This window comes from Pseudochaenichthys georgianus, chromosome 19 (assembly GCF_902827115.2).
Source record: "Pseudochaenichthys georgianus chromosome 19, fPseGeo1.2, whole genome shotgun sequence".
Lineage (NCBI taxonomy): Eukaryota > Metazoa > Chordata > Actinopteri > Perciformes > Channichthyidae > Pseudochaenichthys > Pseudochaenichthys georgianus.
The window spans coordinates 14,510,589-14,582,677 of record NC_047521.1 but is presented as its reverse complement, the minus strand read 5'-3'; the positions used below and the strand labels follow the sequence as shown (position 1 = coordinate 14,582,677).

The following is a 72,089-nucleotide window of genomic DNA, read 5'->3' as shown; positions in this document are numbered from 1 at the left end:
CAATAAATGAGTGCTAATCCCAGTGTGCTCAGTGTACAACATCACATGTCATTTCACCTTCGATTTACGGTTTGAAAACGTAGAATTTCGCCACATGCTAATGCTAACCGGAAGTGAAGAATTTTCAGAATAAAAGTTTTAAGTTAATAGTGTGAACTTTCGGTTTTTTCAGAATAAAAGTGATTTAAATTAGTGTTTTTAATTCAAAATTACGCCATATCAACATTGATTTTAATTTCTAACAGTATGTATTGTAGAGTTGTAGAAAATACATGGTGCACAGACAGTACAGTACACTGACTGTACAGTCACTAGAGTGTAGCCTATAATGTATATTAGGTGTGTAACAGTGTGATGCGTATAGTCTACTCTACACTCTACCTTTCAGCAACGTTTTAGGGATTTAGGCTCAGTCAGCTCAGGGACTGTTTGGTTACTTTAGTTTGGTAAATGAAATAAATGTTTGAACTTTGTAGTAGTTCACTGTAGTTGCTGTCATAAGTCATTTGTAGACTAAGTGGCACATTTGTACTTTGTAGAGAAATGTAGACACAAGTTGGAAGGGAGCACAATAAACCTGACGAGTTTGAATTTGAGTTGATTATGAGTTAATTTTCAATTGATAATTAGCTCACAATAAGTTCACTTTAGTTACTCACACAACTTGACACAAGCCATGGGTTCAGGTCCGGACTTATAAGTCCGGACCTGAACCTGAACCTCTGGACTTGAGTCCGGACCTGAACCTGAATGTGAGTCCAGGTACACAGCACTACTGAGATGTATCACTTGTTGTGCTACTTTATGGCAGGAAAACTTACACAAGGCTGATATTCTAAAATGTTTACCTTTTTGCCACTGACTTGTATTGTTACACAATAGCCATTAACCTTGAACAATTACATTCAATGATTCTCTCTTCTAAACCATCAACGTGTATGTTAGACCCAATTCCAACTAAGCTGTTGAAGGAAGTTTTTCCATTAATTAGCACTTCTTTATTAAATATTATGAATATGTCTTTATTATCAGGCTATGTTCCACAATCATTCAAAGTAGCAGTGATAAAACCGCTTCTTAAAAAGCACAACCTCGATCCAGAGGTTTTAGCCAACTATAGACCTATTTCTAATCTTCCGTTCCTCTCAAAAATTCTTGAGAAAGCGGTCGCAAAACAGTTGTGTGATTACTTAAAAAACAATGATTTATTTGAAGATTTTCAGTCTGGCTTTAGAACACATCATAGCACAGAGACAGCTCTGGTTAAAGTCACAAATGATATTCGAATAGCCTCAGACAAGGGACTTGTCTCTATTCTTGTTTTGCTCGATCTTAGTGCTGCATTTGATACTATCGACCATGATATCCTATTGCAAAGACTAGAGCACTTAGTTGGCATACAGGGAACTGCTTTAGGCTGGTTTAGGTCCTATCTATCTGAACGCTCTCAGTTTGTACGTGTTAACGATGAATCTTCCACGCAAACCAAAGTTAGCCATGGAGTGCCACAGGGCTCAGTGCTCGGACCTATTTTGTTCACATTATATATGCTTCCGTTAGGCAATATTATAAGGAATCATTCTGTAAACTTTCATTGTTATGCGGATGATACTCAACTATATTTATCAATCAAGCCTGATGAAATTAATCATCTAAATAAAATTCAAGACTGCCTTAAGGACTTAAAAACGTGGATGACCTTAAACTTTTTGATGTTAAACACGACCAAAACTGAAGTTATTGTACTTGGCCCGAAGAATCTACGAAACAAATTATCTAAAGACATACTAACTATGGATGGCATTAATTTGGCCTCCAGTGAGACTGTAAGGAATCTTGGTGTTATATTTGATCAGGATTTATCCTTTAACGCCCACATAAAATCAATTTCAAGGACCGCCTACTTCCATCTACGTAACATTGCAAAAATCAGGCATATCTTGCCTCAAAACGATGCAGAGAAACTAGTCCATGCATTTGTTACTTCTAGGCTGGATTATTGTAACTCTTTATTATCAGGGAGTACCAAGAAGTCAATCAAGTCGCTTCAGCTGATTCAAAATGCTGCGGCTCGTGTACTAACCAGAGTTAGGAAAAGGGACCACATTACTCCTGTTCTGGCTGCCTTACACTGGCTCCCTATAGAACACAGGATAGAATTTAAAATTCTTCTTCTCGCCTACAAAGCCCTTAATGGGCAGGCGCCATCTTACCTTAAAGAACTCATTATACCCTACTGTCCTACTAGGGCATTGCGTTCCAAGAATGCAGGGTTGTTGGTTGTTCCTAGAATCTTTAAAAGTACAATGGGAGCCAGAGCCTTTTCTTATCAAGCTCCACATTTGTGGAATCAGCTTCCAGTTTGTGTTCGGGCGGCAGACACCCTATCCGTTTTTAAGAGTGCGCTTAAGACCTTCCTTTTTGATAAAGCTTATAGTTAGGGCTGATTAGATTCAGCCCCTAGTTTTGCTGATATAGGCTTAGTTTGTCGGGGGACATCTTACTTCTTCCTTCTCTCTGTCTATACCCGTGTACACTCATGTTCCGATTAACCCAGCTTCCCCAAATGTCTTTCTTTTTGGTGTCTATATACGCTGGGATCCGGAGTCATGGATGATCCTGCGGTCCTGTGTCCTGGATCGCGAGCGCTGGATCTTGAGTCGTGGCTGTGGTCCTGGATCATAGGTCCTGGATGGATATCCTCGTGGATTCATCTTCCTATTATACACACATGCATTTCCAAACATTTGGACTACCTATGTTGCAAATGTATTATCTTTTCAATTTACACACGGCATCTATTGCACGTCTGTCCGTCCTGGGAGAGGGATCCCTCCTCTGTTGCTCTCCCTGAGGTTTCTCCCATTTTTCCCTTTAAACTGGGTTTTCTTTGGAAGTTTTTCCTTGTACGATGTGAGGGTCTAAGGACAGAGGGTGTCGTATTGTCATACTGATATTCTGTACACACTGTGAAGACCACTGAGACAAATGTAACATTTGTGATATTGGGCTATATAAATAAACATTGATTGATTGACAATGTCCTTCATTTTTTACAGAATGTAGCCAAATAATATACTTGGGTCTTTCTCGCTGCAGGGTGCCTTTTGGTGTCCTGTACATCGTCAAGTTGCTCAAAAATGAAATATAAAAGTTGTTTTTCATATTAGTCTTACATTTCTATACTAAAATGCCTTACTAGGCTCTTTAGACACATTTTCTAGATTTTTTTCATGTTTGTATCATTTGTATGCTATTTTGCTATGTCCCAAGCACCACCCATTAAATCAGTAAAATTATTCAAATCTTTAAGAAAAAGAATGTCTTCATATTACTCAACTTGAGTGCATTGATCATTTGGTGATAACAATCATATTTTGTTTATCAAAAGTTTCTTCTCTCTTCATTAGTAGGAAACTCAAAGTCTAAAGTAAGTGAGTACCGGATTTTCTTTGGATAAATTAGATAACATGCTTTTCCTAAGCTGAAGATGTCCACCCTGTCGGCATAGAATATGCTGTAAGACATGTAAATGTAACACTAAATTGTCTATAAAAACCAGAGTCAGCTAGTCACAATTTGTTGGAACCAACATGCTAACTGAAGGTCAAAATGTCCACCCTGTCGTTGTACCAAAATGTCCAACCTTTCAACTCTGAGTGGTCAACAGGTTTCATGGTCTGTTTGAAAGGATGTCCAAGAGTTCTTACAGTAATGTTCAGAATTTAAGCTAGCCCCCCAAATGAAAACCATTATGTTTCTTAAATCAACCTGTCGTGAAAATGTCCAGCCCGTCGTTGTGTTTTTCAAGTTTTATGAAAATAAATAATCTATTTTCACAAGTTATAAAAAAAAGTTTTTGTTGGATTTCTATATAAATAAATGAGGACTTTATAGTATTGTCGACATTTTGACCAGATTGCTGGATTTTATTTAGAAAAGTTAAACTTTTGCATATTTTAAAGGAAAGGAAATGTTTTGCACTAAATTCATTATTACCAAAACACTTTTCCTATTATTTAACATCAATTGTTAAGAAAGGGATAACATATCTTTCTGAAAATGTCTCACTGTTTAATGAAAATGTATAATCTGTCCATGACAGGTTGGACATATTTTGGAAGTGCTCCTATATTGTCTGCTTACAGTTCATTAATGAAAAGCGCAGGAGCTTGGGAAACATGCATTTCTAACAGCCTGATATCTACATAATACAATGATTATGAAGTTAAAGGGAACATCTTCACAAATAATGAAGTCTCAAAGGCACCATACAGCGACAATGACCAACTGAGGTTTCATAATTTTGTTTAAATATTTTTTAAATTTGTATACTTCTGAAAACTTAAACTCCACCATGCATGTTACAGGTATGAATATTCAAATGTCTTTCTACTGCTCAAATTTTATATGACAGATAACGATTTTAATTACAAAATATTATGCATTTTAGAGAAAAATGTATTGCACAACATCTGTAAAATTGTACATGTTATGTTACCCTATGTCTCTATTTATTCTATCTGCTTTTACATATATATATATATATATATATACTCAAGTGTCTAGTGGAACTTTAACAACGTTTTCACTGTAGTTCCACCAAAAAAACATTTCCCCAGAAAACTTCTCAGACATTTTTATTTAAGTAATTGCTTTTGGTTTTGATACTCTAATTGCATTTGGCTTATAACACTTGTGTAGGATTTTAATGCAAAATATTAACTTTTTTTGCAAAGGTTTATTGGTACTTTTACCAACTCTAATTAAAGGATTGTTGTGTCACAGAATTTATCACAGTCGAGACATGGAGCTACGAGTAGCACTTGAATACGGCGTACCGTGACGTCACGCATCATCATCTCGGCGATACCACGCACGAGCCAGCAGAGGGCGCAGCTGGACAGGCCTGATGTGCAGGTAGGATGTTCAATCCAAGTCTTTGTAGGATGTCCCCAACAAAAACGGTTTTATTAAGTGAGCACAAAGAAATATATGTTATATTTCATTTTATTATAAGATTATTATTTACTTATTGTTATTTTACTTATTACTAGTTGTAATAAAATACCCATTTTACTAATAATGACTATTATTTCTAATATTAACATTACTATTACTACTATAACATTACACTCCTAATACTTTATCTTACCTCATAATATCATGTACAATGTTAATATGCTATGCGATCTTGCCACATCATTTTATTATATTTCTATGTTATATTTCTACTTTGCTTAAACAGACAGCCCCTAACATTGTTATTTAATCCTATTATTTTATCTTATCTTTTCTAACACAGACATATGCAAGTACAGTATACGTTTTAAAGAAACAAATGTTTTACTCCTGCATTAAGGTTTCTTTTAATCGCGACATTTACTGTGAGTGAGCAGGAAGATGTTCTGTTCTGTGATTGGTGTGTGAGTGAAACATCTGAGGGCAGTCCATGTGTTATGTGTTTGTGCCCTGATCAGGCGCTCCTAGTGTGATGTGTCATGTCTAGCTGTAGTTTCCTGTTATGGTTTTGTAGTCCTTATCGTTTCTCCTCCAGGTGTACCCATTTGTAATTAACCCAGGTGTGTCTTGTCTCGTCATTACCTCATGTATAAGGATTCTGCTTTCCCCTTTGTCTGTGGCTGATCCTGTCTGTGCAGTACGTGTTCTTGTCTGTCATTACTTTATATTTCCTTTGTCCAACCATGGTGGTAATTATTAATTAAATTCTTCTTTTGACTACTTCGGCTACCGTCTCCTTTATTATGTTGCCTTGACTCGACATTGAGCCTGCTAACAGTCAATGGTTACGTAATATGGGGGCTCGTGCCAAACTGATTTGAGCAGGAATTTGGTGGTGGCCGCTGAGCTTAGTCCACACTTTGAATTATGGTTGACAGTGTCGTGTGTGTGGCCCATGTTTTATACCCTCTTGGTAAATAATTCTCCAATAAGGAGCGTTTTCATCCAGCTAGGGCAGCTGGACCATTTTCTATGGTTCCTTCCTTCGCCTGGAAGACATACCGTCTATGCTGGTCGGGGTAGTAGGAAGACCCTGTCAGGCTCCTCCTAGGCCGGCGTATGTCAGCTAGTTAGTTATATAGGGGGTCTGATAGTGAGGGATGGAAACGTTTAAGGGATGGGCCTTAGTTTTTTTTTCCTGTTTTGAACACACGACAGTTGTTAATCTCTTGCGAATAATTTTGAGTGTGGATGCTTCAGAAGGTCATACCGGTGCTCTTCTCTATTTAGTGGATAGCGGTAGGGGAGCGGTGGCCAGAGTTATTAAGAACAGACTGTACAGACGTGTAGGGTGAAGCCGGTTTTGTTTGTTTTTTGTGTATATGTTAATTGGTTGGTCGTATATGCTGGTGGAAGCGGGATTGGTTCTTTAGTTTCTTCCTCCCCCGGTGTGACGGTACTAGGGCAGGTATGCCTGTGAAGGTATGTGATTTTGTGGCTAGGCCAACGGTCAACATGTTGAGCTTGTGCACTAAGGAGGAATTATCGGGGATAGCAGAGCATTACGGTGTCAGGCTTGCCCCGAGCATGAAAAAGCAGCAGCAGCGGTTAGCGCTGGTGGAGGCTTTGACCGCCATGGAGGTTATGGAATCTGTGGGCAAACCTGAGGAGCAGGAGGTAGTCACATGTGACCCGGTTTCGGAGAACCAGGTTTTGCTGAGGAAGATGGAACTAGAGTTTAAATTCGAGCAGCTGAGACATGCAGAGCGGTTATGCGCTCGGGAAGCGGAGGAGGCAGAACGTGGGCGTGTGCAAGGCTTGGGGTAGAGGCGCGGGCAGTGCATCATGAAACTGGGTTCGATGCTACTAGGCACCTACGTCTGGTCCCGCAATTTTCCGAGAAGGATGTTGACAAATATTTTTCTATGTTCGAAAATATAGCCACAACTCTGAAATGGCCTAATGACCAGTGGACATTACTTCTCCAGAGCGCACTCACCGGGAAAGCACAACACGTTTACGCGTCACTTTGCCCAAACACCCAGGATTACGCCGTGGTGAAGGCTGCTATCCTTAGGGCTTACGAGCTTGTGCCGGAGGCGTATAGGCAGAGGTTTCGCGCTCTTAGAAAGAACAATGTGCAAACCTACGTGGAGTTTGCTTACGAGAAGGAGCTGTTGTTTGATCGTTGGTGCGCGTCGGAGAAGGTGGACACTTTGGTTAAGATGCGGGAACTCGTGCTTCTTGAGGAGTTTAAGTCATATTGTTTGCCCGATAATGTGGCGATGTACATTAATGAACATAAGGTGACTGAGTGCTCGGTGGCTGCGAGCCTGGCGGATGAGTTCGTGTTGACGCACAAAGTGCTCTTTGACAGACCTAATTATCCCGTGCGCAGGGTGGAGAGTAGACCGAGGTGGGACTTGGGTGACAGGCCTGTGGCCTCTGGCGGTGGCAGTGTGGGCCAGGTTGCTGAGCGGGGAATGAGGGGAGAAATGCGTGAGTGTTACCACTGTGGTAAAAAAGGCCACATAAAGGAGAACTGTTTTGCCCTTACCCGTCCCAGTAAACAAATATCGTTGATAATGACACCCACACCCACACACACATCTCTGAGTAGGGATGCCCAAAGGGGTGAGGATATGAAAGCGTACTTACCGTTCATCAGTGAGGGGTTTGTATCCTTGTCCGGCGAAGGGGTGAAGGTTCCTGTGACCATATTAAGGGATACGGCTGCGTCCCAGTCATTTATTCGGAGAGATGTGCTGCCTTTTGACAGTGGTTCAGAGGTGGATGCTGGGATGACTGTCAGGTCTTTTGGGATGCATGTCATGGAAGTTCCGCTTCACACTATCCATCTTACATCTGAGTTGGTGTCGGGGCCAGTGGTAATTGGGGTGGAAAATTGTTTTCCTGTCGAGGGCGTATCATTAATTCTCGGGAATGATCTGGCAGGGGGTAGGGTCCTCGTGAAGGCAGATGTGACTTGTGTGCCAGCAGAGTCTGGGGCGGTGGACGTCCTGGCGGATGCGTATCCGAGAGTGTTCTCCTCATGTGCAGTCACGCGGGCCATGGGTATTAAGGCTCTGGCCGAGGAAAAGGACGACGTGGACTTGTTTGATACCATCATAGCGACTGTTAACGGGGTGCCTGAGTGTCGTGACCCACTTATGGATAATCCCCAGGGTGCAGTACCACGGGGGCCTGAGGTGGAGGGGGCGCTCCCGGGGCAACCCGACTTGTGGTCATCATCTCAGTTTGTTCCTGAAATTGCCCCTCTTGAAGGTGATGCTGTTCTTCCATCTATTCCAGCCGGTCTCAGCCCTTTACTGCCCTCTACTTCCTCGTGTGAGTCTGCCAGTAGCGCGGCTGGGTTTTCGTTTGCTCGTGAGGAGCTTATCGCGGAACAGGGTAGAGATCCAAGCCTGTCAGGCCTTTTTGCGAACACAGCAGGAGTGGGAGAGAGTGAGATTTCTAAAAGTTGCTATATCCTGAGGGATGGGGTATTGCTGCGTAAATGGTCTCCTAGCCTCGACGCGTCAGCGGAGAATGATTGGAATGTGGTGACGCAGGTTGTGGTTCCGTTTAAATACCGTCACGATATTCTGTGTTTGGCTCACGATCACAGGCTCGCAGGACATCTGGGGGTCAATAAGACGTATTATAGAGTGCTGCGTCAATTTTTTTGGCCAGGGTTGAAACGGGATGTGGTGCAGCACTGCAGGGGGTGTTCAACGTGTCAGGTGGTGGGTAAACCTAACGGGGTCATTCCACCGGCGCCACTCTACCCTATCCCGGCAGTGGGGGAACCTTTTGAGAGGGTTATCATTGATTGTGTAGGTCCACTCCCTAGAACCAAGGCAGGTAATAGCTTTCTTTTGACCATTATGTGTGCCAACACACGGTTTCCGGAAGCAATTCCGCTGAAACGGATAACGGCCAAAACAGTGTCACAGGCCTTGGTGAGGTTTTTCTCCGTTTTTGGTTTGCCTCGCGTGGTACAGTCCGACCAAGGTACGAATTTTTTATCCCGCATCTTCTCGCAGGTTTTAAAGCAGCTGGATATATCGCATAGTTTCTCTAGCCCATATCACCCACAATCCCAGGGGGCTTTGGAAAGGTTCCACTCCACGCTAAAAACAATGCTTCGGGCGTTCTGTCGTGACACGAAGGACGACTGGGATGAAGGGGTTCATTTAATGTTGTTTGCCGCAAGGGAGGTGGTGCAGGAATCTTTGGGATTCAGTCCTGCAGAGCTGGTATTTGCGCATTCGGTTAGGGGGCCGCTTAAGCTGCTGAGGGAGAAGTGGTTGGGGGAGAGCGAGCCGAAGAACCTGTTAGACTATGTCTGTGGCTTTAGGGAGAAGCTGAAGAGGGCATGTGAACTAGCGAGGACACATCTGAGTGACACACAGGGGAGGATGAAGGGCTGGTATGACAGGAAGGCTCGGGATAGAACGTTTGTGCCAGGGGAGAGGGTTTTAGTGTTGTTGCCTGTCCCAGGCTCCAGCTTACAAGCACGGTTTAGTGGGCCGTACCTGGTTAGAGAGAAAGTAGGGGATTTGGACTACCTGATCGAGACACCGGATCGTGGGCGGAAGACTCGCTTGTGTCATGTTAATATGATTAAGCCATATTATGTGAGGGAGCCTCTGGTGAATCCTATTGACAATATTGTTGTGCCCTCTGCGAGTGTGTCCACTGTGCCGGTGTCAGTTTGTATGTTGGCGCCATCTAGCGTTGATGAGAGTAATGACAGTCTTTGTTTTTCAGAGGGGGTTGGAGAACTGGAAGATGACGTCATTATTCCGTCCAAGGCGGTCGTGGAGGGACGGTTGACAAACACTGAGTCATTGATCACTCTTGACTGTCATCTTGGCCATTTATCAACAACGCAGCGAGATGATATCAGGGGTTTGGTTGGGTCTCATTGTGAGCTGTTCTCCGATATTCCTTCGCGCACTAACGTATTACAACATGATATCGATGTGGCGGAGGCATTACCCATTAAACAGCACGCGTATCGCGTGAATCCATATAAGCGGGCACGGTTACAGAAAGAGGTGGAATACATGCTCACTAACAATATCGCTGAGCCCAGTTTCAGCCCATGGAGCTCGCCATGCTTGTTGGTTGATAAGTCAGACAAGACAGATAGGTTTTGTACGGATTTTCGCCGAGTAAATGACGTGACTAGGCCTGATAGTTTTCCATTGCCCAGAATGGAGGACTGTGTCGACAGGGTGGGGAGTGCGTCTTATGTAACCAAGCTGGATTTGCTGAAAGGATACTGGCAGGTGCCACTTACGGATCGCGCTAAACTAATTTCTGCGTTTGTGACACCTGACAGTTTCCTGCAATATACGGTAATGCCGTTTGGTATGCGCAACGCGCCTGCGACTTTCCAGAGGCTGGTGAATCGTGTTCTGTCAGGCGTAGCTAATTGTGAGGCCTATCTCGATGACCTCGTCATCTATTCTGACGATTGGGAGGGGCACATGGTTAGTTTGCGGGAAGTTTTTGACCGGCTTGGTCAGGCAAACTTGACCCTGAACCTGGCCAAGTGCGAGTTTGGCAGGGCGACCGTCACCTATCTTGGCAAGGTAGTGGGGCGGGGGGAGGTCCGCCCTGTCCACTCCAAGGTGGAGGCGATACTTGGCTTTCCAGAGCCTGCTACACGTCGGGACCTCCGGTGTTTTCTGGGGATGACGGGGTATTATAGGGGTTTTTGCAGGAACTTCTCAGCGGTAGCTTCTCCCCTCACAGATCTCTTGAGCCCGAAGATCCCATTTCAGTGGACGCCTAGGTGCACTTTTGCGTTTCAGCAATTAAAGTCCATCCTGGTCAGTGCTCCTGTCCTCGCAGCGCCTGTGTTCACAAAGCCTTTCAAGTTGGCTGTGGATGCTAGTGAGCTGGTCGCAGGCGCGGTACTTCTGCAGGACGATGACGGGGGTATAGAACATCCGGTGTCGTATTTTTCTAAAAAGTTTAATATACACCAGCGGCGCTATTCCACAATTGAAAAGGAGGCTTTGGCCTTGATTTTGGCTCTCTCCCATTTCGAGGTGTATGTCGGTTCATCCCAGGTACCGATTAAAATATACACCGACCACAACCCGTTGGTCTTTATAGGCAGGATGCGGAATTCGAACCAGCGGCTAATGCGCTGGAGCCTTTTCCTGCAGGCCTTTGATGTTGACGTGGTTCACGTCAAGGGCAAGGACAATGTGTTGGCTGACGCGCTATCACGGCTGTAGACAGGGTGAGGGGGTGCTATTTATCCTTGAGGTGGTGTGGGGGTTATGGCCGCTGTTTATGTTCATTCCCCCATTTCGCCTTGGGGTTATGGACATAAAGTTGGGTGTGGGGGTGTTATGTGTTTGTGCCCTGATCAGGCGCTCCTAGTGTGATGTGTCATGTCTAGCTGTAGTTTCCTGTTATGGTTTTGTAGTCCTTATCGTTTCTCCTCCAGGTGTACCCATTTGTAATTAACCCAGGTGTGTCTTGTCTCGTCATTACCTCATGTATAAGGATTCTGCTTTCCCCTTTGTCTGTGGCTGATCCTGTCTGTGCAGTATGTGTTCTTGTCTGTCATTACTTTATATTTCCTTTGTCCAACCATGGTGGTAATTATTAATTAAATTCTTCTTTTGACTACTTCGGCTACCGTCTCCTTTATTATGTTGCCTTGACTCGACATTGAGCCTGCTAACAGTCAATGGTTACGTAATAGAGTGACAGTTGCCATGGCAGCTCATTAATCACTCAATGTGACCAATCAACTGAAGCAACAAGACAACATTAGGGTGATTAGTGGCATGGATGTGATGTTTATGTTTGCAAGAACCATGTGATACTGAACTTAAACCATGACCTTACTCTAAGTCTAAATACAGAATATAGTTTTTATAATAACAATAGCAAAAAAAGATAATCATTTGTAATGCATGCTTCAAGCATCATAATATTAAGCACTTCGCATGAGGGGAAATTGACCATAATTGTTATTTAAAGGTCCCATGAGATGGCCATCTCTACTGGTAATAATTCCATTGTTGGGGTATACTAGAATAGATTTACATTGTTCAATGTTCCAAAATCACATTGGTTTCTCATACAGCATGTATTCACTCTCTGTACACGCCTTGTTGGAGCTCCTTTCTGCAGTTTGGTGCTGAGCAGGTAGTATAAAGAAAATGTTTACAGCTCTTTATATAAACACAGTAGCCTGCTATAGCCAAAGAATGACACTATGAGACTGGTGATGGCCTAACCACTAAACAATTAGCTAAAACTCACAATAGAGCTCTGTTAAAACAGACGGGAGCTTCAGATATTTCTCTGTAGGATCATACTATGAGTCACTGTTATAAAGTGTTCTTACTTTGTCATTTGATGTGTTGTTATTATAAAAATATAAATTAAAGCTGCTTTAAGTTCATGGTAATTTAACAAGACCCAATCTGATAAGTCCTTGGGGATATTATGGAAGTACAGAGTAATACAAGGCATGACGTTATTTAATAATATAAAATATACATATATTCTTTTATTCTACCTTACCACCTGCTTGCACCTGATAGGCAAACAAAAGTGGGTGTCATATTTAAGCTCGTTTTTTTCATCCTCACCAAAATGTCATCTGTAAAGCAACACTCTTTCCATCAACAATGGGCCAAATGACTTTGTGTAATGGCAAAGAAGTTCCTTTTAGTGACGAACCCAGATCATTTTCACTGAAAGCTCTATGAAGTGTTTTCAGCAGCTTTCCGCTCATACTTCAGGTTTTTTTATTGCTCACAACAACTTAAATGTTTTGCCTAACCGTGTGTGTGTGTGTGTGTGGCTCTATTGGCTGTCTGGACATGGCACACACTCTCCATGCATGTGGGTGAATTCCACCCCCTTTGTCGTCTGTTTCGTTTAGAAAACACCTCTTCTTTCCACACACGCACGCACGCACGCACGCGCTCTCTCTCTCTCTCTCTTCTCTCTCTCTCTCCTCTCTCTCTCTCTCTCTATCTCTCTCTCTCTCTCTCTCTCTCTCTCTCTCTCTCTCTCTCTCTCTCTCTCTCTCTCTCTCTCTCTCTTCTTTTCCTCTTATCCGGCGCAAGAGCTCGGCAGCGGGGGTGACGCGTTTTGCGCATTTCCTGCAGCTCGCGCTCACTCACGGATTCATGAGAGAGAGGCGACGGGAAACAGGGGGCGCGCGCAGGCACTGAAGAGAGGAAAAAACGAACGCGAGCAGAGCACCGTGATGTATTTGGGGTGCTCGTGAGCCCGACAAATACTGCATTGAGGGGGCAATAAGGCATTGTTTTCCGAGAGTACGCGCAAATATCGCGGTACCGTCAGGTCGAAGCAAGGAGATTATCCCAGAGAAGAGCGAGCGAGGGGCTGGAGGACGGAGCACCAATCCCGGATGGCTAGGCGCGGCTGCTCGCGCTCTCTCCCACCCTGACCCGGGAGAGACACACGGACCGTGGGCACGCTCGGGGGCTTCACGTGAACCCAACCGGAGCTCGTTAACCCGCTTTCGCCCTTTCTGTCGTTTTATATCTCGGCCTGTTTCCGCTGTGAATCTTGTGTGGCGCACGGGACCGACCATAAACAGACAAGGCAGCTGCTCGGGTGGGAGAGTGTTCAGCAAGCGACCTCTGAAGGGTGTGTGTCTGCGTTGTTACTGCGTTATTCAGCCCATTAGAGATCAGCTGGACTGTAAGTGTTTGTGTGTGGATAAAACAGGTCTGGGATGTGGCTGTACTAGAGTGAGAGTCCAAGGAACCAGCGGCATTATGGGATGTAGCAGGACTGTGCAGTGACCCCGCTTATTGGAAGGAAACACTACAGGAACACACACACACGCATCCTCTTATATATACACTACGCACACACACACACATCCCAGCAGCCATGCCTGTCTTCAGTGGCCTGTTGAAGGTGCGAGTGTGTGAGGCAGTGGATCTGAAGCCCACACCTTGGGCCCTGCGTCACGCTGTGGGTAAGAGCGGCTCCTTCCTGCTGGATCCTTACCTGGCCCTGAATCTGGACCATACCCGGCTGGGCCAGACCGCCACTAGGACCAAGACCAACAGCCCCGCCTGGCACCAGGAGTTCTGCACTGAGGTCCGTGAGGGAAGGAGTCTGGAGCTGTCTGTCTTCCATGATGCACCCATTGGATATGATGACTTTGTGGCCAATTGCACCATCCAGTTGGAAGACCTGCTGCAGAACGGGACTAGGCACTACGAGGACTGGGTATGTGTTAGATGTTTGACTCAGTTACCCACAGAGCATTGCTGAAGTAGTCTTCAGGGTCCCGAAAGCCACAGGTTTGCATGTTGGTAAATGTGTGCTTGTTTAGGTGAAACCAAATTTGATAACTGTCGGTCTGCCTACTTTACATCCCCTATCAGTCATTTTTCATGCTGAATTATTTATTTCAAAACACTTATTAGCACATCTCTGGTGAACACAATAATTAACATGTTGCTTTGGTATGTTCATTTGTGGTGAACCTCAAGTATACTCATCTGACGTTTGAATATACAATTTAATTTGGCTACATAATCATATGAGTAGAAGTCGATCGGAATTTCTTTAGGCAAGGACAACCCTAACAGACCCCAGACCCTCAACCTACAGGAGCCGCAGTTTAAAAAACCTTCATATTCTCTGAAACATGAATTATTTTGTTTGCATTGCACATGTGATGTGGTGCTTGTGGTTACTTGAAGGCATCGGGCAGAAAATGCAAACTGTAGGCAACAGTTTTCCGTGTGGCCCTTTCGCCACAGGATTCACACGTTTTCATCAGCCAAGTTCTATAACCTATTCATCCAGTAAATTGTCTACTTTGTTCATTTGCTGCTTCACAAAACACATTCATCTACACACACCCCTTCACCAGAGCCTCCTAGAATAACTACTCCAGTGAGCACCTTTGGGGGGCTGCTGCTGCACTGATGCACTGATCTAACTTTTGTCTTTTCCCGGTAAATATACTGATCCTTCATCTCAGGTCTACAGATTACTGATCAAAGATACCATTACTGTCTTTTCCCCAAATGTAGCAGCTACTCCACTGCATGGAACTAATAATAATACTAATAAACAAATCATCTGTTGATTATTTGAAAGATTCATCGATTATTTATCTGGTGTATCAAATGTCAACAGAATAGTGAACATTCTGGTTTCTCAGAAGGTGATATCTTCAATTGACATGTTTTGAAAGTAACAAACCTCCAAATAATATTTTAACATATTACATACATAAAAGCATTATTGCATGACAATTACCTTTTTGGATTAAACAATAATAAAAAGAGTTGTCAACACTGATCGTTTGGTTGACTTATCGTTGCCGCTCTTCAGGTCAGGCCATCAAGTCATAGAAACGGCTCACATTACCTTTAATCAAAGATGTTCTCCTCTAACTCTCTTAAATCTTTGTCGGATTTCTCTTGGCACTTTCTTTGGCAGCAGCAGCAGTGTGTTCTTAGACAAAGTCATAGTCCAATTTTTCCTCTGCGGAGCTATGGCAGAGTTAGTTTGGGTTTACATTACTTATAATTTGCAGCTCACTCTCTAGAGGGTGAAATTATTTTTGAATCATTACGGTTTCTTGTCAGTTATCTCGTTTGCATCGGGGACTGTGATGTTGAACTGCCACATGTAGATCTGTATGTAAGGGAGATAAAGAGCTGTTTGTTTGGGGTCTGCCACATTTGTTTCCAGTTAAACATGTGATCTTGTTCCACTTCTACACTTTGTTTTTATCTCGTCTCGCTTTAGGTTAGATGAAAGGCTGATGAAGGAAAAGCATTCTGGGAGCTGAGTTCACGCAATTTAAACAACTGAATGTGTTGTTTTGCTTTTAGCTCAATACCTACAAAATACATACACAACTATTTTCACCAAAGTTAGTTGTTCCTTTTTTCAGGCAGCCAATTTGTTGTATATATATAATAGTGTTTGATTAGCTGTACTTATTACAGATCTGCATTATTGCTATTTTATTTTTGTCAAAATTGAATGTTTTCAGCACATTTTTGGTTGAGAAGTCTTAGTTTTGCTTTCTCAGCTAGATAACCATGACGTAATTTGAATCATCAATTTCACATTTGATTCCTTGGGTAGCATATTTACATTCTGCAATACTGTGTAAAGTTAATACACTATTATAATGAATAAGTATAGACAATATGGATCATTAGGAGGGGTTACATTGATTTCAAGTTATGTAATGCTTCACTCTATTGGTATACATTGGCATATAAATTGACGCACACATACACGCACTCTCTCTCTCCGCCATCAGAGTAAGGTCAGAGCATATGGATCACTCTGGTGATTGACCACATCCCATTGATCAGCTGCCGGCTCGCCAATACATCTGCCTCACAGCGACACAGCCCCTCCTCCCACATCCCCTGTGTCCTCCCTTCATTACTCCATTACTTCTGTTCCTCATCCTCCCCTCTCAAACAGAGATTCCCCTCTCATCGTCCTTTCACCCCCCTCGTCCCGTTTCATCGGCTCCCTCCTGATGATCCTAATGCCATTCACTCTTCGGTACTCTCCGGGGACAGATGTTAAGTTAAGACTCAACTGAAAAACGGTGACAAAAGGTATTCGGTTGTCTGAGTCGTATAGTTTTTCTCCTAATTATTTTAAATATTTGTGTCAAAATAAGATTTGAAAATAAAAAGAGACTATTGCTGGCATCGAAAAATGTTAAGGTTTTACCACCCAGTCTCACGGGACTTTAGGGCTATGTACACCAACATACATAAGTTGCATGTATATGAAATGTATGAATCGATCAGTAAGAGTCTTACTAGTTATTAGGGTCATTTTCAAAATGAAAGACCTGTTGTATAAATAATCCAGGTAATGTGTATAGTCATGAATAGACGCATACCAGCCCTATTAATTGAATGTGAGCTAACAAATGTACAAAATAAATACAACGAATAGTATACAAATATTATTATACATTGTAATACTAAAATACAATTATATAAATATGTATGAAATGTATACAAAAAATATATACACACAAACACACACTAGAACTAAGAAAGGAATGTGGTCCGTATTGCACCAAATGTACTATTAGAATGATTTTTGAAAAATAGAATACAATTCCCCAGTATGATGCCATAACCTCATATTAGATAACACACTTCCTGCCTTTTAAGATGAACACCGTAGCTTGTGTGCCTCAGCTCCATCTTTCTCACTTCCTCTGCCCTTCTGCTGCTTCACTCATCTGAGCCTGCTCTCTTTTGTCTTCCACCACATCTCCATGATACATCTCCTGTGGACCCGAGCGCTGTGTGCCCAACCCAGTCTCATAAAAAAACGTGTAATAACTACGTTGGTCCACAGCGTAGGACGTAGTATTTCTACAAAAACGCCTCTGAAATTGTAAGATCCCTACGTTTTTGTTCACCATTCATTCCAATGGCTGGCGTCTTTGTCACGTGATCTTCACATTTCTCCCTGCAGAAAAAAAAAACATGGCCGACATTCGTTTTATTCTCGGTGGAAAATGCCTATTTTAAGGTTAGTTTGGCGATTAAAATGCCTTTTGATGTCATTTGATGCGAGAAATATGAGTTGTTATTTCAGATTATGTGTGCAGTGGATGTACATGATCTTTAGTTTGCTAGTTATTACGAAGATTACTTCAAGAAATTGTGTCTATACAACGTTTTCATTGTTACCAAGGTGGTTGCTAGGGATGCTGCTATCAATATTATTTATGTTATGTTGTGTAACTGTTTAATGGCGTTATCTTTATTGCTACCCCCTTCCCCGTCAATGTATAGTGTTGGTCCACAGCGCAAACGTATTAGTTTAACAAAATCCGCATCTAAAATTGTGGCATAGTGTGGTGCCGAGAGATGGGAGTCGGAGGCGGGGTATCAAAAGTACAAGCTAGACTTTTATTTAGCATCTCAAAACACATGTAAACAGCTTCATGCCCGGGAAGCAAAGACCGGCGGAGACAGGAAGTCCGGCTCACTAAAATGTCCGTGCAGAACAATACCCTAACCCATAGATCCGTGGGTGAATAATGTCAATCACCACAATAGATACGTTATTTTCCCCTGTGCAATTCTCAATTTACTCAACAATAACACATAATTATCCTTGTGTTTATTTATTTGTTTGATTAATAAACACAAGTTGGAGTTTGTCAGGACCGAGGGTCGGAGCAGCTCATTTGCTTTACAGAATATTACACCCGGAAGTAAGTATTCTCTCCGCTTCGCTTGACAAACCCCGTGATAGTCCTCAAGCTCTGTGATTGGAGAGTGTGCAGAGCGTCGAACAGCACTTGAAATGGGATGGAACCACGGCAGACTGTCCCAAACTGGATTTGAACGGGTCCATCGCATCAAATGACATCAAAACGAATTTTAATGGCCAAAGTAACTTTAAATAGGCATTTTACACCGAGGATAAAACGAAGTTCGGCCATGTTTTTTTTTTTCTGCAGGGAGAAATATGAAGATCGCGTGACATAGACGCCAGCCATTGGAATGAATGGTGAAAAAAAACGTAGGGATCTTACAATTTCAGAGGCGTTTTTGTAGAAATACTACGTCCTACGTTGTGGACCAACGTAGTTATTACACGTTTTTTTGTGAGACTGGGTTGGTGGGCCAGGCTGCCGCCCTGTGCCGCCGGTGAAATATTAACCAGGCTTTGATGCTTATTAATTGTCCCATTCAGTAATTGAGATGCTCTGTGGAGCCCATCCCCATGGCGACAATGACAGCCCGTCCCCTTGGTGACAGCCTCTCACCCACAGAAACACTAGCGAAAGCGAGATGGGTAGGTGAGAGTTGGGGGAGATGGGGGAGTTGGGCAGGGGTAAGAAAAGGGAAAATGGAGTAGAAAAGTGCTTTGTTTTTTGAGAAAGCAGACTTTTAAAAAACAAATCATGGCATTTAAAGTTGGATTCTTTGTGCTGCATGTAGTGCTGGGCTTTATGGCCTAAACGTAATATCTAGATATTTTAAGGCCATATTGCAATACACAATATTTTTCGTGATATTTTGAAATCCCTTTCCATACCTTTCACACCGGTATATGGACTTTTTTTTAATAACTCTAGAGCTTGTGATGATGCCCAGGTCTAACCCCAGCACTAATGTGTGTCTATATTAAATATAGGGATTATAGAATAGTTACCATTATACTGGAATTATTTACCTCTTACAATATCAAAACTTTACTTGCACATCTTTTCATTATCCAAACGTTTCCATGACTTTCAAAGTGGCATTTTCAAATACCATTTCATTCAAATCTAGCTACAACTAAATGAAAAATAACTACATTGTATGTCACTCAATACACATTATTCTGCACCATTGTGGCCAAAATTATCATTATTAGTATTTTGATCATGATTATTACAATTATTTATTAATGTAAGTGACAGAACAATTGTATTGCTCTTTCACATTGAAATGAACAGAGCACTGCTTTCACTTCCATGTGGGGCTACAACCCTATAGCCCTCACACAGCACACCTTCTATGTAAGTTATGACTTTAATCCACACACTAGCTGTAATATGTACTCCACCTTTTGTAAAAAGCACATTGACTTCACTTGTAGTGAAATGTTTTATATAAATAATATTGCCTTTCATCAGCTAGGCTAGAGGTGAGCCGCATACCGCTGTAAACAAAACCCAGCGTGTGCATTCCTGAGGTAACTATGGTATGGCTGTGGCAGAGAGATGCAAAGGATGATTACACTATTGTTGATTTTACTTTTCTAAACAAGCTGTTTAGATAAAAAGGTTATATATGGCCGCTGTCACACACAAGCTTACGTTCACAATGCAGCCAATTACTTAAATGTGGTATTATGACCAAATGGGATGTGAACTATTGTGTGTTAAATAAATATATATATATATATATATAGCATGAAAAATCCACAATTAAGTTATCTTAGTTTTTCATAGGATATGATCTTAAAAATGAGGGGAAGTTAAATTATATTTTATATTAAATTACAGCATGACATCTTTGGGACATAACTGTTATTAGGTTTGTTGCTCCTACTCTTAAAACGTTTACATTATTGTTGTTTTAATTTTCTGTTAGCAACTGAATCATCTCCACAATGTGGACCAAATTCTATTTTCGAAAAATCTTCACAACCATACACCATGATACAAGAGTAAGTATCCCTCTTCCCATATCATCTGCTGTTTATTCTAATATGTGCATCTGAGTAATACAAATATAATGCTGGTATGTCTTATATACAACACATACTTGTTGCTATCTACTATCAAGATTTCCCAGAGATACATTTGAATGTGTTAAATAGCAGGATAAAAACATTTTGAAAGCTTGTTAGCTATTTATTATCTAGTCATTCACTTTTATTGTCGTGATAACACAAATGACTTTTCACCAACCTGATCTCACCAGAATGCGTGACTCCACCACGACTCCTTAACACCACAATGCGTGGTGGAGTCACGAACTTTGTTACATTTACGTGTCGGCACCACGCAAACAACCCCAATGTAAAGTGAATGAGGCTCCTTTGTCGTGGTGCACACACGCATTTCTACAACGTCCCGCAGTGAACTTTTATTCTATAAAACGTTTTTTTAAATCTACTTTATAGCTTGTAGTAACTCACGGGAGGCTTCTTTTATTTTATTTGTATTCATAATAATTTTTATTTTTCGTCAGAATGTAAAAATCCTTTTTGACGCTCTGTGTAAACTTCGCACACTGCCACTCCAACATCCAATCACAGAGGTTGAGGACTGATCACGGGGTTTGTCAAGCTAAGCACATGGTGTAGTCCCGATAGCTGAGGATTCTGGGTAGTGTAGTGTCTTCTGCCATCCAAAAACTCCGAAAAAATCTTTGTTTCTCCGAATCGAAGGGGGAAAATACAAAAGCATTGCACACAATTCAAACCAATCAATGTTGTGTAATTAAAAAGGATAATCTGGTGTTTTTTAGTCGATGAGTAGTGCAGATATCACTGTAAAATCAATCGACAGTAAGGAGAATACTTACTTCCGGGTGTACAATTCTCCGTTATCCAATGGGAATGGACGCTCGTAATACAATACAGGGGACATGATCATTATCTTTTAAATAACGTTAACTAAAGGGAACAATCTATTTGACACAGCTGAAGCTCTGGCCTTCCTTAAAAACTAACTAATTTAATAAAAATCACAGTTGTATTACACACAATGCACTGTTTTTTGAGAACACAAATTCGTAACTAATGTAATTTTTACATTCTGACGAAAAATAAAAATTATTATGAATACAAATAAAATAAAAGAAGCCTCCCGTGAGTTACTACAAGCTATAAAGTAGATTTAAAAAAACGTTTTATAGAATAAAAGTTCACTGCGGGACGTTGTAGAAATGCGTGTGTGCACCACGACAAAAGAGCCTCATTCACTTTACATTGGGGTTGTTTGCGTGGTGCCGACACGTAAATGTAACAAAGTTCGTGACTCCACCACGCATTGTGGTGTTAAGGAGTCGTGGTGGAGTCACGCATTCTGGTGAGATCAGGTTGCTTTTCACAGATTACATTTCTCCAGCATTGTAGTTGGACTGTTATCACACAACTGCAAAGTGTATGCTGAATGCTACCTCAAAACAGGATTAGTGTTATAATATACTAAACATTTTGGTTCAATTAATACATTATTATTAGCTGATAATATTTAAAACGGGCTGTTTTCTTCTCTATTTCTGGTTTAAAAACCATTAAAACTATTCCAGGTAGCTTTATAAAAGTGTAAAAGTCTTCAACCAAGTAAAATACAGAGATATAATAGCAGGAAAATGGTGATGAAGGAGAGAAAGTAGAAGAGGAGGTGAGGAAATAGGCGGTGTGTACATGTACATATATCAAGCTGGAGGCTGCCAGGAGCTTCTAAGACAAGATGACCTCACAGTGTAACGTTTCCTCACCGGGACACGGACCACGTCAGATGTCAGCCAGCCTGTTTGAATCTTGGCATCAACACACTCTCACATGCTCATACTTACAGCCGCCAGGATTAATAAATGAAGGACTACACGAAGAGACCAGTCACCATTCCTATTTTAAAACGGTTCACACTGTTCAATGTTTTAATGTAATTGTCTGAGCCTACAGTGAAAGTCTTCCAGTTGTCATTGCAGATCTGAGGCCTATATTTTTATTTCAATCTTTGAGATGTGTTAATAAGTGACAGTATCAAAAAGTTGAACGCCCCTTAACGAAAATAGCGAAATCTATGTCTGTGTTAATCGCTTTGCAGCACTTCTCCCAATATTTCTTGACACCTACGTCGTTTTTCTTTGCATTACATATTGTAGCTATCAAAAATCCTGACTCTGAATATATCCAGGAAGTTGACATGATTTGTTCCCCCATTGGCTGCAATATGACAGTATGATATGACGTTAATTTCAGGGGTGTGGAGTAAAAATGTACAAACTTTTTGCATCAAGTTAATCTTTGGAAGAAAGTAGCATATCTTATAGCTTTGTGATCGAGCCTGTCAGAGTATAAACTGCTACACAATAGAGTTTTGCTCTGCAGGCAGTAATGAGACGGTAGACAATGGTATGACTGTTTCTTTCTATATACTGAGCTCATTGTCCAGTTACGTCTGTCAATAATGAACTCAAAGGGGTTTTTATAACTCTTCAAATGATTTGAACTAGTACTAGTAAGTACCGAGAAAATATTGTGACTGACTAGCTAAATACCGGATTGCTAGTGTGTTAGCTGTTGTTAGCCCACCAGCTAAAGTCTCAAAGCTTTTTGCCAATATGGGTGGATGAACTTAACTACTTTCTCATTTCACAGAGACTTTACCTTATTTTTGGTATTCAGTTAATAATGTCATCCATTACGGCATTTTACCATTGTACCTTTGTATGAGTGGTGGCAGTGAGTTGCAATCCTCTCCCAAGACATGTCCCTGCTCATTGAGGTCACAGCCATATTGTCATCAGCCCTCTCTCTTTTTCCCTTAGCATGGCAGGTTGCATGACATCACAGGCTCCACCCCTCACTGACCTGCTGGTTAAGTAGGACACACTGGATTTAAGATGCACTGTTGCCACTGTGACAATACACACACACACACACACACACACACACACCCCCCCCCCCCCCATAGGTTGACCTGGTTTGGCATCAGTGGGCAGAAGTGTGTGTGTTTGTGGATGTTTAATGCATGTGGAAGGGTAGAAATTGGAGGATATTTGAGAGTTTTGTGACAGCAGGTCCTACTGTGACCCCATGAGTGTGTCTATTTTTAAATGTCCAGAAAGATACATTTATGAATAAGATGAGATGTTATCCATGGAGTTGTCGCTAACGAAAGATACATGATCGTTGCTTGAGTCTTGAGGAGTTGTAGCAATTATCCCCCAACAAAGAAACTATACACACACCTCACTGAAACACACAGCTCCAGTATAATGTTACTGCTACTCACTGTCACACACACCCTCGGTCTCTCTCTCTGGATTGACCGCACTCTCGTCACATGAAACCACTCGCACCGCTTGTTAACACCGCTAGTACTGTTTGAATTTTTAGCAAGAGGTGCGCCTGGACAAAAAACATGTGCCATGGGATTCTTCTAAATAAAAGCATATCTGATGATGGAATGTTATCACTTTTCATCGAGATAATGATTGTTGATCATTAAATATATGCTTTGATTCAGGTTGTTCGATCATCACACCCCAGCCCTAGAGATTAATTTATTATAAAAAGTTTTGCAATTGGTTCACTGTATGCTTAGAAACAGGGATTTCTCCTGCGACTTGAGTCTTCAGGAGGAATATTTTCATTTAGACGATTCAAAAAACGTTGACTGTCTGATCCACAGAGGCTACTCAACAAGCCGTCTGCCAGTCCATCTGGATATCACACACTCGTGTTGGATGTGTGTGAGCTCTAAGACGTCTGAGCACAGACAGCGTGATTTCATCGGGAAAGTCCATTCTCCTAAATCAAATTATCCTTCTGTCCAGCTACTGGACTGTTGGACCAGTCACTCACAGAAGGAGGGAGGCCTTTGTGGAATCTCCCCCATTTTCCCCCCTTTACTCCCACCTCCCAGCTCAGCTCCTCTTACATTATTAGCTGTCTGTGATGTTACATTAAAGATGCATGACTCTCATGCTGTCTCACTCAGCATGGGCCGCCTGTGTGTGTGTGTGTGTGTGTGTGTGTGTGTGTGTGTGTGCGCCGACACGCTTGCGCACTGCTGAGTTATCGAAAGAAGGGCAAACACAGACACACAGTTTTTTTGTGTGAATTTGGTCGAGCTCTCTCAAAGCCGAAATGTGTTATTTGACAGATGGATGTGGGAGGCTGTCACTGAGACTAAAAGCTCCTGAGAGAGAGACAGAGAGAGCTGTCTGCTTGGACAGAGATAGCGAGCTGGCTGGATGGAAAGTGGGAGGGGGTTAGCTCCACAGTATTGATATAATGAAAGCTTTGAGTGCCCTGTCTGCTTGGTTGAGTGCTTCTCTGTGCTGCTGCATATGGTGTGTGTGTGTGTGTGTGTGTGTGTGTGTGTGTGTGTGTGTGTGTGTGTGTGTGTGTGTGTGTGTGTGTGTGTGTGTGTGTGTGTGTGTGTGTGTGTGTGTGTGTGTGTGTGTGTGGTGTGTGTGTGTGTGTGTGGTGTGTGTGTGTGTGTGTGTGTGTGTGTGTGTGTGTGTGTGTGTGTGTGTGTGTGTGTGAACGTGTGACGATGGGACCAACACAAGACGGTTAAGCCTGTATGTGTGTTTAATGCTAACCTCCCTTCAAAGTCCATTTTAAAATCCTCAGGCTCACTCAGCTTCCAGTATGTGTGTGTGAGAGATTGTTTGTGAAGTGATCAGTCTCTCTGGCTGTTACAGTGTCCTAATTGGACTAACTGGATTAATGAGGTGAACTAGATGCTGCAGCTTTCTCTCCTCCCATCTTTTTGTTGTCTGGGTGGGGAAAGTGCATGTGTGTGTCTGTACAGCAGGTTGGTTAAATCCAAGTCACGTTATGGTTCATTTAAGGGTGCTGATTTGGATAGAATCTTCTATCGTTGTCATTCTGTTATTGCTGGGTTTGCTATCCTGGCTCCAAAATGGTGGAATGAGCTCCCCCTTGACATCAGGACAGCAGATAGCCTACACATCTTCCGGCGCAGACTGAAAACTCATCTCTTTCGACTCCACTTCGAGCAATACAATTACTATCAAAGCACTTGTATACTAATAAAGGACTGGCTTATCTAAAGCCAGTTGAGTAGCACTTGAAATGTTTTAGCTCTATGAAACCTGATGTACTTATATGATTCTGTTTTCTTCAAGTTTGTATCTTCTTGGTCGAATGCACTTATTGTAAGTCGCTTTGGTTAAAAGCGTCAGCTTAATGTAATGTCTAATACTATAAGACATTTAATCCATTATTCTGTGATAGAACATACAGTATATCCATAATATTAAGGATTAGATATTGTTTTTTAGCCACTTATCAAACAAAATGGTCTAGCTTCTCAGTTTTATGTCATTTTAAATTAGATCGATTTTGGTCTCTGGGAAATTGTGTCTCATTGTAAAACAGTTTATTATATATATATTATAACTTACCAAGTCAGTGGTGGGTTTTCTGTGGAATTATAAACCTTACAAATCAAGGTTTTCCTCACATCAATAGTATTTTAATCCAATATTATCACCAATGTTGTCCAAAGTTGCCAGCCAACTGTAAGCCAACAGTTGACTTTCATTTACTTATACAGAAACATTATCAATTGATGAATAGAAGTCAAATATTCACTTTTCTTTTAGATCTGTTTTTGGTCTCCACCAACTTATGAAGAAATATCTGGCTCTTTAGCTGCTACAGTAAATGCAGCGTTAAGCCAACCAGTTGTATCTGTCTGGTTCAGGGCAGGCAGGGTACAATGGGTTTTAGTGCTTTTTCATAAAAAAACATACAATAGCAGAAACGGGGGAAAAACAAAACATGAGTTAAAAGGTGCTAAAACGCTGGGCATAGCTGAGGGGAACTGAAGAGTCTTCTGGTTCATCACAAAAAGCTTCCTTTTGCATATCAATTATAACAGTCATTTGATTTATTATTAATAAATAGTCAAGTGCAGCAATACGGAATAGCAATGTAATGTCACATTGCTCAACTTTTAAAATCGTATTATCTCATCCTATAATTAAACTAATTGATGCCCCAGTACAACCCATTGTTGACTTTATTACATTAAAATGCCTGAGGGAGGTTCATTCAAAATACTACATGTGTATTAGTGTTTGCTTTATCCTGAATTACCGGCTGAAGGGTTGGGTTTATGTAGTTAAATGGTTTGTGAATGATCAAACAGAGACAGATGAGCTTACAATCTCAGAAATCTGAGACCGTAGAGCTTTCTCACGGCAGACATGGTGACTTGTCAGAGCAGGAACAGCACAGGTGTGACTTATAACGTTAACGATGCTGCCATTGAGCCAGAACGTACTATGCTGGAACCAGAACAACTAAAACAGGTTTCAATTGAGGTGGCCAGTAAAATAACAGTTTGTATTGAATTTTTGCTCACTGGTTCGGCTTTTCAAGACACAAACATGGAAAGAAACCATCATTAGTGTAACTAGCACTCTCTGTGCTTCTTCTTCTATACGTTTCAGTTCTTATGGTATAAACCACCATGTTGAGATGCTAATGAGAAGCCACCCTGTCTCTATAGTTGTAATTTATGTTAGTAAGTGTTAACCTTCTTTAAAGTTTGACAGCAGCACTCTTCTAGTTTTTTACCACAACATACTTAAATTTTCTCCTGTAGATTCAGCCAGTTCCTCTTACAATTAAATATTAAATAATACAAATAAATAGGTACCAGCCATTTCTAAGTCATCGAACACTCCCTTGTACGCTTGTACTTTACTTTTGAGCAGTTCTGTTATGAGCTACAGTATTTTACTAGCTCCCACCAAAACAAGGCAGCAGTGCAACCGTAGGACTGTCTGTTGCTAGGATACATACACTGAACAAAAATATAAACGCAAAACTTTTGTTTTTGCTCCCATCTTTCATGAGATGAACTCAAAGATCTAAAACATTTTCTATATACACAAAATAACCATTTCTCTCAAATATTGTTCACAAATCTGAAAATATCTGTGATAGTGAGCACTTCTCCTTTGCCGAGATAATCCATCCCACCTCACAGGTGTGGCATATCACGATGCTGATTAGACAGCATGATTATTGCACAGGTGTGCCTTAGGCTGGCCACAATAAAAGGCCACTCTGAAACGTGCATTTTTGCTTTATTGGGGGGGTCCGAAAACCAGTCAGTATCTGGTGTGAGGGGTAGAGTTAGGGTTAGGGTAATGTTGTGAATCGAATGGCCCATGGTGGTGGGGTTATGGTATGGGCAGGCGTATGTTATGGACGACGAACACAGGCCACTCGATTCACAACATTACCCTAACCCTAACCCTACCCCTTACACCAGATACTGACTGGTTTTCGGACCCCTCCAGACCCCCCCAATAAAGCAAAAATGAACGTTTCAGAGTGGCCTTTTATTGTGGCCAGCCTAAGGCACACCTGTGCAATAATCATCTAATCAGCATCTTGATATGCCACACCTGTGAGGTGGGATGGATTATCTCAGCAAAGGAGAAGTGCTCACTATCACAGATTTGTTCAGATTTGTGAACAATATTTGAGAGAAATTGTTATTTTGTGTATACAGAAAATGTTTTAGATCTTTGAGTTCATCTCATGAAAAATGGGAGCAAAAACAAAAGTGTTGCGTTTATATTTTTGTTCAGTGTAGTTATACTGTAGTAGAACGGTTTCCATAGAAATATCTGCATAGCTAAAATCAGTGTCAGATATTTGTCACATAGATTTATTTCACATTACATTTTTGAAATCACTTACACTTCAACAGCCTGTAAATGCAGTAGAAAATATCCCATTCTGCCAAAAATTAAAATGTAACTCTGGCAAGGCCTAATACAACTTCTAATACACATATCTGTGGAGTAGTAGTAGTTATTGATTTGGATAGAAAATACAAGCTTGAAGGCCCCACACCGGCCTGTTGCCCAGACACGAGTGATGTGAGAACAGTTCAGTTATTGGCTGGCATGCCACCGCGGTATCCCGAGCTCTAAATCAATGATGGTGTTGTCCATTTGCTCCACTCTGTTCCAAATCACTCTGAGTCTATCTTTCAGCTGAAATCCCCGCTGAGATGCACTGTTATGCAAGAGGTTACATTTGGGGATTAGCATATCATTTTCAAGGGTAGACATCAAGAATGCAACAGCATTTATAGGTCACAAATCCCATGCTGTTGTCATGTTTTATACATGCAACAAAAGGTTGATACAGCGCTTATGCTCATATGTGCTATATACTCTTTCTTCGACTTTATTTAACTATATCAAGCTCAAAGTGATGATTTCAAATACAAATATATTGTACTTTGTGTAGCACACCACAGTCATGTTGAATCCCCTGTTGCTGTGCTGCATTTCAATCAGTCCTTGATATTTTTCAGGGACCCACAAGTATTCAATCAAAAGATTACTGTAATTTCTAAACACATTCACAGCATAGTTTTTCTCAACCTGCAGATAGTCAGTGTTTTAGAGATAACTGCTGAAATGCAATATGATCTACCAGATGATTCCCGAGTTGTGCTGATCTGAATTCCTCTCCTATGAGTTTGTGTCTTTGCTGCTGTTTCTACATGAGCTGTATGCAGTGTGCGTGATATAACATGGCCACAGCCGTCATCTAAATCACCACTTTCAGCTTCTGCCTCAGGGCTAAGGTACAGAATCGCCCGTGTGATGGAAAAACATCCATTGCAAAAATGGCAATTGCCTCCAAATATCTCGATCAGTAAGAACTGCCAGTTAAAACATTTAAAGCTGGCTTGATACAACACTTTAAATATATTTATTACACCTTGATCTCACCATATAGTAAATGTGACTTATGTTGTGTATGGCTTTCATATGTAATTGATTTGATATGATGTGTTTCAGTAGCTTTTTTTTGCATACAGATTTACTGTGTAGAGTAGACGATAAGTATTTATATTCTATTGTTATAGTTCCTATGCGGTGTTTGTGTCTCATACTCAGCAATGCATGGACATGTATGTGTGTGTGCTGCTTCCTGTGTGTGTCCGTTGCATAAGAGGATCTGCTGCTGTCCCAGAGCTTAACGAAGGATTTAAACCTCTCTTTCTCACTCTCTCTTGCACTCTCTCCTCCCGTGTCGTATGTCTCTCCAGCGCTCTCTGTTGCACTCTATCTAATCTCTGTACTTGTGTATTGAAGGGAGGGTGATGTCATTGTTTGTTGAATAAGTCTTGTGCGTACTGTATACAGATTGAATGTTTGCTTATCTCGAAATGTCTGAGCAGGAAAATGTATTTATTTTCGATGGCACCTGCTCAAACACACAGAACTCATTCCGACGGGTAATTTATTATGTTTGGTAATGAATATCTTCAAACTTTAATGATTGACACACATAAATATGGTGACTTCATTTGCTTTCATTAATTGGTAATTAATGCCATGTTTAATGAGGAATATTTGATTATAACGCAGGTATTCCCTCCTTAGTCATCCTCCAACAACTAGTCTTTGTTGTTGTTGGCTACTCTGAACACCCCCATGAGTATAACACAAAAAATCAAATCTTACTATTTCACAGTCGGCTGACAGAGAGGACTGGGCTCGCTGGTGATCTAAAAAAAAAGCAGCAAATGTGTTGGCTGCAAACTCATCTCAGCACAACGACATTTTGTCTAAAATGCTGCTTTGACTGTTGGGAATATGATATTTTTAAATGTATTTACTATTTTTCATTGTATTTTACAACCCTTAACTTGTTTTATTGCTGCTGTTTAATATGTTCACCATATCCACAATGATAACAGCAGAAGGTTAATGTTACACTTCTGTAATCTGTAAGAAAATGACTGCAACATACACTAAATCAGCTGTGGCCTTATCAGTTTAATTGACATACTCATATTCCACTTTCTAAAAATAAGACCTCATACTTTAAATAATATGTATTGAATTCTAAATTATTTGTTTTTTTGTCTCTGCTTTCAATATTTAAAAGGTGGGTTTGAACAAAGGGCCAATGTTAGCTCTGTATTCTTTCAACTATCAGACCCGGCCTCTATCCTACTGTAGGTCCCTCACTATAGATGAGCAAACCAGCCCTTGCATACAGGGTACAGTGATGGGTTAATGCTTTAAGATTTGTGACAAACTGTAAAGCATTAACCCATCACTGTACCCTGTATGCAAGGGCTGGTTTGCTTTCGCTAACTGTACGGAGGCTCAGTCACTGGTACATTTTTATATACAAAGCCATGTTAGGGAAACTTCCATCTTATATCTGCTCCCTGATCTCTCGGAGAATTGTAAGTGGCTACTGCCTGAGATCGAATGCTGTGGTTTTATTGAATGTGCCAACTGCTAGGACTGTCTTAGGGAAGACAGCTTTTAGATGCGCAGCTCCTCTGTCTTGGAATAGTCTGCAAATTAAATGGAAACTGAACAATCTGGTGCCACTAAATGTTTTTAAAGCTCGGTTGCATGCTACTCAATCGGAAGCTATTGGTACCTGCTTATGTGGATAATTATGTAAATGATGCTGTATGATGTCCTTTTGTTGTTCTGTTTATGTTTTTATGTTTCATGTGGAACTACTTGAGCAGGTCTCCCTCGAAAAAGAGATCAATGATCTCAATGGGATTTATCTGTATAAATAAAGGTTTGAAATGAATGAAATGAAATGAGTGTCTGTGGCTTCAATCAAAAATATGATTGAATTAAACAGACAGCATTCTTATTAAAACACACACCAAGCATGTTACACTAGAGATTCACCATTTATTTTTGAATTTTCTTGGCGGTTCTGATTCAGAAAAGGTCAATTCAATTGTATGCTTCTAAAGCATTGACTATTAAATAACTTACATTTTCTCTCTACATGTATATCAAAAACACAATTGCTCCAGGTAAATCACATCAAGAGTAAAATGGTTCATTAAATCTATATAACAACACACTTTGTGTCTATTCCTCCACCGCTTATTTTGGACTTGCAGGGGGTAAAAATGGACATGTGTGTCAATTTGACCGGAAAGACATCTGATACATGTTGTTTCGCTTGCCATCCATCATTAGTGCCCCTTAAGCCTCCTAACATTGCCTCTTTCTGCTTCCTGACTAACCCTTCATCAGCAAAATAAAACCAGTTGAACCGCTTCAGCAGCAAGTCATATTTGTTGTTAAGTCTGCCAGCTCCACCTACCTAACGTTTCACATCGAGATCAGATCAAAAGGGGAGATTCCAGTCAAGAATGCTTGAAAACACCAGGTGCAAAGCCCTGTTATAAGAAGTCATTTATCTAAAAATATCAGTTACAAATATCAGATACATTTAATGGGCTTTACAGTGATGATGTTAAGGTTAGAAATGAAAATAGTAATGAAGATTCTGACAGTGAGTGGTGGGGATGAGTGTAATGGTATTGAAGATAATGACCTCTTGTGTTTGTTTGTGCTGGAGGAAAGCCCCCTGCTGCACTCTCTGTTCAGCTGGGTTACTTCTCACTGATTTACATTGTGTTTCTCTCTGTCTGTTGCAGATTGACTTGGAGCCGGAGGGGAAGGTGTACGTGGTCATTGATCTGTCCGGATCCTCCACTGAAGGTAAAACCACCACAAGACCTTTTTTTCTTCTACTAAAACTGAGGGAATCTCACTTTCAAACACATGCAGACACGGTGGTATGTGATAGTTCAGTTTTAAGCAAACTAGATATGGAAAACGTCTGCCTCAATCTGCTGCAGAAAGCTGCTGAAAACACTTCATAGAGCTTTCAGTGAAAATGATCTGGGTTCGTCACTAAAAGGAACTTCTTTGCCATTACACAAAGTCATTTGGCCCATTGTTGATGGAAAGAGTGTTGCTTTACAGATGACATTTTGGTGAGGATTAAAAAAACGAGCTTAAATATGACACCCACTTTTGTTTGCCTATCAGGTGCAAGCAGGTGGTAAGGTAGAATAAAAGAATATATGTATATTTCATATTATTAAATAACGTCATGCCTTGTATTACTCTGTATTTCCATAATATCCCCAAGGACTTATCAGATTGGGTCTTTTAACATGAACTTAAAGCAGCTTTAATTTATATTTTTATAATAATAACAACACATCAAATGACAAAGTAAGAACACTTTATAACAGTGACTCATAGTATGATCCTACAGAGAAATATCTGAAGCTCCCGTCTGTTTTAACAGAGCTCTATTGTGAGTTTTAGCTAATTGTTTAGTGGTTAGGCTATCACCAGTCTCCAGTGTCATTCTTTGGCTATAGCAGGCTACTGTGTTTATAGAAAGGGCTGCACAAATGTTCTTTATACTACCTGCTCAGCACCAAACTGCAGAAAAACACAGAAGGTGACAAGCTTGTGAACATATTGGAACATTTTGCAGCTAAAACCGTCAGATATTCCTCTCAAGTGTTGGTAGAGACCTCAGGCGGTGCTAAAGGTAAGACAGACTTATATTCATCAGGTGGACAAAACATGACTCCAAATGAATGATAGTGTCTCTCTGTAACTGCTGGATGTGTAAATGTCCAATTTAAAGGGTATACATATGTTAATGTTGTGTTCACTCCTTGTTTTCGCTGCCCCTTAGTTGAAAAAAACAAACAGTTTTTGCCGGTTTAGCATAATTTAGTGCGCACACATCCTCTGCAATCACTGCCAGTTTACTGCATTAAACCTAGAGGCCATAGAGAGCGATGGAAAGATAACTTCCTGTTTTCTCCGAAAGTTACTCAACAGAATTCAAAGAACTTTCTCCTTCACTCTGTTCTTCTCCATTTCTTTATCCTCTATTTGTTTGATTTCATTAACCATGAAAACGTTTAGAATATATCCCTCTCACACCTTTTCTGCACACATACACTCTGCTGCCTGATAAGAGAGGTTTTCACCTGCACCTGGGTACGTTCACACCTGGTTATAAATAGAAACTGTTCTTTGCCTTCCAGTGAAGTGTGCATGTATATTCAGAATGTATATATATATATATGTGTGTGTGTGTGTGTGTGTGTGTGTGTGTGTGTGTGTGTGTGTGTGTGTGTGTGTGTGTGTGTGTGTGTGTGTGTGTGTGTGTGTGTGTGTGTGTGTGTGTGTGTGTGTGTGTGTGTGTGTGTGTGTGTGTGTGTGTGTGTGTGTGTGTGTGTGTGTGTGTGTGTGTGTGTGGTTGCAGCAGTGTAACGCAGTAGAGGGCAGAGAGAGAGAGAGGGAGTAGATTCTTAAAATAGTAGGTGAGATTGAGCCATGGATCACACACACACACACACACACACACACACACACACACACACACACACACACACACACACACACACACACACACACACACACACACACACACACACACACACACACACACACACACACACACACACACACACACACACACACCATGTGCAGACTCAAGTGTCAGTGTCTTGCCCTCCTCATTGATGATTGGGTACTCTGTGATGACCTCACGACCCATTCCCCGCCCACTCCTGAACTTCCTCCCTGAGTTCAGCTGGCATGAGTGCTCATGATGTTAATGTATGCTGATAAAAACTGTGTGTGTGTGTGTGTGTGTGTGTGTGTGTGTGTGTGTGTGTGTGTGTGTGTGTGTGTGTGTGTGTGTGTGTGTGTGTGTGTGTGTGTGTGTGTGTGTGTGTGTGTGTGTGTGTGTGTGTGTGTGTGTTGTGTGTGTGTGTGTGTGTGTGTGTGTGTGTGTGTGTGTGTGTGTGTGTGTGTGTGTGTGTGTGTGTGTGTGTGTGCTGATAGGAGGGATGGAGAGTTTGAGGGTGAGAACTAGAGGATGAGGTGTTTTTAGCAGATTTATTTTCCTTTTTTCCCTGGGTGCAATCTGTTCTCTCTGCAGCTTCAGAGGCTGGAAGGAGTCGGTCCTCTCCTCTTTCCTCCTCTCCTCTCCATGTACATCTGTTGGTCTCAGGAAGCAAATCAAAACAGTAATCTGACCTAATCTCACCATCTGCGATTTCTCCCTCTCTTTTTCGTCATCCTTTTCGCTTCCCTTATACATATTTTATTCACATCCCCCCAAGATTAAAAGATAACCTTCATGACTGAAGACTTTTAATGACAAGACTAATGTTTAATTCATTTTATTTTTTACGACAAATCTATACTTTTTAAAAGTGTACTTTTTATATCTTGATCCAAATAAATAACGATTTGGCACTGTTTTGGGAAATGAATGACATAGATTCAGTGCATAATTTAAATTCCCACAATTTGGCATAACATTATAATAATACCATGTCATCTTGGTCATCTTTATGCCACTTTAAAACAAGTTTTCAATGTTCTTAATAGTAGAAATAACAGAGCAAAAGCAAAATGACTGTTTATCAAAAGGGCTTTATGATCAAGAGTATGAGGAGGAATGGTGAAATAATTCTCCACTTAAAACAGTCAGAAACAAATCACCCTTAATGCTTATTATGTATCTACATACTAAATTCTACCTCAGCCTATTGTTAAGGCAGTTTTACCTACATTTGTTTTTATTTTGTCGTATAATCTTTGGTTTACATGAACGCCATCATTCATCATTTAACCTCTAATAGTGCTTAGTCATAAGCCATACAAGTTAATGTAACCGCTTTAAGAAAATAAATAAATAAAAAATAATAAATAAAAAATAATAAAGCCAAAAGTGTTTGAATCTTAAGGTGACTTTGTTCAGATGTATCCAAAGTCTTATAAACCTTATAAGAGAAATCCAAAATATGAAGAAAAAAAATCTCAACTGCTTAAATTTGAGTAAAACTGTCCTCAGCCTATTCAAAATGTTGTTTTATTAAATCCTGAAAGATTGTTTGAGGAGCTGCTACAATCCCAATACCTCAAATTACTGCAACTTAATTGAATATTGCAGAATATCTATTGTTTTGTCTAGTTATCTTGTCTTTTGATTCCTTTAGAATATTAACCATATTCTAGATGTTTGTATACATGTATCTACAACTATTATTGGGGAAGCAGATGGATTACTGCCACGCTTGTATTGTTATTCATTTTTCTGTCATATTTGTTTGTATCACCATCTGCAGTTCAGCTTTCCCTCTTCTCTGTCCCCGCTGCCTGCTGCTCGTCTACATGTCTATCTTCTGTCCGTCAATATGTGTGCGTTTATTGGACGGCCTTCTCCCAGTTGGTCATTCATCTGAACCAGAGCACGTCTGTCTCCACGATGATCGCTCTTAACTGTTGTTATGCCTCCTTGTCAGCATGCCTGTGTGTGTATCAGTGTGTGTGTGTGTGTGTGTGTGTGTGTGTGTGTGTGTGTGTGTGTGTGTGTGTGTGTGTGTGTGTGTGTGTCCAGGACAGATGGATGATGTATTATGTAAAACAAAGTGATCCCAGTAATGGCCTGCTAAGCTGTCTCCCCCCTCACATCATCATCACCACCACCACCACCACACACACACACACACACACACACACACACACACACACACACACACACACACACACACACACACACACACACACACACACACACACACACACACACACACACACACACACCACACACACAACACACACACACACACACCACACACACACACACCACACACACACACACACACACACACACACACACACACACACACACACACACACACACACACACACACACACACACACACACACACACACACACACACACACACACACACACACACACACACACACACACACACACACACACACACACACACACACACACACACAGAGTCCCTAAGCAGCTTGTCTGTAATCGAACTCAGCAGTAACCACATCTATAACGGACCCGGGAGAGAGATGGAGGGAGTGTGAAAGAAAGGCGAACTAGGACAGAAGCGCAGAGAGAGGAGTGTGTGTGGGAGTGAGAGTGGAGGTGGTTCTCTTGTCTTAAGGTTACCCTCGGAAACCATTTATCTTTTTCCGGGGAGATGCAGAGAGGAAGGGAACGGCTGGTTGGATGCTGCTCGCTGAGGAGGAGTATTTTAATATGCTGTCCTTCGTTTTAGTGCCCACACATGAAAGTATAAATAGCATGCACACGCACGTATGCATACATAGGCCTCTGGTAGGTGTGGGATGTTTGTGAGGAAGAGGAAGGGAGGAAAGGGGGGGGGGGGGTTGAGAGGCCGTTGAATGATTAAACATCTCAAGCAACATGATGCAAAATGATCCTTATTTGTACAAAGCATCTCAGTAAGTAACATCGATGGGCCTTAACAAAGAATATGTGAAACAAAATGTAAAAAGTAACAAAAAAAAGTTTGTAAATTAAAGAAAATGTTGGTGTGAGACTTTTAACATGACCATCTTCCTCTGTGTCGTTATCATTCTCTTTTCATATTCCTCTTAGCTTAAAGAAAAGCTAAAGCACTTAAAATGACCAGAGTAATGTTTCTTTTCTTATTTTTCCAGTGCCATAGCTTTACTTTGTAACCTTAAAGCACTGTATGTTTTGAAAGTAATATTCAAGAATCAGTGATACATTTAGATTCATACCCATCGACATGTGTGCTCACTCCACAGCCACGGGGACCAATGAGAATGAGGAGCGGGTGTTTCGAGAGAGGATTGGCCCTCGCCGGCGACAGGGCGCCGTCCGAAGACGCGTCCATCAAGTCAACGGACACAAGTTCATGGCCACATACCTGAGGCAACCAACCTACTGCTCACATTGCAGAGATTTCATCTGGTAAGGCAACACAAACGCATATCAGCCTGATCTGATGTACCTGCTGCTGAGTTTCATTAACACCAACCTCCTGTGTGTGTGATCCACCAGGGGCGTGCTGGGGAAGCAGGGATACCAGTGTCAGGGTGAGTACTTTTCTGCAGGAATCCAATTTCGATCATTTATTATTTAAGCAGGAGAACACAAGTGGGATTACATGTTGCTGAAGGACAGCTGTGATTTGGTCTCAAGCCACCTCCGCCCAGAGCCACAGATGGCCTGCATTTCTCCAACAGCATCCACTTTAAAAATGCTAATGAGCATTCACTTTTTTAATACATATGTTCTGCAAACATCCTTAAAACTTCAGCTGGGAGTGTGAATCAACTCATATATTTGATACTTAATCTTTGCTCGGACGAGGATCACAAGGAATTACAATCATATATTAATAATTAATTGTAACTGTTAGATATTGTAGAAATAATTAAATATGTTTTCATTGAAAGTGATCCAGGGTTTCACTGGATTGTCCAAAATGATGAATATTAATCTGATATCATTTTCTTCAGTTTAAACTGTGTATACTAGAGAAGCACAGATGTATATGCCGAACAAAGGTATCAATATATGCCTTGTTGACTGCCATCGACCTATAGGCATATAGAGAATGACATTCACTGGCAAATGTTCCTCTGTTGGTTTGCAGTAACTTTGCGATGGCTAAATGTTGTTTAAATTATTTGCGATCAGGGTTCAACAACAGTAGTTAGCATGCTGCTATGGCAGCTGCTGATTCAGAGAAGAAGCCACTGGCTGCACACAACACTGGCAAGTCAATTGTCTTTGTAAACACTTAACTTTTTCAAATTTAAGTTTCATAAACATCATATTTGTTGGGCTATGAAATTACATTTAAATAACATTCCTCTCATAACTGAAATCCTGTTTCAAAGGATGAATAAATAACACATAGAAAACCTAATAAACAACAAAAAACTTGGTTGTCAGCATGGGCATTTGACCACACTTTTTTAAACATTGGTATCGGCCAAGTATTTCACAATCGGTGTATCCCTACTGTTGGCAACACTTTGTTGAGGCTTTGTAAAATCAAATGAAACAGTTTAGGAAGTTATGAGATTCTATTATTTAAATTGTTTTAATCAAATGTAATGTGGTTCAGTTAAGTCTGGGTGGTATTAAATCAGCGTAAAACAAAATTCTACCAGGTCAAAGTAGTGGACACGTACACTTTATTTGACCTAATTTAAGAACATGTGTTTACGTGCGATGCTGATGCTGTGCTTCCAGTGTGCACGTGTGTCGTCCACAAGCGCTGCCATGAGCTCATCATCACCAAGTGTGCCGGGATGAAGAAGCAGGAGGACACACCTGAGGAGGTACAGGCAAACATCATAGTACACACACCTGAGGAGGTACAGGCAAACATCATAGTACACACACCTGAGGAGGTACAGGCAAACATCATAGTACACAGAGAGTATGTTGGTAATACATGAAAAGACTTGAAAATGAATTGTTTGTTAATAAAGAGTTTATTATCTATCCAACACACACAAAGTGAATCAGAAAAACAGAATATGGACAGAAGCACTCAGGCCTTTTGTGAATAAATCTTCTACTTAAGTTAACACGTGTACACTGTGTACTAACACTTCAGCCGCATGCATTATTCCTCCGATAATGCGACAATGACCTCTTTATAACAATGTGTGTGTGTGTGTGTGTGTGTGTGTGTGTGTGTGTGTGTGTGTGTGTGTGTGTCTCCCTCTGTAGGTGGGTTCACAGCGGTTCAGTGTTAACATGCCCCATAAGTTCAGTATTCACAACTACAAGGTGCCCACCTTCTGTGACCACTGTGGCTCCCTGCTGTGGGGCCTCATGCGGCAGGGCCTGCAATGCAAAGGTTAGTTCCGATGTAGTGGGGAATTTACACCATCGGCACACATGTGATGCATTGGAGTGTCAATGTGCTGAAGTCAAAGACTGGATAAAAAAGACGAATGTTTCTTTTTTTATGAAAGCACTTAAGAAATTAAAAGTTACATTTATTATAGTAAATAATAAATACCAACACCTGCCTTTGTATCCCTGCCAAGAATGGTTTCATCCTGCTTGTTTCCTAGTGAGTTAAAAAACAATGGTTAAATGTTGGCTCATAGGCCAGAGAACAAGGGAATTCGTTTTTGGAGCACATCCAGGATTTTGTATTACATTTAGAAAAAATCTGCTTTGTACAAGTGTTGCTCAAAATCAGGTATAATCAGGTATCATCCTATGAGTATCTGTCTGCTTGTATACATATTTGTTCTATACTAAGACATGTTTTTAGTAGTCAATTTAAATGTTCAATCAAGTTACATTTACATTTTAATCAAGTTACATTTGAAACATTTGATGATTCTAGGGACCTGCTGCCTTTCAAATGTTTAAAGTAAAATCAATAATAATACTGTTTAATGTTATATTTTGAGTTGTGTACTGTTGTTTGGACCAAGCAAGCTATTATAAGAGGCCATCTTGGTTTTCAGATTTTTTTTAACCCCAACAAATGTATTGAGAAAAATAAATCTTAAAAGATGAATGGATAATGACGATTGATAGATGCAATTCTATATACAGTAAATTCAGCCTCTAAAGAGGTAAGACATGCTGCAACGTGTGAGGTGTTCACTCTCACAGCTGTTTCCAAAACACCATTCTAGTGTTTTACTGGCTGAAGTTAAGTTATCATAAATAATTTAAATCTTTGATATATTAACTTAACTTTATATTTCCAAAGGTAAAACCCATGGGTACACAGGTACAGTATGATTTATAAGTCTATGGTATTTTCCTGAACACCAATTTGCTCTTGATTGCATTTGCCAGTGGAGTTTGATGTCTTTAACTAAAAGGCAACATTTGTATTAAAAGGCCAGTACTTCCTGGTTAAACTGAACCATTTCCATGTGTTTCTGTGGTCCTGCAGTGTGTAAGATGAATGTGCACAGGCGGTGTGAGTCCAATGTAGCTCCTAACTGCGGTGTGGATGCCCGAGGAATCGCCAAGGTCCTGGCTGACCTCGGAGTCACGCCTGACAAGATCTCCAACACCGCACTGCGCAGAAGGAAGGTAACAAGTCGTTCTCACAAAGACAAATATTTCCATTGATATTTACAGGTTTTATTTCAACATTTGAAACATATTTTGCAGTTCATACCAATAATTTAGTTATTTTTGATTTCTAAATAAATTGTACATTCATCTCTTGTTAAATATTGAAAAATAAAAACCTGTTTCCCTGCTGGTACTTGCCCAGATTTGGCTCATTTAAAAAGCAATCAGTAATGACAGATAGCAATCACATGTGTACAACGGCGAATTAAGGTAATTAAAAAAAAAAATCGGCTATATAAGGGATTTACGGGCTAAAATCACAATTTGTTTTGCTAAAAATGAATTAAAATAATAATTTGATAAGGTCTGCGGCATGATAAGGTTGACCCAACCTTGCAAAAATAGAGCAACGTGCTACCTTGAAAAACACAACATTTCCAATGATCTATGTGTTAGCCATTAGGATTTTGTGCGTTACATACATACATATTCCAACATATTTTGGATGAACTGATTATATTTCGGTTGTCTCATGTTAAGGTCACTGGGACTTCACTAAACACATTTTTGTCTATTATCACTGAAGCATTTCTATGCTAATAATGACAATTTAACACAAATATAAAATACAATAAAATTACGTGATGACATTTTGGAAAGACATAGATGCAAACTGTGACCGGACTGGTTGGCGGAGGCATGTAGCTGCAAGGCTGTAACTAGAAACTCTGAGATTAAGTTATTTTTGTACAATTAGTTTTTTCTTAATATACCATTTAAACTGTTTTTCGTAAATGTATGGCTTTGTAAAACATTTTTTGTATCCTGCTTCAGTGTTGCTTTAGGAGATGCAAAGTAACTCCCTTTAGCTGAGATGCTGAGATTGATCTCACTGACTCATGTAAAGGATTTGAAGATGTTGTGTTCCCCTCTCTCCAGTTGACTCCAGGGCAGGACCCTCCCCAGTCTCCTCCTGAGCTCTCCCAGACTGAGGACAACAGCTTCAGCCAGACAGCTGTCCCCACCTCCCCCTCACAGCAGGGTAACGCTGAACACAACACACACTCAGTCAAACAAAACACAGCTTTGTCATAAACAGGCATTTCAAAGCTCTTTGGGGTTCTTAGCAGCATGTGCTTTTAACGTGTTCATTTGACCTGTAAGAGGTAGTGTGTCCATTTCAGAAATAATATTGATTCTCTCTTTAAGAACTCAGTGGTTGAATGTGGTGTTGTCCTTGTAAATATATACTTACATTATCAAAGAATTATGCCCCACCGCCTACAACCATTTGTTTGTCACAGTTAGTCATCGTCCTCTCACACTTTGCAAACCGTGAAATAAAAGTTTACTTTGTCTATTGTGGAAGATATCCAATTTTTTATTTTCGTTAATGCAGCCTAATGTTGAGGAACAAAAACACAACGCGCTGCTGCTGTTTGACCACCCTGATCAGGTTAACTGTAACTGATTCATCCCAGGTTTCAACATAGGGTTAGGGTTGATCATTATTCATCTAATCATCTTAATTATAATGAAATGTTAGATTTGAACAATAAGCAGCATCTTTTTAAAAACACATTGCACAACGGGCTGACTGTAGAAAAGACACTAAGCCTGTTTTCGCCGATGTCTTATTATATGCTTTTCCGTTGACACCCACAGACTTGGCACAGTTAGTGCGCCTGCAGGACGCGCTGTCGCTCGACCAGCAGGGACCCCAACACACCTCCTCCTCCTCCTCCTCTTCCTCCTCCTCCTCCACCACCTCCTCCTCATCCTCCTCCTCCTCGGCAGGCAGGGAGAACGGACAGATCCAGAGAAGGACCCTCAAGGACTTCAACTTCATCAAGGTTCTCGGCAAAGGCAGCTTCGGCAAGGTGCGGCCACACGGAGAAGGCGTTTGAGGGGGATGTTTGTTTGTTTACTGCTTATTATGTTCATAATTGAAACAGTGTTTTTTTAACCGCCTGTTCATAATTATTCATAATAGGCATCAGGGACGAGAATAGAACAATACACATGTCAATTATGTTGTACGGAGGCAGATGTCTTTACACGTTACATTTCACTGCATACCAAACCAAACAGCAAACCACGCTTTTAAAGCTTTACAACTTTAGTTTATAACACTGCCTTTATCAATATTTCTATATTAACAACTAATAAAATGACTAAACGCATCTCTGCACTTCCTCTATAAAGTGTTGGTTTGGTTTGTTTTATTTTCTGTTTTAGTCCACTCGAACCACTTTTATTGTGCTTCTTTCTAGCAGAACGCAACTGTTTTTAGCAAAACGTAGCAGCTGACAGACAAGGTCAGCAAACAGCTGGTGAAGATTAAGTAGCTAAATAAACTGAAAGGAGCATTTTATCAGATGTTTATCAGGGCAAACTGTTTTTACCGTGCAGCCTTCGTTTCCAACTATCATCAGTTTTAAATAGTTCAGATTCAACTGAACCTCCTGACTTGACATCTCCTTATTTCTTTTTTTCCCAGGTGATGCTGGCGGAGCTGAAGGGGACAGAGGAAGTTTTCGCTGTCAAGGTCTTGAAGAAAGACGTTATCCTGCAGGACGATGACGTGGACTGCACCATGACCGAGAAGCGCATCCTGGCCCTTGCCCGCCGACACCCCTACCTCACCCAGCTGTACTGCTGCTTCCAGACACGGGTAGGAGCGCCCGGCAGGCACACACACACACACACACACACACACACACACACACACACACACACACACACACACACACACACACACACACACACACACACACACACACACACACACACACACACACACACAGATGGGATAGTTTGATCATTTTCTCTGTCTCATACTTTGTCTTTATCTGCAGGACCGTTTGTTTTTTGTTATGGAATATGTGAACGGAGGCGACCTGATGTTCCAGATTCAGCGATCCAGGAAGTTCGATGAGCCTCGCTCTCGTTTCTACGCCGCAGAAGTCACCTCAGCCCTCATGTTCCTGCACCGCAACGGGGTCATCTACAGGTAAACACCCCCAACACCACCTTCCTCTTTTTCATCCCAAGACATCTAAAGTCTTTGTGAAGCTTGAAATAACTAATAGATTCTTCATAGTACTCACATTCGGTCTGGTGTTAGAGGTCAATCCTCATTGGTAAGTTCAGAAAAGTTACAAATATTTGAAGGCTATAAAACAAATTGCGAATAGTTCTTATCTTCTCAGGAGCATACCAGAAGGGGCATGACAACATGGTTCACACTTACATTACGTGGTGATTCTCAAGTTTGTTTTCACATTGCTTGCTCACTTCTCCCTGAGAGTCCAACTATAAACCAGATGGTGCTCATTCTCTCTCTTTGTGTCTTCCTCTCCCAGGGATCTGAAGCTGGATAACATCCTGTTGGACGCAGAGGGACACTGTAAGCTGGCAGACTTCGGCATGTGCAAGGAGGGCATCAAGAACGGCGTGACCACCACCACCTTCTGTGGCACGCCTGACTACATCGCCCCTGAGGTGAGCTGAGCTTTTCACAGGACGCTGAACGTTATATTTCTGTTGTCTTAGTGCATTTACGCAGTTGAATGTCACTGGTACAGCGGAAGCTCAGAGTTATTTACTTATCTATTAATCTGCCAATGTTTTTGAGATTTAAGCGACCTTTTCAAGCGACCTTTTTTTCTAACTTTGTTCCTATTCCGTTTTTTTGTCTTTCCTTTCCTTGATTTTATCATTCCTTCATTCTGCCTTTTCTTTTCTCAAATTGGAGCCAAAATAACTACAGTTTTATTTTTACTTTAAATAGTTTTACTGGTAACTTTTACAAACATGTGTAATGTAGTTATTTTACCAACCTGATGTGGCTCCTTCCTTTTTTCTGCCATTGCAGCGATACATTATGTTTTATTTTGTCCTTCTTGTTGTTTTCCTTCTTTAAAGGACCTAGTTCAGCTACAACAAATGTGATAAACATTAGAAGTTATTCAGTTGCAATGCCAGCGTCTGTAGAGTATCTGCGTTGTAGTATTTTGTATTTGCTGTCCTTCATGTTGACCCTCGTGTTGCTGGCCTCAGATCCTTCAGGAGCTGGAGTACGGAGCCTCGGTGGACTGGTGGGCTCTGGGCGTGCTGATGTACGAGATGATGGCCGGGCAGCCTCCGTTTGAAGCTGATAATGAAGATGACTTGTTCGAGTCGATTCTCCATGACGACGTCCTCTACCCCGTGTGGCTCAGCAAAGAAGCAGTTTCTATCCTCAGAGCGGTAAGAGTCTTTTCGCCGTGACACACCACTTCCAACTTTTTCTTTACAGGATTAAAGTTTTTAGTTAAAGGCCAATTAAAGTGCATATCCTCTCCTGCAGCAGGACCTCGAAGGCACATTTTAAATAATTTAGATCAGTAGATTTTCCCAATCAGATTATCTACTGTAGGGAAATGCCCTGTTTGGAACTTGTTTCTAATCCCATTACTTTTAAGACTTTTCAATACCAAGACAGCATGAATACAAAGTGGCAGTTTTTGGACATGTTGGGTTAATAAACTGTCACTTTTTTACTCTCAAATACAACTATTCAATCTGAGTAGAAGAGCTTAAGTTAGCCAAAAAACACATTTCGGGATTTCTTTTTCATTCTGAGAAGGTCTTTCGACAATAATTTGATCTCTTTTTAAATATATTCGGGAATCATAAAGGACTCGTCTATAGTTCTAGATAAAAAGAAAACGTATTGTAAATAAAAAAATGTATATGCCCTTTTTATATAGCACACAAAATAAATTATATATTTATAAATATATAAATATTTGGTTCAAATGAATTAAAGCATTTTGTCATTCCAGGTATCTTTGTCTAGAAAAAAGAACCAATTCAAAATATTTTTTCATCCAGGTGTTTAAAAGTGTTTTTTTAGGTGTTTTTCTACTGTACATACCAAATGTTTATTTCCTTCTGAAAATCAGATGCTCCAATATTTGACCTGAAATTAACGCTAATACATAGGAGGCGCTTACTAGGGCTAGGTTACATATTTTTTGATTTGACACACTTTCAAAGGCTAGATGTTTTGTATTGTCCTTTTTCATATTTCTATTTCTATCCTCCGAGCGGCACACGCTCAAATCAGACTCATTCAAAATGCACTCAACGCAGAGGTGTTACGATCCTCTGTGCTCTGATACCGAGGAGAATAAAAAAGTCAGTCAAAGAGGTGAAGGTAGTAACAATGTGATCATAAAATCATAGATCCTGAAGTGCTCTTACAATACTGAACAGACTACAGAACAAAACAGACACAGCTCTCAGTCACAGTAAATAAATAACAGCAGCACTCTGCTGACCCGTTTCATCTCTTTGGAGCCATTAGCCTCGGCTCTATTATTAGCACTGAAATGCTTTTTGCTCAACGCCATCGTTCTGCTTCTGCCCTCGTCATTTTATGCAGGAAACCACGGCTCAAGCAGGGTTGGTTTTTTCAGAAGAGATATTTGGAAATCAAAAATGTGTATTGTGTTTGTTTGTTTGTTTGTTTGTTTGTTTTTAGTTCATGACTAAGAACCCGGCCAAGCGTCTGGGCTGTGTGGTGACGCAGGGCTGCGAGGAGGCCATCAAAACCCACGCCTTCTTCAGAGAGATCGACTGGGTGCTGCTGGAGCAGAGGAAGGTCAAACCACCCTTTAAACCCCGAATTGTAAGTAACATGCACACACACACACACACACACACACACACACACACACACACACACACACACACACACACACACACACACACACACACACACACACACACACACACACACACACACACACACACACACACACTGTTTTATTAACTTTAAATCTAATACAACTCTGACAATCTAATGAATCTATTGGTTTCCATGTACATATGGATGCATGTATTTTACATGTAAGGCAATCATTTAGATTTCTTTCTGATTCTAACAAAAAAAATAACTCCAAGATTTAAATATTTTTGGAAAATGCAGAATGTAAAGATTCTATTCTCTACACATCAAAAAGTAAAAAGTGTTGCCCTAAAACACGGTGAGAACATCTCACAAAATGTCCTCAAAAGAGAGGAAATGCAAATAAGCCACTGCGTATGTCTCCTGTCCTCAAATCACACTTATTCTCATTTATTTTTGATTTTATTAAATTAATATAGGGCTGTTTTGTGTAAGGAAAAAGTTCAACTCTGTTGCATTCAAATAGCTTGTCTTATTTTACATAGAAATCCTAACAGGAAAGTATCAAAGAAAGTATTGTTGTTATGGTATCACGTTGTCTCGGCGCGGCTATGGAAATATCTCCAATCAAAATATTGATGTATGAGGAAGTAAGAAAGAAAATAAATAAAAATAAATAACTACAATCTGTTATACAGTAAAAATACATTCCCATCTTGTTGGTCATTGTATTGGCCCTTTAATGATACATTCACAAATAGCAAGCTGGTCATTTCAGAGTTTTATTTTAATACATAAGTGTCACATTAGCAAATACGCTCTCCCAGTTAGCTGGGATGAGAGAAATACTGAATAAAAGATCAAGATAAAGAACCTTATATCTTTTATTTCCCCCCCTTAAACAGAGTTTAGTCTACATACTTAACCTCATATATCGAGGGTCTCTTACGGCCGCTGCTGCAAATTGATAGCTGAAAGCTGATTTTCAGCCAGAAAAAGACAAACTCAAAGGCAGATAAGCCTAATATTACACTTAAAAGCCTCATATAGGATAACCATACATGAGTAGGGTTAAACTGGGGCTTTAATCCCCTCATAGATCTATCTCCTGTTTTATAGTAGTGCCACACATGTAACAATGTCTTCACACAAAGGTAATGAGTGAAAGTCGTCAGAAGGTGTCGCTCTAATGTAACTTTTAAACACAAAAAGCTTGGTGAAGTTTCTTTCTCTGACGTCCTTCTCTCTCTCTCTCTCTCTCTCTCTCTCTCTCTCTCTCTGTGTGTGTGTGTGTGTGTGTGTGTGTGTGTGTGTGTGTGTGTGTGTGTGTGTGTGTGTGTGTGTGTGTGTGTGTGTGTGTGTGTGTGTGTGTGTGTGTGTGTGTGTGTGTGTGTCTCTGCAGAAGACAAAGCGAGATGTGAATAACTTTGACCAGGACTTCACCAAGGAAGACCCCGTGTTGACGCCCACGGACGAGGCCATCATCAGACAGATCAACCAGGAGGAGTTCAAAGACTTCTCCTACTGCGCCCCCGAAGAGGCGCAGACCTAACACGCGCGCACACACACACACACACACACACACACACACACACACACACACACACACACACACACACACACACACACACACACACACACTGATCCAAGAAAACAAAATCCTACACGCACGTATGCACACTTTGCTGACACTTATACATGTGTAGAACCATAAATCCCTTTACAAAACACACACACACAGTCCTTTACTTTTAAGCTATTGGTTGTTGTTACTTTTTGGAATATTCTTTACTTGCATTGTGTTGTACTTGTTGCCTGGGTTTATTATGAATATAAATATGACTATGAATATACACATCCGCACATACTCTCACACGCACACTTTAAATGCTGATTTACACACAAACCAACACTACAATCTTGAACTTTACTCTAACACGCTCACTGCACATGCTCAGACAACCCAAACACACACACATGCGCACGCACGCACACACACACACACACACACACACACACACACACACACACACACACACACACACACACACACACACACACACACACACACACACACACACACACACACACACACACACACACACACACACACACACACACACTCTTACACTGCTTCTCTCCCCGGCACCAGGACTGTGCAGTGGGTGCTGGGTAGAGGCCTGTATATAGCCTGTGTTGAGTGGCTGTATTGTGTTGGTATCGTCTGCTAGTAAAAGAGAGTCGTGGCGCATGGACAAGCACCCTACCTGTGTTAATACTGTCCTTATTGTGGACCAGTTAGGGCCAAATACCCTTGTGCAATACCCTGACTATCAATATATTTTATTTGTTGTGATATTTTTGTCTTTTTTTTCTCCTCAAAATGTGCAGTATGATTGAACTGTTGCGCTCATCATCCTCCTGTCTCGTGTGTATAAAGTGAATGTCGAGCTTACAAGTTACAGGCTATTCAACTAATTATGTGGAGCAGAGTGTTACAGGCGGCCTGTGTAGCAGCTTAAAGCCCGATTTCCAGCTCTGTCATCCATCTGCTACTCAGAGTGCGTGTCTGCCCGTGGGCGTTTTCTTTCTTTTTTTGTCGTGAATGTACATTTTCGTACGTGTGAATGCGTGATTTTTTTTTCTTGCTCCTTGTTGGTGTGTGACTTTTCGTCCTCAACATTTCTGTTTCTATAGTTACCATCAGTGTTTTCAGCCCCCCCTCCCCTTCCTTCCCTTCCCTTTCCTGCCTCCATCAGCCATCTCACTCAGCCAAAACCACTCTGACGTTTTCATTTTCAAGAATGGCTTTTCTTTCTTATTGCTATCTTTCTTTTTTATTATAGTTATTATTATTATTATTATTGTAAAGTGTATCTGGAGGAAATATTTGTCTATAATACTATAACTATACTATCATAGGTCTGTTATAGCCGGGCGAAAAGAAATGTGGAAAACCAGCAGCTGAATTACCTCTCATTTCAATCACACACATAGACAAAAGCACCACATACAGACTCTCTCCTTCGCCTGCTCTTTCTTCTTCTTCTCATTCTTTCTTACAAACACACATGCACACACAGAGGAGGACTGTTGTCGCGCGTACTGTACAGTGATCTGAAGGCGAGCTGGTGGCTCTGTGTGCAGTAGAGTCGGTGTGTAGTGAAGCTTTGTGCACCCAGGGGTAGGGCTGTTCCTGGTCACACTATCTTACTCTGTGCCAAAATGTAGTGCAACAGCCAGGCTAGTCCTGTCTGGTCGGATTCCAATAAAAACACTGAGCTGTCTACATCACTCCACCGTGTCGTCTTTCCTTCCTCGTTTTTCAAAAATTGATTTCTCTGCATGCTAGAGGCAGATCTGTTCTGTGTGGGATGCTTCAAAGTTTGTGTGAGAGCAGAGGAAAGGGGAGGGGGGAAGTTGAGAGAGGGAGGGGAGGCTGATGCTTTTCCTGGCCAGCTGACCTATCATCATGCTCGCCTTTGGGGGTTCCTGTAGGTGATGCACATGCTGCGGGGAGAGGAGGCACTCGCTGCTGAAGTCATCTGTGCTGCGGGGATCACTTGCCTCGTGACATTTGGCAGCACTAATTGCCTTTCTGAGTAATTAGACTACCTGTGATGGTGTAAAGTTGTAGCGAGGAGATTCCCTGCTGTGCTGTGAGCTCCTACAGCCTCCATCTCACTGAGCCACCATGGCCCCGGATAGAGACGCCTGTTGGACACGATGACAGCCGACAAGGAGAAGAGAAGGTCAGTGTTGCATCTGTATGTTCTGAAATGCTATTGGAAAAACATTCCTATTTATTTATTTTGCTTTAGTTTAATTATGTTGTGCAAGTTATGTCGGTGAATGAGGTGATGAGGTCAGCCCAAAGACGGTGTGGCCACGGGGGCATCTGAATCATGACCACAATGCACTGCTGAACTTCCCTCTCTGTTCATCAGAGGAACTATTCACCTCCTTTTAAAGACGAGTAAAAGTAACAACAGCACATTGGAAAAATACATGTAAAACTCATGCAGTAAAACTATGAAGTATACAACTTTGAAAAAAAGCTTTACTGTAGCTGTAAAAACCTAATCTATAAAACGTCAAAGTAATTATGTTTCTGGAAACCAAAATGTTTTGATTTTGAAGTCTCCAGCGTCATCTTCGTTGAAGTATACCGTGTTTCCATTTATGTGGAGAAATTCTCTACAGTCATGCGATAATGTTACTGAGAAGTTTTATCAGTTTAGAGATCATGCTGAAGTTAGAATCTGAATCTGCAAAGTTGCAGTTCGTGGTAAATTAAACTTTTAGTAAAAAGTAAATGAAAGTACTTTTTGAAATTTTGTGAAGTAAAAAACCAAGTCCCTCATAGAGTGTTGCAGCAAATGAACCTTGCTTGGCAATTCTAACTTAGACTCATTGAAAGTATAAACATCTATGAATTTATACAAATAGCTGTAACAAAACACATACAAAGAAGACATTTCTGCTGTACTCTGTAATTACAACATTTTTTAACAGTTCATCTTTGTTATAATGCAGTGAGTTTTATCAACATGACTTTAGTTTTGAGAGTGTGTTCTCCGTCTGTCCTCTGCAGGGCGATCAGCCGGGAGGCGGCCAGACGGAGGCGACGGGTGGAATCTGAGGTGTTTGAAGATTTGTCTCGCCTCCTGCCGCTCCAACAGTCTGTCCGAGATCACCTTGACAAGCCCTCAGTGATCCGCCTCACTCTCAGCTACATCCGCATGCACACACTGCTCACAGGTACCAACCATAGACTGTATATAAAGGTACCAACGGGCCTCACGCATCACACGTGTTGAAGATTTTACAATAAAGGCGTAAACATCTAAGACCTAGTCATAAGACGGGTTTCTAAATCATACTTACATATTTACGCATTTATTTATTATTAGTTTATACTTAAATAAATACTGCTGTATATTTTCGCATTATTAAGATAAAAGGTTATAGAGAGGGCAAAGAATGCCTACTTTCTGCCTCACAGTTCAGTTCCTTAAAATCAATCGTCATAGATCACTTAGGTTAATTATTTTGAAAAAATATATTGCCATTACTAATTTAAAGATGCATTATTATTACAAAATATATAATCCCAACCAAAAACCTTTTTGTACTTTAAATACATATAGAAATGACGCCAAGGGGGATCAATCCATGAAGAGTCACATTCAAATCCCAAATCAATATTTGATAAGTTCCTTCAGGTTTGCAGAACATTTGGGAACTTGTACAGATCCTTTCAATGTATTACATTTTAATGGTGAAATTGTGTGCACCTCTAATAAGTATTCTGATTTATAATTGAAATGTAACAATATGTTCTGCTGTGGAAAAAAAACACTTGTGATAACTTGTGGTCACAGACTGGCGGGTTTGAGCGAGTGTTAGACTGAGGAAGTCCTCAGCATGACACACACACACACACACACACACACACACACACACACACACACACACACACACACACACACACACACACACACACACACACACACACACACACACACAATACGCCACATCATTTGTTCGTAGCTCCAATGAATGTTGCACTAAACATGTATATTGAGGTAATTTTTCACGAAAGGGACTCATTGACAACAATTCATAAATCAATTCATAAATCCCTTCCTTTCTCTCGCTGTTTCAGGGAAGACAGGGACCAAAGCAGAGGCTAGTCACAAAGTAAAATGTGGACAGGTGACAGATGGTCAAATGGTTCGGCATGAGTTCAACGGAGGATGTGGCGAGGAAGAGGAAAAAGAAAAGTATGATGCAGATGCCTCGGAAGAGACAAACATGTACCTGAGGATCCTGGAGGGATTTCTGATGGTCTTGTCCACAGAGGGAGACATGATCTACCTGTCTGAGAACGTCAGCAAGTACATGGGCTTGACACAGGTACACACCCACACACATTTCTACACAAGATAGTAATAAGTAATGGTACATTTAGGATGCAGGATTTGCATTTAAATATGTACTTTAAATCTTCTGACAGGCTGAGCTGATGGGACACAATATTTTTGAGTTTTCCCACCCCTGTGACCACGAAGAACTCAGAAATAATCTACGTGTAACAGCAGGTTTGTGTTGAGAATGTGACAAGAATTGATGCTCAGTTTTGGTTGTACTATGTGTGTTTTTAGGGGAACATACACATTCAAGCAGGTTTATCTCTTCAACTTTTTGAATTGCTTGTTTTTAAGAGGAAGTTTGGAGCGGTGAAAAGAGGGACTTTGTCATGAGGATAAAAAGCGCTCTGACACACAGAGGAAGAAGCGCCAACCTCAAGTCAGCTACGTGGAAGGTTAGTGAGAAAACAATACCACACAAAAACCTGAAGCACCACACAGTTTCTCATCTCTTTTTTTGTCTGAGTTTAAATCCCTCTCTCTCTGTTTGCTTAGGTTCTCCACTGTCAGGGCCGATCCAAGGTGTGTGTCGCCCCGTCTTCAGTCTCCTGCCTTCTGCTGACCTGCCAGCCTCTGCCCCTCTCGCACACACTCCTCAGCACACAGACCTTCACCAGCCAGCACAGCATGGACATGAGGTTCACATACTGTGACCAGAGGTGATTTACACAAATAAATACACACAATTATTTAAATAAGCAGCTTTTATGCAGCTACCTACTGTCTTGTACATGTTGTACGTAACCACTTAGATGTAGTGTTACCCTGCGCATGTTCTACTTTACCACAGTGGTGTACAAATGTGTTTAAAACATGGAATCAATATGACTTTTATTTGTAATGAGGGAAGAATTTAGATTGTATTTTGAAATGTAGGTTGTGAAATGATCACCAATCTGGGGTGAACCTTGGTATTTGAGCCTTTGCAGAACATTTAAATGCACAATAACCTATATGACACACTACAGGAAAAGGAAAACCCCAACAAGCATAATGGAATTTTGGGGGAAATATGTATTAAATGATGCACAAGACACGTCGAATATTTCCATTCGATGGATTGAGATTGAATATTTCTAAATATTTTATAGTCATAACGCTTTCTTGAAGATCCGAAACAAACTGATACAGAATATACATGTCTATGGAATCTTGATTTTAAGGGGTTAATTTAGCGTGACAATAAAAATTAAGAGAAATATAACTTCTCCTTTTACCTTCTCCTTTTTGTTATTTTAGACCTACAATTGCATAATATCAGTGAGCCTTAATCCTATCGGTGGCTGCTGCTGAATAAAAAGGAAATTTTAAAGATGAGCTTATCAGGCAGAATATTTGTAAAACAAATTCACAGTGTTACTTCTTCATGTGTTTGCAGAATGACTCTGCTTCTAGGTTACAGCACTGAGGAGCTGCTTGGCCGCTCCATCTATGATCTCTGCCACACACGGGACACAAACTGTTTGACCAAAAATCATTTCAACTGTAAGTAGAGATGCACACACACATTAGACCCCTGTAAATACCTGATTTCACCTCTCTCTCTCTCTCTCTCTCTCTCTCTCTCTCTCTCTCTCTCTCTCTCTCTCTCTCTCTCTCTCTCTCTCTCTCTCTCTCTGCAGTGTGTTTTAAGAGTCAGTCGGTCAGCGGTCGGTACAGGATGCTGGTGAGAGGTGGAGGTTATGTCTGGGTGGAGAGTCACAGCGCCGTCATCCCCAACGCTCACTCCTCCAAGTCCAGGCCCGGCGCCAACCAGCCACTGTGCATCCTCTGTGTCACCTATGTCCTCAGGTGTGTGTGTGGCCTCTGGTTTAAAGCTACTTTCACAGTTTCAACTCACTTTATAGAGCTATATCTATCTAAATAAACATGTTGTCACCTTCATTTATAGCCATGTTAGTGGTGTGGCTCTTGGGATGGCAATGCTGTTCAATCTACATCTTAGGTCCAGATAAAAAAACCTGCGTGATGGATTGAATTTTGATCATTGAAACAGAAGGATGAATCCTGCTCACTTGTTCTTCCAGTGCCCTGTGAGGGTCACATTTGTGTTTTTGTGTCAGATTTCTAATCAAATATTGGTAAAAGTTTCCCTTTGTCCAATACATTGTATTCCCTAACAAATATTCCCATAAGTCTCAGCTGTATTTTGTGTTAAGTGGTTATTATCAGCATGCTTACAGGCTAAATTCTGCCTAACACTGCCTTGTTTGCAATTATCTCGATGCATCAATGCATTGTGCTTATTGTGCACTAAAACATATTAAATTCAGCTGCAAAACAACAACATGCTTAAGATAAGAAAAATGCTTAATTTATGCTATCCTTCTTCAAGACTGATGGTCTCAACATCACCAAACATCAACTTTGTCACCTCATTAAACTCTTTTATATACATACCACGTGAAGGAACACACATGCAGCTCCCTTACACAACTAATAAAAACATTATAAGACTGAAAATGTGATAAAAAAAAACGCCCCAGAAACCCTGTGGGCTGGACCAAGCACCAATAGGCAACGAGGAGCATTGCATTACAATTACACGAGAAAAAGGAATCACAGCCACACCCTCAGTATCCTCTTCTGCCCCATTGATACGGACTGTAGACAACTACCTAATTTTCCAACAGTGATTTGAAACCGTTTATGAAGGCACTGAAAAATGCTGGCAGGGGCTTTATCTGTTTGTCTTTGCCAAAAGGCTTTTGCTTTTGTTTTAAAGGATTTGTGCCCATACAATGTTGCTCTTTGGCCTTTATTACCATGCAACAGGTCAAAGATTCACGTCACTGCAAGTTGACTTTCATTACATGATGAGATTAAAGGCATTCGTTGTCTTCAGTAAACTGGAGCATATGAAGCTAACTAGTCATGGTTGGATTTAGTCTCTATAATGTAAGATAATTGTCAAACTCCCCCCCCCAAACCCTAAAGATATTCGATTTACAATTATATAAAACAGAAATGACCGGCAACTTCGCAGATTTGAGACGCTAGAGCTGGAAAATGTTGAACATTTTTGATAGACAACTTTACCTAATAGATTTGAAGGAGTGTTTGCTATTAGTTTGAACTGTTTTTGTCAGAGATCTGTTATTTTAAATAGATCAATTCATATGTGTCCACAGTGGAGTGGAGGAGCCGTCCTTGCAGCTCTCTTTGGACCAGACTGTCCATATCTGAGCTGACTCCAGTCTGAAGAAACAACACCTCTTTACTTTTGTCTGTGAATCATTATCAGTTATTTTTAATTGATCTAACTTTAAAAAAAATATGAGACCTTGTATTTCAAAAAAACTTGCTGTTTGTGGTTTTGCCATACTTATCTGTGTGGTATTTGGAAACATCTTTGAATATTTGAACCATGAACTACAGTTTAACCATGTACATTTTAAGCAGTTTTTTTTTTTACATCAGATACATTTTGATAGTTTAGGCAGGCTACTACATTTCAGTTAAGTCGTATTAGTTGCAAAAGCACAACTTCTGTCCTCCTTAAAAGAAAACCGAAAGCTTTAGGTGTAGACTGTGGTTGACAGACAGTTGACGGGCGTAGTGAGAGACAACATTTGCCGACGAAAGCAGGCAGTTTGACTTTTCCCTGACCTCTCTGGGCCTGACCCTACTTCCTGTATGGTTTCCGTCTGGGCCACCTGACACGTCGGGCAACATCTGAGTGTCAAACATAATGCACAACACACACACACACACACACACACACACACACACACACACACACACACACACACACACACACACACACACACACACGTATATATAGAGATATGCATTGTGCTGATGAGGAGATGTGAACAGACGCAAGCAAAGCCACAACTTCCTGAATAGAGACATTCGATTGGAAAGTTCTCGTGGGAACCTTTTAAACTTTTTACCTTTCGGTCTCTAAATTCACACACACACACACACACACACACACACACACACACACACACACACACACACACACACACACACACACACGCACGCGCGCGCGCGTGCGCACACACACACACACACACACACACACACACGCACACACACACAACACGTGCACACACATACCAAAACACACACTATGTCAAGTTTCACTTCAGCTGGCTTGACTGGTGTTGAAAGGAATTGGAGTAAAACAATAAGAAAAAAAGGGAAACGTTATAATAAAAAAGTTTGGAAACTACAGCACAACATTTATGCCATAATCAAAAAGGAAAAAGGCCATTAATCCGTTCAGGAATGTAGCTACAGAGAGGTTGGAATATCTGTTTTTTCCAGCACTTAAAAACAATGTAGGTCAATGTTGGTTACTGTGAATAATCCAGAGAGAGCAGAGTTCTGAGGAAACTGGGGAAATAAATCCAACCTATCTGCACGGCACAATAACTTACACATGTAGCTTTCAATTGTTTTAATTACGTTTTTTTGGGTGCATTTGTTGGTATGAAGGCTTTGGACATCCATGGATTTATATTCTCATCTTCATGCAGTGCACTAAAGAATGAAGGGAAAGACTCTTGCTCCATCTAGTGTTTAACTGTCCTCAGTGAAACAAAACATACAGTCTGCATGGCGGCCATATTCCTTATACGACAGTGTCATGTACACAACTTTCCTGAATACTCCTAAGGAGATGGATACAACTGTTATTTCAGGGGGCAGATTTGACCTAAAAAAACAAGCTGGTACAAAGTGTGTTCACATTCAAAGGTCAGAACTAGCAGCTGTCCCATCTCAAATAAAACCAACTTTTTTACATGGATTTAGAGTTCCCTTAGCAATCAATAGCTGAGTTATAGTGTGAATAAAAGTGAGACAACAAACATAATACTTATGGAATAGAATAGTATCCGTAACATACCTATAAACAGAAAAACCTGAAAATGTGATTTTTGGGTAAAAATACTTCCAACAGCTGTTTTAACCCGTACAGGAATGTGAAAAATGTGGAGCAAAAATAGCCCATGAGTCAGCGTGTCTGCTGACAGGTGAAGGCCAACAGTTAAGAAAAGCTCTCTACATCTTTACATCTACATACTGTCACTTCTAATCCTAAAATAATGTAGTCTTTTTGCTTTTCATACGTATTTTACAATTGTTTGACTTTCTAATTCTAGGTGTGTATCGTGAAAACAAATCACAGAGAATCTTAAAAATATATACACATTTATGAAAGTTGGGGATCCAAGGAGTGTTAGAACCAGGCGTGAGAATTTATTCAAGGAAGAAGTTGTTTGATTTTTTCAAAGTCAAAATGTTGAAAATAAGAAGAGCAAATATGGAAAGTGTTTACTTTTCTAAAATGCTAAATACATATAATACAAATGCGTACACCTGTTCCCCTGATGTCTGGCCTTTTCTTTCTTTTTTACATATAATCGGTTAGTTAAGCTTTGTCCTTGAGTCCATTCTTCAATCCTCAACCTCTTCTGATCATTTACAGAAACAGCCCTTAATGGTTAACTCCCTTCTCTGTCTCTTTTTGATAAAAATAAATCAAAAGAATAATCTTTTTATCCCACCCCATGACCGTCTGCACTTTCATTCACAACGTCATAGCAGATTTTGAGATTTGACTTGGCTTAGGAAAATAAAATAAAAAAACACAGATAGAGCTTTGTTTGTCCGAAGTATTTCTTCATTAACTTGTTTCTAGGAAATATTTTGAACAACTTAGATTCGTTTTCTGAACAGACCTGTTCTGGCTGGTTGTGACATTACCAGTTCTCAAGGTGACCCATGCAGGTGTTGAGGAACTTTGTCCCTGCCTTTTGTTTCAGAAGCCTTCAGTGTGTAAGGCACAGGAACAGGGAGATAAGAGGTGGAGGACGTCATGGTGGGGGTCTGGAGTTTTAATGTCATACTATCATGATCAAAAGAAGCAAACACAGACACAAAACACATGAAAGAAGTCAGCCTGTTCTTCCAAGCTCTCATGCTACTGAAAACACCACGTGACCTGACTGGACCTTGTTTACGCGATCTCCCATCCACCCCCTCTTCTTTTTACGCTCCTCTCCTCCCCCTATCACACCTCCCCCTCCCCCTATCACACCCCTATGGTTGGGTGGGTGTTGTCAGGCTGTCAGCCAATGACATGTCAGTGCTCACACTTTGAAACACAGCCATGATAAATCAGTGCTGGGAGGAATAGGCGGAGAAAGGGTGAATGATATGATTAAAGATAACCAATAGAAACGTGTGCAAAGACATTGTGATTGGGTGAGGAAGGAGAGTTTGTGGATACTCAGTGGTGGAATGTCACTAAGTACATTTACTCGAGTACCGTACTTAAATATAAATTGGAAGTAATTGTGCTTAACTAGAGTATTTTGTATGCAACTTTATAAATATTGTACTTTTTACTTCACTTATTGTGTAAAAGCTTTAGTTATAGGTACTTTTATTTCCAGTGAAAAATAAAATGCTTTATAAAAACTGAAGGATGAAACATACAATAGTTATGTGTCTCCTGCTTATCAAAGTAAGTCATTAAACTACCAAACCGTATTTAAAAGACTTAAAATTATTGTCACTTTAAACATCGACTGCAGTAATACTAATCCAAAATAGTAAATAATCCAAAATAGCAAATAATTGGCAGGCAACATTTGAATACACAATGACTTTCACTTAACAATATGATCATAATAAGTGTAGCCTACTGCGTATAATAGAAAGCAATCAAATAGTTGTTTAGCATGTATATTTGATTATTACTGTCTTTTATTGCTAATTGTTTTATTGTAAGAAAAGGATATCTAGATAATGAAAATATAAGTGACCTCTGGTGCAAAGATCAGAGTTTTTCAAATGGATCTTATGTTTGAGATCAAGTTTAACCCTTAGATGCACGAGTGACTGGACCACACTCTTCCATAAGTGGGTCTAAAAGGACCCGTATTAGAATAATATGTGTAGAAGAAGTATTTTGGTTCACAAAAAATTTACATTTTGAAAAACAACGTTTTGAACATATTGTCCCAAAGATCTCCGCTATTCTGAGACCCTCACAGTATTCCAGTCCTTTTTCAAAACTCATCTCTTCTCCTCTTGTCTACTCATAGCCCCCCCCCTCCCCATTAATCCATGCCGGTTGATCAAATTTGATAGTCCTATACCCCCCACCCTAACCTTCCCTTACATTGTAAAGCGGTTTTGAGTCCTTGAAAAGCCCTATACAAATATAATGTATTATTATTATTATTATACTGACAGGTATCAGATCTTGCTGTGTAAAATAATCTTCCTGAGAGGTGTCACTTGTGGTCCACAGTGAATGTGTTCCTGACAGCAACGGTTGCAACCCGGTATCACGGCAAGACGTGAAAATGTGACGATTTACCATGCTGGGAGACGTGAAGATGTCACGATTTCGTCCCTTCAAACATGACAGTAGAGGCTTCTCAATTCTTAAATGTCCCCTCCTCGACTCCTATCCTCGAGACTTAGCTCCGCCCACAGGAGATGCGAGCTGAGGACTGAGAAGGGGAACCGAGAGAGAAGGGGAAGCCCTGGGTTGCGTTCCGATAATCCAAAAATCAGCTCCTAAATTCTAACCCTATCTCCTATTCCTTGACCTCTGAGTGAAACGTCACGGGGTTAAGGGATAGTGGATAGGAGAATTCAAAAGGACTTAGGAGAAGAGACTGCGGTACTTTAGAGAATCCAAATGCACTTTCACTATTCGACGTGTTTATGATGCGCCAGCGGACGTCATGAATGTGCGTCAGCTGCTGTGGGGAAATTATGGAAACTACAGTTTTCTATACAGCGGACTACAACATGGATGTATAATAAGAAGGAGGGACTTTAAACTCATCTAGAGACTCTGCACCGTGCTCTGATGGTGTTGTTTTATGCTTTATGAACGTGGACAACAGAGAAACATATTCTTCATGACCAAAGTTGGAATTGAAATAAAAAAGGAAAGTGAAACTTATGCTCGTCACCCTCTCCCTCCGGTCCACATTAATACAAATGATCCCAATACGTATGATTGTATGAAAATATCTTAAAATCAATACAAATGTATTTATTATAAACGTTAGTCCTTACCATCTATCACTGTGTATATCACCATTCAAACATCTTTTAAAAGTTGAACAAACCCCACACAGCTCAGTAAAGACTGTGAGATGTTGACTTTATTTGATCATTTCAGTAAAAACTCGTTCATATTTCTCTTTTTGATTATAATACTGATGAACGTTCAAAACAAAGCACTTTGGCAACTTACCACATACGTTTCAAAAAGCTTAATAAGCACCGTAACTTTCATGATATAATTTCTCGGTCATAATCGGTTGTTTCCGTGAACGGCCGACTTTTGAGTGACAGCAAATGCTGCGGCTGCAATGCATTGTGGGGCAGCATTTTCTCCTCTCCTTTCGTCAAGGGAGGTCCAGTGGTTCCTAAGCTAAAGGAGGTTATAAAGGAAGTTTGAAACCTCCTTTCCTTTCATTTGGAGAATTGGAACGGCACTTAACATGGCTGCCACTGACGTACTTCCGGGTCATTTCACTTGGTTAGGAAGGTTCCTAAGCTAAATGGACGATTGGAACGCAACCCTAGGCAGTTAGAGAAATGAGAACTCCTCTCTTCTGAGCGGTCATTTTAAAGAGACGTCCATTAATGATGACAGGAGGCACAGCAGCACTCTGTCTGATGGACAGATGTGTTCATGACGACTTATGTACTTTGATTCATTCACAGTGCGGTATAATGAGACAATAACAGGCTACAGATACGGACACACACATACAAATATATTTATATAAATATATACAATTTAAAGTATGAGAGCACTCTCATAATAACGTAACACAATCAGAGACTAGATACCAGTGAACATTTTTTAAAATATAACTACGGTTGTAGTTGAAGAGTTTGTAAATTAACATGAACCGAAGCTGTTGCCTGGCAACGCAATCGCACAACGTCACGTCCGTTAATTCCACATCCACACGCATGGATTAACATTGATTTAATACATTAATGTAGCCTTTGTTTCTGCTAAAAGAGGTATCGACCAGCTGGGGCAACAAGAACATCGGCGTAACTATTAAAAAAGAAATCATTATTATATTAATTTTGACAATAACAACCCACCGTCGGGGTAGCATTTGCTTGGCATATCCGGGTATTTCTCTATGGTATTTCTCCCATGGATGTATAATAAGAACTGGATACAGCGTGGGAGGCGGGGCCTCATTAATTCCTATGAGAGTTGCTCATGAGCGCATGATGATAAAATGGCCCAACTTTTGAGAGAGTGAAACGTCACAGATTACCCGGCATGCCTGAGAAGTACCCGTATGTGCGTTCATAGCGCATGCGCAACTTTAACCAACATGCTCGTTCACATCAAGCACGTCAATTTGCGTACACGTAACAGCACCGTGCGTTCATGACAGCATGGTAATGGCTTGTTATTATGCAGTTAGCGGCTAGCTAGTAATTATGCTAATGTACACATCAATCGTTATGTACTTCTATTATGCTATAACAGGATCTAGTGATATCCAACAGAGCTTAATTTAGCATGAAAGAATTATTGCAATAAACTTGTTAGTGCAATAAGAAGCTACAGGAACGTTAATCTACGTCGGTAATATTAACTTTATTTAATACAAGATTTACGGTACAAGATTTACATCATACAGCCCATGTAGTATAATATTTTACAAATGATGAATTACAGCAAACATGTGCAATATATCCATTATTACAGCTCCGTGGGCTGGCAGTAAAGCGATATGGGTCCGTTGTTATTGTGCATCCATGGGTAAAGAGAAACTCATGTAGTGCTGAACACGTAACTTGAACGTGCCGGGCAGCGCGGTCCCGTGGGTTAGATGCGCGTTCATAATGCCGAGGGAAATAACTCTCAGAATAACGCTATTAGCACATTTTTACAACTTGAGGAACGAATGTTTTTAATAAGGGCTATACAAGTGTTCATACTGGGTTGTTTATTTAGTTTAAAAAAAATTATCCAATGAGTTACAGACCATTCTTTCCCCATGTAAGTCAATGGGAAAAAGTGTTTCCGGGCCTGGCAACCAAGCGGATGTGCAGTACCGCCGTTTGGCCAGCACGAATATTTCCATCTGAGTCCGGCGCACTTCCTGGGGGCTTGGATTTCTCCACTGGTTAACATGGGTTAACAATACCGTGTAACTGTCACGTTTGAATGTTCACGTCTTGCCCACAGACTAGTCTATGGTCTTGCCGTGATACCGGGGCTGAAGTTGAATAGTCCATTTAGCTTAGGAACCTTCCTAAAGGAGTGAAATGACCCGGAAGTCCCTCAGTGGCAGCCATGATAAGTGCCGTTCGAATTCTCTAGAATGATGAGAATGATAGGAAAGGAGGTTTCAAACTTCCTTTATAACCTCCTTTAGCTTAGGAATCACTGGACCTCCCTAACCGACAGGAGAAGCGAAAATGCTGCCCCACAATGCCTTGCAGTCGCAGCATTTGCCGTCACTCAACAGTTGGCCGTTCACGGAAACAACCGATTATGACCGAGAAATTATATCATGAAAGTTACGGTGCTTATTAAGCATTTTAAAACATAGGTAGTAAGTTGGCAAAGTGCTTTGTTTTGAACGTTCATCAGTATTATAATCAAAAAGAGAAATATGAACTTTAGTTTTTACTGAAATTATCAAATAAAGTCAACATTTCAGTCTTTACTGAGCTGTGTGGGGTTTGTTCAACTTTTAAAAGATGTTTGAATGGTGATATACACAGTGATAGATGTTAAGGACTAACGTTTATAATAAATACATTTGTATTGATTGTAAGATCTTTAGTTCATACAATCATACGTATTGGGATCATTGGTATTAATGTGGACCGGAGGGAGAGGGTGACGAGCATAAGTTTCACTTTCCTTTTTTATTTCAATTCCAACTTTGCTCATGAAGAATATGTTTCTCTGTTGTCCACGTTCATAAAGCAAAGCAACAGCATCAGAGCACGGTGCAGAGTCTCTAGATGAGTTTACAGTAGTCCCTCGTTATTATTAAACATCCATGTTGTAGTCCGCTGTATAGAAAACTGTAGTTTCCATATTTCCACCACAGCAGCAGACGCACATTCATGACGTCCGCTGGCGCATCATAAACACGTCGGATAGTGAAAGTGCATTCGGATTCTCTAAAGTACCGCAGTCTCTTCTCCTAAGTCCTTTTGAATTCTCCTGTCCACTATCCCTTAACCCCGTGACGTTTCACTCAGAGGTCAAGGAATAGACGATAGGGTTAGAACTTAGGAGCTTATCTTTGGACTATTCGACTGCAGCCTGGGTTGCAACCGGTGATAAGAATCAAAGGTTCCCATAGGATTCCATAGAAAATGCATGCGGGGGGTAGTAATACAAAAACTACAATTTCTTTAAATGTATTTAAAATTTGAATGACATGATATCCAAAACATGTTTTTTGAGGAATAGCTAGAATATGAAATGATACAAAAATGTAATTACAAAGATACTTCAAGAAAACCACCTCACCGGGTCCAAAAAAACCCACTTAAGCTTGGGGTAATAATACAAAAACTACAATTTCTTAAAATTTGAATAAAAAATTTGAATGGCATGATATCCAAAACATGTTCTTTGAGGAATTGCTGGAATATGAAATGATAAAATGTTTTAATTACAAAGATACTTTGAAACCACCTCACCGGGTCCAAAAAGACTTATGCATCTAAGGGTGAATCTCATACAGGATTTGCTTAAATATGCTTGTAAGAAATTAACCAACTGGCAGAATTTAGATATTATTTCCCTCCTATCTTTCTGTCTGGTTTGAGTATACAATTGTGCAGTTTCATCTATATCAACTTTTGAGAGACAATAAAGCTTTATGCCCCTTCAGTACACAGATATAGTCTAGTGCAGGGGTCTCCAACCTTTCTCCACCTGAGAGCTACTTTGAAAAAATGAAAGTGGCCAAGAGCTACTTGCATCGCAACGCTTACATTTATTCACATAGCACTCATCAGTTGAATTAAGCTACTTTTGTGTGAAATTGCAATACCTAAAGCTTATCTAAAATCTTAACTTCATATCAAGGTCCAAGAAAACGACAATTTCTCACATATTAATATGGACACTTCACAAGTACTTCACTGAAGATTCACATACATGTCCAAGAGAAAAATACAATGTGTTCACTTCTTCTTACGGCCCACAGAGTAAATACATCGCCTCAATCACCACCTGGCAAGCATCTTATGGCACGTGTGTAAAATAAGTGCATTCACTCTTTTTTACAGTCAGTGAGATGACTGGCGCTGCATGGAGTCACCATACAGGTGTATGCTGGACCCACTTAGGTTCACTTTAATAGAGTCATTTACATGTCCATCAGTCGGTCTTGTTCTGTATTTAGATTTCATGACATTCATGCCAGAAAAAGCTGCTTCACAAAGGGATGTAGAGCCTAATAAAGCAGACGTGTTCAGTGCTGCTTGGTGAATGTTCTTATAGTTTTCTGGGTCTACAAGGCTCCAGAAATGTTGTGAGTTTTGCTGAGACTTCAGCTGAACATGATTTTGGAGATTTATAACCTCCATCTCCACAGACACTGAACAGTGCAGCCATCTTTTCTTCTTCTTCGTCTTGACATTAAATTATAAACCATAATTAATCAATTGTATAGGTCTAGCCTCCCTATATCTGTGTGTGACATTTTTCCATCCTCAAAAACAAAAAACTAATACTTCTGCAGTCTAGCTGCAGCGTCTAGCAACGGTCTTCTGTTAAAAAAAGGACACTGAATGTCCTGAATGTGGCATCACACACAGGACTTAAGTCTGAACACAGCAGACAACAGGAGTATTAACAACAGCATTATAAAAACTAAAATAGTGCATGTGGGTGCACACTTACATTCTCTGTCTTACTGTTACATGAATCCCATGAATGTATGAGATTAAGTTAGCTTCATTATATATCAGTGATTAAGTGAATAATAAAGTTTCTATCAGCCTGTCACTCTTATTAGTAGTTATTTTTCAGGAGGGGGCGGGGTTTGGAGGAACCGAGAGGAGACGGTGATTGCGGAAGCTTTCCTCCTGCCTTCACAAACTTTACACACGTATTTATGAACTGAAAATAGCGAGAGGACATTCATACTCTGCAATCCAAGACTTGATTGAATCCACCAAAAACCTGACATTACGATAACGAGTGTTTTTCAAAAACACAAATCCCTCCCTGTGTGTCTGAGCCGCAGCGACGCGGCCTGATTCAGAGCGGGTCATTCTGCCGTTGGTTCTGCTGGTGCTGCCGGAGAAAGCAGACTGCTCCGTGTGTGGTGTCGCTGTGCCGCTGTCACGTCTGCTCCTTGTTCTCTGCGTCACGGACCAATTTTATATTTGTGTGACAGAAACAATTATAAAATAAAAACACTTTATTGTCCGGCCGCGGCCGAAAAATCAAGAAGCAACGTTACTACGCTATAATCGATAATCGAGCGGCGAGCTACTGAAAAGCTGCCCGCGAGCTACCGGTAGCTCGCGATCGACGTGTTGGAGACCCCTGGTCTAGTGGGTAGAAGGGGGTATCATGCACCCCCCTGAAATATACTTTTAATCAGCTTTTCTAGATTGAAAAAATGGTGTAGAAAACGATTAGCTATGTTAAAAAGTTGAACATTTTTCCCACGTATATTTTTTTCCCAAATTAGTGTTTATTTACCCTAAAAATCGAGTTTCACTCTTTTTACACCTTTCACTATATCTCAGCCATTATTGCGGATAAAAGAACAAATAAGGTATCCAGATCCATGTTTTGAGGGTCAAGGAACACAATAAAACTATTCTTAAAGTGATCACATGTGTCTGTGGCATGCTATTATGCTAATTAGTGCCGCCATTACAATAAAATAGCATTTTAGTCTTGTACCAAGAACGATGTATTTTGCACCGACACAGAAATATTCTTATAATCAGTGTTTCCTAAGTGGAAAAATTATGTAGAAAATGAAGAGCTATGTTAAAATGTTTTCTGGATGTCCCACATGTATTTGTTATGCAAATGAGTGTCACCATTACCAAAAACTGAATTTTCACACTTTTCATCTCAGCCAATATTGCAGATACATGAACAAATAATGTGTCTAGACCCATGTTTTGATGGTCAAAGATCACAATAATACTATTCCCAAAGTGATCACATGTATCTGTGGCATACAGCTCTGGCAATAGTGAACATTTTTTCCCGCCAAAAACAAACAAGTAGCTAACTTGGCTACACACACACATTCAACCTTCAAACAAACAAGGTAAGTAGCTAACTCAACTAGACTCATGTCTAGTTGCATGTGGGCTGTCTTTCATTTTGACACACAGAACAATGGGGGCTATCCACCCTTATCCACAATGTAAAGTAATTCACAGCCTCTTCCCTCTTCTCTCTGTGAGGAGCAGCAGGTTCAGCTTTCAGAACAAAGTAACACAAAACTAAAATGGCATTCATTTTTTAAAATATGTCGTGTAGTGATAGATTTATTTATTGTATCATTGCTTTGATAAAAGATATTATTCATATACCCCTTTTAGTTGTGAAGATATAATCATTCATTCTGGGCATGTCATTTTTGAGCCTGAGGCCTGAAAAATAGGCCCAGGGCTTAACAGGTTAAACTGTGGAACATGATGACTGCTCTCAGAACATCTGTTATAATTTTCAAAAGTTCTGATTGTATAACAGGGTGTCTTTAGGCGCTTTCACACCGGAGTACTTTTCCCACAATAGTTCCGATATAGTTCTGAAAAGTTGCGTTCACACCAAAAATAACCCGAACTAAAATTAGTTAGTTGTGACAAAGTTTAGATCAAAGATGGTCATCGTAAAACTGAGAGACCTGAATACTTCCCATCTTATAAGAACAAAGAAAATGCATGGGAGCAAATAGAATCACGGGCTGAGAATATGGGTCTAGTTTGACTTCAAAGACAAGTGAAGGGCAAAGACCTCTTTGCTTGTGAGGCTAAACACCATCAGTCGTGCTTTAAATCTTTCCGCACAGCATTAGCCAACTACGAGCGCAGCAGTATTCTTAAAGCAGGAGCTAAGAATACCAACCAAGCTTTCATGTCAGCCTCCGATGAAAAGGCATTTGTTTCAGTACTGGAACACATTGGAACTCATGTAGTCCAGCAAATTGAGGTCCTACAGCTATCTTCCTTGCGCTTGCTGTATGTGGAAGAGCTGAAATTGAATGGGTACGAGAACACAAATTATCGCTCAGAGAAACTCCTGAAACGGCTACAGAAAGATCCAATCTAGGAGCATATCCAGTTTACGAGAGTTGACCACGACAATGCTGATGCCATTTCTTTCTGGCTGGTGTACAGCTTGAAAATCACGGTATCGAATGCCGTTGCACGAGCTTACACTCTCGGAATCACAGACAAGTACAAAAACGTTGCTCTCCTACTCCACCAGAATATTCTGCAGGCTTTCAGAGAGTCCAAAGACCTACAGTGGCCGCCAACAGCTGACGACATGGAGCTCACTCCTGAAAACCTCCTACCCACAGACCTCGTCCGGTTTCTCAGCATGGTTATGGCTGGCAAGGAAGACATGGAGACGAATGAAAAGATGAAGCGCCTGGTATTCTCCATTGGGCAAGAACTGAACCGTGCAGTGTCAGAGGGAGAATGGAAGTTACCAAAACACATTCTACTCTGTGTGACTGTCAGGCACTTGTTCAGAAGCAAGCAGCTCACCACAATATTACACAGGCTTGGCCACTCTGAGAGCTACGGATTTGGTTTGGAGTTTGTAAGGAAATATTTGTATGTATTCGTGCAAACTGTGAAGAAGCTTGAAAATGATTTGTGTAGAAAACTGGGCTGGTTTTGGGCCTGCTAACATGTGGTTTTGTGAGGACAAAGGAAGAGGGGGAAGGTGTGGAGTTGACATAGTCATCTCAGATCCCTGTGATAAGGAAGCTGAGCCACTGGGATTGGGGACTTAAGATGTGGGGTGTTGATGATAATTTGGGCAGCCAATCACTGGTCTGGAAGGGAGGCGCAGATAACTCCTCCTTGGGTCAGCGAGGGATATAGACAGAAACCCCGCTGTGTTCGGTCTCTTTCTCCTCTGGCTGGCTGGCTGGCTGGCTGGCTGGCTGGCTGGCTGGCTGGCTGGCTGGCTGGCTGGCTGGCTGGCTGGCTGGCTGGCTGGCTCACGTGAGTATCAGGTAAATGTGGGATCCCACAGAACTGTATGTAATTTGTACTGTATTGATTGTACTTGATTGTATTGCATTGTATATTACCATTAAAGTGGATTATTGTTAAACGGTTACTTGTAGGTTCTGGGTTTCCTTCCTGTAAGATAACGGCTTGTAGGAACGCGAGGAGATTTAAGAAAGTGGACAAGTTGTCTACCAAATCTCCTAACAAGTTGGAAACTGCCCTGGCAAAGGTCCTGGACAAAGTCTCATCCTATCGGACACCCGCAATTGTGAGAGGGAATAGGAGAGGGAAACATGGTATTCTACTGTGATTGGGACAATTTGAATAAAACCACGCCCAGTGTGCACGGCAGCAACATTGTCAACAGTGCTGGGGGAATCATGGTCCAGGTGGTCAAGCCTGGGTTTGAGAGCAACAAGGTCCGAATGCTACCCGTCATCGACAAGTCGCAACAGCGTAGCCTGAAAGTCAACACACCAGAAACACTCCCACCCTTGCACTTCACTCGCGCCGACCCAAAGTTTAATGATGGCTCATCATTCACACCGCCAGCAGAGAATGACACAGTCTATGCAACTGAGATGCAAGTGTACTACAGCTGGCTCTTTATCAGGTACATCGGAAGCAATGGACAGCAGCCTGTGCCTGGACTAGGGGGCTTCACCTCTGCAACTGGTACTCCTCCACTCAGAAAATCAACAGTGGACTACTTCACGGCACGCCCATCAATCAACCAATCATTGACAATACAGTTGTTCGTGAGCTACTGAAGCGTTCTGAGCTAGCCACTGATCAGGTGGATCAGAGGTGGGTCCTGAATACATTTGATCTTGGTGTCTGTATGAAAGCCCTACCCATCATCTGGTGTTGGCCAGATACATTTGTCCGTCATGTGGTTATGATTGGACCCTTTCTTTACATTCTGGCGGACACCACCCCAAAGGATCTGCGATACCCTAAGGATGCCCTGTTCATCCAGGATGGCATGGCTCTGCTCCATGTCCTCACCAACCTTCCTCCAACCTGTGGGGAGATATGCCTACAATTGCTTGATCAGATGATGGCCAAAAAGCACTTTTTGTTCTCGACTGACAGTTACCATCCAGGATCTATCAAAGCACAGGAGAGCTTGAGACATCGCAGTTCAGAGAAGATCATTTTGGCTGGACCAGCAACCAGGAAGCCATATGACTTCAAGATGTTTCTCACAAATGATGACAACAAAAAGCAACTCTGCCAGCTCCTGCTGCGAGTATGGAGTGATCAACAGGCAGCTTCAAGGCTGGAAAGAACAGAAATGACAGGGCTGGTCGTGGAAGGGAGAGCCCATCAACTTCTCTCCTCAAATGGCAAGGTAAATTGAAAGCCCATATTAAAAGTGATTGATGGTTTAATTATACTCCAAGTGATTATCTGTGATTTGTGTCTAGTCTCTGTCATTGTTGATCAAAGTGCAATGTCCCATTGTGTATCAGGTTGAGGTACGTGAGCTCCCCACTATCTACAGCAACCAGGAAGAGACTGATACAAGGGTGGTACTCTACCTTCATCATGCTGCTGCCCTTGGGTACAAGAATGCTGTAGTATGAACACCTGACACAGATATCTTTGTGATTCTTCTTTACCACGCTAATGCCATCAGGCTGACTATCAGAGATGGGGTCGTTACTAAAAAAAAGTAATATATTACATATTACATATTACTTTAAAAAAAAGTAATATATTACACTACTTCGTTACTCTCTACATAAAGTAACTCGTTACTTTACTCGTTACTTTACTCGCAGGGCCGGCCCGCCCCTCCCTGCAGGCAGATCACGCAGACTGCTAAAGTTTCAAATGTTCTCTTTAGTTCAGTTTCCATTGTCGCATAAGACTGATCCAGATCCTGAATGTTTTCCTATCTGACCGTGGCTGTCCTCTGTCTCCTGCTATCTGTATATTTTGCGCAGTCTACCTCTGCTCACTCTGTTGCGTCGGCGTGTTCTCCTGCGTGTTGGCCATGTGTTGCACTGGAACCAGACACCGCAAAGACTTCAGCCGAGCACGTACGAACTGCGCATGCGTGAGTGGCAATAACTCTCCTTACCAGCAGGCGGGGGTAATGTGTATTCGTCATTCAAAACAGGCAACAACCGGAAAACAGAGAAGAACAACAGACTATGTGATATAAACAAACAACAAATAGCTGTGCGTTAGCTTTACCTTAGCATGTGTTCTTTGCAGGTGATTTTTAGTAAGTAACGAAGTAACGCGTGTCGGGGCAATGTTAGTAACTGTAGTGTGATTACTGAATTATAAAAGTAGCGCGTTACACTACTCCGTTACCGACAAAAGTAATATTATTACAGTAACAGGGAAGGGGAAGGTGGGGCCCTTGAAAAAGCTGGAGAAGAACCCAAAGTTTCACAGGGCGTTCAGTCAACTCGGTGACAACTGGAATGTCAAGCCTGAGGTGATGAAGCAGTTGGAGGCATTCACCTGTCTGATATATGGAGAGAGTCGTGAGTCTTCAGTGGACGTAGTCCGTGCCAAGTTGCTGCGCAAAATGGTGGGGCAGGACGATAAACTCACTGCCAAGTCTAAGGTTGACCTTGCTCGCCTTCCTCCATGCTATGATGCTCTGAAGCCGCACGTCCAACGTGTGAACCATCGCGTCGCCTTGTACAAGCGAGCTGATGAATCAATTTTAGAAAAACCAAACCCCTATGATGAGGAGCAGGGATGGATGAGGACTGATGGAGTGTTGAGACCGGTGTGGTCCTGTGGTCCTGTCCTGCCAACCTCCCTGGTTGATCTCCTGGACACGACAGAGCGTGAACAGGAAGACGAAGAGGAAGAGGAATTTGACTCTGATGATAGCATTGAAAACGATGATTCAGATTGAGTATTAATCAGATAGTGGAGAGCCAAACCTTGACTGCTTATCTGGAATGGGAAAGAGTAGTCACATCAATACTTATATTATGATGTTTGACCCTTGCTGTAGGCTAGTACAAAACAAATAAATATTGGTTAAATACACAACATCTGTCTAGACACCTTATGTGTTCACTGTACTGCAATATTGGCGTCTCTAAATTTGCATAGCATGCCACAGATACATGTGATCACTTTGGGAATAGTTTTATTGTGATCTTTGACCATCAAAACATGGGTCTAGACACATTATTTGTTCATTTATCTGCAATATTGGCTGAGATAGAGTGAAAAGTGTGAAAATTCCGTTTTTGGTAATGGTGACACTAATTTGCATAAAAAATACATGTGGGACATCCAGACAACATTTTAACATAGCTCATCATTTTCTACATACTTTTTACACTTAGGAAACACTGATTATAAGAATATTTCTCTGTCGGTGCAAAATACATCGTTCTTGGTACAAGACTAAAATGCTATTTTCTTGTAATGGCGGCACTAATTGGCATAATAGCATGCCACAGACACATGTGATTACTTTAAGAATAGTTTTATTGTGTTTCTTGACCCTCAAAACATGGATCTGGATACCTTATTTGTTCTTTTATCTGCAATAATGGCTGAGATATAGTGAAAGGTGTAAAAAGAGTGAAACTCGATTTTTAGGGTAAATAAACACTAATTTGGGAAACAAATATACGTGGGACAATTTTTCAACTTTTTAACATAGCTAATTGTTTTCTACACCATTTTTTCAATCTAGAAAATCTGATTAAAAGTATATTTCAGGGGGGTGCATGATACCCCCTTCTACCCACTCAACTTAATAGAAGAATGAGAAGATAAGCACTATATTGCATTAGTAAAAGTAAAACCTTGTCTGGAATTATTTCTGATTACAATAGACGACATGGTAACGAATGCTATCTTTGTCTTTTGTCCTCAGGGACAATACAGGTTTTCATTCCGATTCATTGCACAGTTCTCTGTATATTTACAAATCGTATAGCACAGTGCAAGAACACACATATTAGAGCCGTCATTTAATGTGCATTTGCTTTTGTGTAGTCATTAGGTGAGTGCCACTGTTTCAACATGTGTATTTGTACCTGGGGGTATGATCTAATCTTATCTTCCGTGCAGAGTCCACAGGTGTAAGCCCAGGTCAGGGCCTTCATTCAGAGGAGCTCAGCACTAAGATTCTCTCTCTGTGTGGAGCCGTAAACAATGTCTGCACACATGCCATTCTTCTGTGTAAAATAATGGGAACATGTAATGAGTATGGTGTCACAAAAGAACAGTTGCTATCTTAGCGTTTCTCAGACAATGGGAGTAGATGCCATACACATATAACCGCACAAAGTTGC

General features: G+C 40.9%; 2 protein-coding genes across 4 annotated transcripts; both read left to right on the top strand.

Moving 5' to 3' along the window:
* Positions 1-13,078: 13,078 nt before the first annotated feature.
* On the top strand, positions 13,079-48,940 carry prkcea (protein kinase C, epsilon a). Its single transcript, XM_034106882.2, has 15 exons — positions 13,079-14,220; positions 31,703-31,766; positions 36,702-36,867; positions 36,958-36,992; positions 38,161-38,249; positions 38,647-38,776; positions 39,842-39,984; positions 40,909-41,011; positions 41,635-41,849; positions 42,470-42,643; positions 42,828-42,982; positions 43,335-43,473; positions 44,032-44,220; positions 45,500-45,646; positions 47,049-48,940. The coding sequence occupies exons 1-15, from the start codon at positions 13,876-13,878 to the stop codon at positions 47,196-47,198; spliced, it is 2,244 nt and encodes a 747-aa protein (XP_033962773.1). The 5' UTR covers positions 13,079-13,875; the 3' UTR covers positions 47,199-48,940.
* Positions 48,941-49,177: 237 nt separating this feature from the next.
* On the top strand, positions 49,178-54,861 carry epas1a (endothelial PAS domain protein 1a). Of its 3 annotated transcripts, XM_034106904.1 has the most exons (9): positions 49,178-49,398; positions 50,241-50,407; positions 51,315-51,565; positions 51,666-51,750; positions 51,874-51,974; positions 52,075-52,238; positions 52,958-53,064; positions 53,202-53,370; positions 54,711-54,861. In XM_034106904.1, the coding sequence occupies exons 1-9, from the start codon at positions 49,373-49,375 to the stop codon at positions 54,763-54,765; spliced, it is 1,125 nt and encodes a 374-aa protein (XP_033962795.1). In that variant the 5' UTR covers positions 49,178-49,372; the 3' UTR covers positions 54,766-54,861. The 3 variants fall into 3 exon arrangements, with proteins under 3 accessions (XP_033962795.1, XP_033962794.1, XP_033962793.1); XM_034106903.1 differs by lacking the exon at positions 54,711-54,861 and having other exon boundaries at positions 51,880-51,974; positions 53,202-53,779; XM_034106902.1 differs by lacking the exon at positions 54,711-54,861 and having other exon boundaries at positions 53,202-53,779.
* Positions 54,862-72,089: the final 17,228 nt, after the last annotated feature.

What these genes read in the sequence shown, in the direction of transcription:
- prkcea (XM_034106882.2), top strand. Translation starts at nt 13,876, where the DNA reads ATGCCTGTCTTCAGTGGCCTGTTGAAGGTGCGAGTGTGTGAGGCAGTG. An exon ending in CGCAACGGGGTCATCTACAG is followed by an intron (nt 42,983 to 43,334) that starts GTAAACACCCCC and finishes TTCCTCTCCCAG; the next exon opens with GGATCTGAAGCTGGATAACA. An exon ending in CAGTTTCTATCCTCAGAGCG is followed by an intron (nt 44,221 to 45,499) that starts GTAAGAGTCTTT and finishes GTTTGTTTTTAG; the next exon opens with TTCATGACTAAGAACCCGGC.
- epas1a (XM_034106902.1), top strand. Translation starts at nt 49,373, where the DNA reads ATGACAGCCGACAAGGAGAAGAGAAG. An exon ending in GCCGACAAGGAGAAGAGAAG is followed by an intron (nt 49,399 to 50,240) that starts GTCAGTGTTGCA and finishes TGTCCTCTGCAG; the next exon opens with GGCGATCAGCCGGGAGGCGG. An exon ending in CATGCACACACTGCTCACAG is followed by an intron (nt 50,408 to 51,314) that starts GTACCAACCATA and finishes TCGCTGTTTCAG; the next exon opens with GGAAGACAGGGACCAAAGCA.